This window comes from Azolla caroliniana, unplaced genomic scaffold (assembly GCF_043228905.1).
Source record: "Azolla caroliniana isolate FFs.n. ecotype wild unplaced genomic scaffold, voAzoCaro1.0.p SCAF_5, whole genome shotgun sequence".
Classification (NCBI taxonomy): Eukaryota; Viridiplantae; Streptophyta; class Polypodiopsida; order Salviniales; family Salviniaceae; genus Azolla; species Azolla caroliniana.
Genome location: NW_028230440.1, coordinates 19,949,360 through 20,021,448, shown reverse-complemented (window position 1 = coordinate 20,021,448; position 72,089 = coordinate 19,949,360). Strand labels below are relative to the sequence as shown.

The following is a 72,089-nucleotide window of genomic DNA, read 5'->3' as shown; positions in this document are numbered from 1 at the left end:
ATATTAACATCAATCGGAGCTCGTGGCTAAAAACCATACATTAACATAAAAGGACTATATATCATTGATCTATGCTTGGAGCTGTTATAAGCAAACTCCAAAATCGGAAGATAACGTTCCCATTTTGTTGGTTTTGCACCAACGTATGCTGAAAGCATGTCCTCAATAATTTGATTTACTCGTTTTGTCTGTCCATCAGATTGAGGATGATCCGTGGAGCTCATGCTCAATGTAGTTTCTAACTTCTTAAAGACTTGCATCCAAAAGTCACAAGTAAACTTTGGATCTCGATCACTCACGATATCCATCGGTAACCCATGAAAATGAAATAACTTGTCAACGAATTGGTAAGCCAATTTGGGAGTTGTTATCGTGGTTTTTGTGGCAATGAACCTCGCCATTTTGGTTAGTCTATCAACCACAACCCAGATGGCATCATGACCTTTTTGGTTGCGAGGAAGGCTAACAATAAAATCCATGGATATACTTTCCCATTTATTATTAGGAATTTCCAAGGGATGTAAAAGTCCAGCGACTTTAAGTCGCTCGGCTTTGTTAACTTGACATTGGTGACATTCAGTCACAAAGCTATGTCTGTTAGGACGCATCTTAGGCCAGCGAGCGTATGATGTATTCCAGGGTGCCTTGCTAAGGGAGCATCATGGCATTAAAAAAGAATTCTCTTTTTGACCTCAGGCAAATCTGGAACACAAACCTTCCCATTACAATAGAGCAGACTGTTAGCAATGTGGAAAGATTCCTTCGAGGATGTGGTAATGTCTGTTCCAGACTCAACTCTTGCCCAATATTTTCCAAAATAATTGTCATCATGATACTTTCCTCAAAGGTGATCATAAATATATGATGTTATTTCAGTGAAGCTAAGCATGTTAACTTCACGGATGCGACTCAGTGCATCAACGATAGTGTTCATGGAACCTTTACAATATCGTATGGAAAAATCAAAGTCCTGGATGAGATCTACCCATCGTGCCTTATGACCTTTGAGGTCTTGTTGGTCACAAAAATATTTCAAGGACTCGTGGTCTATAGTTACCACAAAACGATTTCCATAAAGATAATGGTGCCATGACTTTAGCGCATGAATAACTACAAATAATTCCTTTGCTTGAATGGTATACCGACATTGAGCAAAATCAAGTTTCTTACTCTCGAATGTTATTGGTTTACCATCTTGATATAAGACAACACCTATAGCACAATCGCTTGCATCGGTTTCAACCTGAAAAGGTTTTGAAGGATCTGGTAAAAGAAGCGAAGGAGCCTTGCACACCAAGTCCTTGAGTTCCTTAAAGGTGATGTCTAGTGTAGCATTCCATACAATAGGTTTTGTAGACTTACGCATTTGACCTTTCAGAAGATTAGTAAACGACATCTTCAATTGGGAATAATTGTGAAGAGATTTTCGCAAAAACCTGACAAACCCAAGGAATGATCGAACTTCTCGAATATTCCGAAGAGTGGGGCAAAGTTTGACTTTCTTGATGCGAGAGGGATCAATTTCAACTCCTCATTCGGTTATGAGATGTCCAAGATAAGTAATTGATTTCTTGAAGAACTCACATTTTGAGATCTTCGGGTAAAATTGCTTGTCACACAATTATTGTAAAACAAAGCGGACATGTTTAACATGTTCTTGTAGTGTACGTCTATAAGTTAGAATATCATCCAAGAAAATAACGGCAAATTTTCCAAGTTGTTCTCGGAAAATGTCATTCATTTCTTGTTGAAATGTGGCCGGAGCATTGGTCAAACCGAAAGTCATGACCAAAAACTCATAATGGCCATAGCGCGTACGAAATGTCGTTTTAGGAACATCTTCCTCACTTATACAAATTTGTGGTAGTCCGTATGGAGATCAAGTTTCGTAAAATATCGAGCTCCCTGGAGACGGTCAATTAGATCGTCAACTCAAGGCAATGGATATAAATTCTTGATCGTCACTTTATTCAAGTGTTTGTAATTAATACACATAGCCATGTGCCTTCTTTCTTTTTTACCAAGGGAACAGGTGCACCCCATGGAGATTTACTATAACGTATATAACCCATTCATAAATAGTCCTTGAGTTGCTTAGATACCTCATCCTCTTCGGATAGACTTATGCGATATGGAGGTATACTTATTGGTGTAACACCAGGTACAATATCTATACGATGGTCTATATTACGTTTAGGAGGTAACCCATGTGGTAGTTCACTCGGAAAAAGATCACGAAAATCATTTAAGATTTCATCGTGTTGTTGTTGTTCAAATTATGCTAAATGACATGAGACACAATCGATATTATAAACGTGAATGTTTGGATCAAGTACACAATAAAATAAAGAAGAACAAGACAACTCAGATATTGATGGAGAGGAAACAATCAAAAGAGATTGTTTTTTTACACATTGAATAAAATGAGTACAATCATTCAATACAAAGGTAATGGAATGGTGAACCCAATCAATAGATAAAGAAGAGTTTTTATTATAAAACCAGGGATAACCCAGTATTACATCAGTGGTACAAAGATTCATTACATGGAAGTCTACTTCCTCTATATAAGTATCAATAGAAATTCCTAATGAATGAATCACCCCGTTGATGTATTGTACTCTTCCATCAGCCAAGTGCACCTTATAGGTATGGTCACTTACAATGGGTTTGATTCCCCATATCTGAATCAAACGATCATTCACAAAGTTGTGTGAGCTTCCCGAATCAAATAAGAATTGTACGGGAGATCCATTGATATACCTGTTTGCATGTAGTAAAGTGAGGGAAAGAACATTTACAATTACTTAAATGATGTGTATAGACATGAAGGACATCAGGAATCTGACCTCTATGGTCCACAACTTTGGTTTTGTTGTCGTGCTCTTTCCGTTGGAGCTTCTAACATTGCTCTTTCGTGTGACCCTTCTTTTTGCAGAACACACAAAAAGGATTTTGTCGCTTACAATTGCGATCCATGAATTCATTGGGTGTCTTGCGTTTCCCAACGAACTGCGACTGCTTAGTCCCAGGCGCTTCGGGTTTGTCATGGTCCTTCTTCGAAGTGTGTTGATAATGAAGAACTATTTCAATGGCCTCTTCGAAGGATTTTGGATCCTTATCGTGCATTATCCAATGATAGTCCGAATTGGGCATGCCATTTACAAAACAAGTTATCAACCAATTGTTCCCTTCTAGACCCGATTTTTGGATTTGGGTTCTAGCATGGTGAACATAGTCTTCTAGTAAGGAAAATTTCTTGCTAGAGAGGTTCATTAAAGCTTGTGATGCCTCAGTTCGAGATGGAGGTTGCAAAAATTGACCCTTGAAAACTGTGACAAAGTTTGTCAAGGTATCATGCAATTTCCCCATAGTGCAGAGCCCATACCACCAAGCAACGACCTTACCCCCTAGTTCTCGACTGACATATGCAATCTTCATACTATCTGGCTTGGGATAGAGCTCAAAATGAGATTCCCCTTGGCCCAGCCATGTGTAGATTGCTTCTTTGGTTCTTTCCTTTTTTTCTCCCGTAAATGGCTTTACGACAAACAATGGTTCGCCTTGACGTTGATCGGGTCTATTAGTATCATGTTGTATACTAATGACACGTGCCTCTAGAGCAGTATGAGATTGCTAAAGTTTGGAAATCTCGTGCAAGGTAGATTTAAGAAAATTTTGTATTTGTAAAAAATATGTCTCAATGGGGATTGGCCCAGGAGGATTTCCTTGAATTCATTCCGCTTGGGGGGATGAAAAAAAGTTACGTATTGACTATAAATTGATTAGATTGGGAGAAGAAAGAATAGAAAAAAAATCAAGAAAGAGTTATCGAAGTTCCTTTGTTGATAGTTATTGGATCAAGCTCGATTGCATATAAATCGATCACCCTCCAACAACAAAAAATCAATCAACAAATGAAACATTAGAAGAAAAGCTCAGATACCAATTGTTAGAGCTAGCTACTAATGGAAGCAAATCATAAGGATAATAAAGATAGATAAATAAGAAAGGAGAGAGTGAAAGAAGGGTGTTGATTCACTCGACTACCCCCGAGCGAAGGGATCAAGACATACTCGAGCCTCGATCGGCGTCCCATACCACCGTCGTGGCGTCGAGTCGTACCTAGTGCTGGTGCGCTCACTGCAAGAGTTGATCAACCACAAGGTCAGAGTCTCGACGTAGTCAAGAGATCCTAAATGAGGGTAGCTAGGCCTCATATTTATAGCCAGACCTAAGGCCCCCATGCAAGTTCACACTTTGCCTAATGGGTTGTCTCAACCCCAAGGATTAAAAGTAATCATTCCCTTCTTTACACTCTCGCTTAACCCTCACACTTTATCCATGTGTATAGAATACTACAGTAAAACTTACCACATGATATTATATGGTCATGCCCGTAACACGTCTAATAGTGTTGTTCCAAGAAGTATGGAGTTTTGGTAAAATGCCTGATTCATGGAAAATCGATCTTCTTAAACTTATACCAAAAGTTGCATCTCCTGTCTCCTTTACTCAATGGAGACCGATATCATTAATGGGTGAGTTGTATAAGATTTTTGCCAAAGTAATTGCAAATCAACTTCAAAAGATATTACCATTTGTGGTTTATCAATGCAATATCGGTTTATTGCAAGAAGGAACATCCTTCATAATTGTAAAGAATCAGATATGATTCTTGTGCAACAGAAGAGATATGTGTTATGTGTATGTGTGAGAGGAAAGAGATGAGAGAAGAGAAAACACAAGATAGATAGATGAAAGAAAAATAGAATACTCAAGAAGAAGGTGTATATTAACAAGGAGAATAGCAAATACAAAATGTAGCATTACAAGGAGTCACAACCGACACTCTATGAAGTAGGAGAAGGGTGCTTTATATAAGGTCGCCCTCTCTCTTCATTAACTCACTACATCAACTACTCTCTCTTAGGGAATGTGAAGATTCATAGTCATGGGGAATATGGAACTCATTAGTTATGTGTGATAGAATATGATTCTATGACACATAGTTAATGTGTAGAGAGTAGTGGTGTGAATCTTGGCCTTTGAGTGATCATAGATTCTCAAAGGGTGTGTTCACACGTTGCACTAGGTTGAGCTTGATTTTCAACAATAATATTTTGAATGTGCAAATGACAATGGATTATGCAAAGGAATCCAAATAGCAAATTGTAATGATACAACTTGATATTGAGAAGGCATGTGATCATGTAAGTTGGTATTTTATTACTCAACTTTATGTCTCATATGGATTTTGGTGAAAGGATGCCTTGACTCTCTTGATGTTGGGGATAGGTACAATGTCACACATTATGTTAAATGGTGGAGTTCTAAGGCGATACCATTTGCAAGGTCACTTAGACAAAGATGCCCATTGAGTCCTCTATTATTTGCAATTGTCACACACTTGATTTTGGTGAAGATGCATGAGTTGGCAACATGTGGGGAAATAATTGGACTAGGATTACCATCCGGTAAACAATTGAAAGCTCGAGCATTGGCGGATGATTCATTTTTATTTCTCAAAGTGGTACATGATAATATAGTTAAAGCCATAGAGGTGTGGAATGTATTTGCATTGGCGTTAGGATTACATATTAATATGTGGAAGTCGATGTTGTTGATCTCGGATGGTGTGGCCACAAGGGAATTTGTGTCGACACTTAGGTTACCCTATTGGTGTTGATATATCACTATTTCAATGTTTAAATTGGATATCAAGAACCATTTTAGACAAGTTTATGTATTGGAAGTCTCAAGCTTGGTCATTTAGTACTCATGTCAAATTGGTACAAACTATAATGATTCCAATGATTTCTTATTTTTGTCATTATCACCTTGGACAAAGAAATCACTTGACCAATTAGCCCATTCACTTAAATATACATTATGGAAGAAACAATAAAAAATTGGTATGAGTTAGGTACAAGAACAATATTGTATCCCAAAATGGTTAGGGGGAGCTACATTACTAAATTTAGAAGAAAATATGGTGGCTCTAAGATTCAATCTTTTAAAAGATATGTGCATATGCACCCAAGCTTGGGTTGAAATAATTGGTTATTTTGTGGAAAAGGTTGATATATACCATGGGAAAACGAGAATTACATCCTCTTAGTGGCATGTTGTTATTGGTGCTCATTCATTAAAATGTTCAAATTCTATTATGGTTCAACAATTAGTGTTTTTCTTGGTAGCAATGTTTGCAATTGTTTAACTGGAGACCCCTTGAGTGCAAAAAAGATAGTAATTCTTTAGCAGTAAAGAGTTAGCAGCTTCAAGGATATTACATTGGGATGGAAAGGAAAGTCTACACTCACAATTCAATCGAATGACAAGGTTGGGCTTGGTAACTATGCAAGATGCTATCTTAGAATTTGTTGGGAAAACCAGTCCCTCCAGATGGGATCGGATGGATCTGGAAGGTATCCGGCGTGAACCGGAAGTAGGGACACATTGGTAAATAAGTTTAGATGCGCCTGTTGAGGCCATACTTGTAAATAGCCCGTAAGTTATATGAGTATAAATAACTAGGGCAAAACTTATTGAACATAGAGTGTTGTCAATTAGTTAGTGGTTATCACTGTACAAAGAGAGAGAGTGAGATACAAGAAGTTGTATCTGTTGTAACCGTCTGTGGGCAAAGATATTGAGCAAAAGGGGGAGCCGACGACTCCGAATTGAAGAAGATTTCGGAAAGAAGAGGAACATCAGCAATCGCGATAAGTGAACAAGAATTACTGGTCATCATTGAGGAGAGTGAGCTACACCTTGTCAGCGACAAAACGACGTGGGTGGTCGACTCTAGAGCGTCGTTTCATTTGACCCCCGACCGGAAGTCCTTCTCATCATACAGAGCCGGAGATCACGACTGTGTAATGATGGGGAATGACGGATCATGCCGAATTGTCGGCATAGGAGATATGTGGCTGACAATGTCAATCGGGTGCAAGCTGCTATTGAAAGATGTCCAACACGTTCCAGAGGTTCGACTGAACCTAATATCAACCGATTGGCTGGATGATGATATTTACACGGGTAGCATCCGAACGACACCATGAAGTTCTACAGGGGAAGCCCGATCGTGGCCCGAGCCCGGAAGATCAATACACTATACTTGATGCATGCCCGGATATGTCGGGAGGAAGTAAATGTGGCATCCGACACTACCGGTGAGATGTGGCACAAGAGGTTGTGTCACATGAGCCAGAAGGGGATGGGAAAACTTGCTGAATATAACCTCATTCCAGAGGTGAAGAACGTGCAACTTGAGAAGTGCATTGATTGCTTGGCTGGCAAGCAGAACAAAACATCTTTCCAGTCAAGACCACCGATGAGATGGAAGGCACTGCTTGAACTCGTGCATACCGATGTATGTTCCGTGGACACGAAGGCACATGCCGGAACGTAGTACTTTGTGATGTTCATAGATAACCACAGTCGGAAGTTGTGGGTCTCCACGTTGAAGATGAAGGACCAAGTATTGTCCGTCTTCAAGGATTTTCATTCGAGAGTATAAAGAGAAATCGTTCAGAAGCTGAAAGTAGTCCGAGCAAACAAGAGAGGTGAATACCGAGGGCAGTTCGAGGAGTACTACCGGTCAAAGGGAATCCGGCTCGAGTACACTATGCCGAAGACGCCAGAGTTTAATAGATTGGATGAGAGAATGAACCGAACCTTAACGGAGAGAGTCTAGAGTATGTTCGCACATGCCAAGTTATCCAAGATGTTCTGAGCTGAGGCGCTGATGTCAACGACGTATGTGATAAACAGATCACCCTCAACACCCTTGGACGGAGATGTACCATAGAGAGTGTGGACCGGCAAAGACATTTCGTACTGGCATCTGAAGGTGTTTGGTTGTCTTGCTTATGTGCATACCGCAAAGGACAAACGGGGAAAGCTAAACCCGAAAACTTGGCCATGCATATTTCTTGGATATGGTGACGACGAATTCGGCTACCGACTATGGGACTTAGTCGACAAGAAGGTCATTTAGAGTCGAGACATAGTTTTCATGGAGGAGAAGACGATTGTCGACTGTGAGCCAACGAAGACCACATCCTTTCGAACAATCGGAAGTTGAGAACCGACTAAAGAACATGGAGAGTCGATTGAATTCGGATCAACAATCGGGAGTCAGATTCAGAAAAGGAACCGGAACGACCGAAGGACTGGACACCAAAACCGAAGAAGACCCTGAATCAGATTCGGATGAAGAACCGGTGGTAGAGAACCAAAGAAGAAGATACCCTCTTAGAGAGAGAAGGTCCCTTCGAAGATTTCCGAATGAAGAGCATGTATTGCTGACCGACGAGGGGGAGTCGGAGAGCTTCGAAGAAGCAAAGAAAGACACTCACAATCGCAAGTGGTTAAGTGCCATGCAGGATGAGATGGACTCCCTACATATGAATTGACAGAGCTACCGAAAGGAAAGAGGGCACTCTCGGAACAAGTGGGTGTACAAGTTGAAACCGGGAGACGTCGGAAATCCACCAAGGTACAAAGTCCGCATTGTGGTGAAGGGCTTCTCGTAGAAGACAGGAGTGGATTTCGACGAGATCTTTGCCCCAGTAGTGAAGACGACATCCATCCATACGGTTTTGAGCATAGCGGCAAGCATGGACCTCAAGGTTGAGCAACTAGATGTCAAGACAGTGTTCTTGCACGGTGACCTTGAAGAGGAGATCTACATGCAACAGCCAGAAGGATTCATCAAGAAAGGGAAGGAGAACCTGGTGTGCCGGTTGAAGAAGAGCTTATACGGATTGAAGCAAGCTCCCCGACAATGGTACCGGAAAATAAACTCCTTTATGACCGACCAAGGATACCACAAGATGCAGGCCGACCACTACGAGTTCGTGGAGAAGTTCGACGGAGGAGACTTCCTAATACTTTTGTTGTACGTGTATGACATGTTGATTGTTGAACGAGACGTATCAAAATCGGGATGCTGAAGAAGGCCTTGAACAGGTCCTTCTCAATGAAAGATATGCGTCCAGCGAGACAGATCCTGGGGATGCACATAGTCCAGGATCAGACAAAGAAGCTATTGTGGCTGTCACCAAAGAAGTACATGACAAAGGTGCTCCAAAGGTTCAACATGGCATATGCGAAGCTGGTCGGGTCGACACTTTCGGGAAACTGCAAGCTGTTCGGAAAGCAAAGTCCGAAAACAAAGACGGAGAAAGCTAAGATGATGAAGATACTTTATGCCTAAGCAATCAGAAGCCTAATGTATGCAATGGTGTGTACTCGTCTAGATATCAAATATGTAGTCGAGAGTGGTTAGCCGGTTCATGAGCAACCTTGGAAGAGAGCATTGGATTGTTGTCAAGTGGATCCTCTGATACTTGAAAGGCACCTCGAGCATGTGCCTCCGTTTCGGCTCAGGTAAACCCATATTGGAAGGCTTTACGGATTCAAACATGTAGGTTGATGTAGATACCAGCCGGTCAAAATCCGGATACATCATGACCTATGTAGGGGGAACGGTATCGTGGCAGTCAAGGTTGTAGAAGTCCATGGCACTATCGATAACGGAAGATGAGTACATGGCTGTTGTAGAAGCCAACAAGGAAGTAATCTGGATGAAGGACTTCATCGGATAGTTAGGGATCCGATAGGAGAAATTTTGGCTCTACTGCGGCAATCAAAGTGCCGTCTACCTTGCGAAGAACGTAGCCTACCATTCCAAGACCAAGCACATCTAGATGAGATATCACTGGCTTCAGGAGAAGGTAGAAGAGAAAGATTTTTCGTTGATGAAGATACACACGGAGGAGAACGGGTTGGACGTGCTGACCAAGGTGTTGACGGCTGAGAAGCTGGATGTGTGCCGAAGATGGACCGGATTGGCAAGTTACCCCATGTCGGGGTGAAAGGGGAGTTTGTTGGGAAAACCGGTCCCTCCGGATGGGATCAAATGGATGTAGAAGGTATTCAAATCAGATTCGGCGTGAACCAGAAGTAGGGACACATTGGTAATTAAGTTTAGATGTGCCTGTTGAGGCCATACTTGTAAATAGCCCGTAAGTTATATGAGTATAAATAACTAGGGCAAAACTTATTGAACAAAACTTATTGAACTTATCGTACAGAGAGAGTGTGTGAGATACAAGAAATTGTACCTGTTGTAACCGTCTGTGGGCAAAGATACTGAGTAGAAGGTCATTGCCTCTATGTCTACCTTGTATCCTTATTTTCTTTCCTTAGTGATCCAGTTTGGAGTTTGTGGACTCCCATGGTTTTGCCTCTCGAGGTTTTCCACGATAACATTTTGCGTCGACTTATTCCTGTGTAAGTGCATCAATCTATTGTTTCTTATTCTATTTCTTCCATAGTGAGTTTGGAACTCGGTTGTGGCTGAGAGTGGTTCCTCATAGAGTCATGTAGGAAAATGATGGCCTTTTAGACAATAAAAAATAAGTTTCATAAACCAGGTGGATATGGGTATATTTGGCAATCAATATATGGCATTGCTTGGTTTAGTTTTCCCGATTCCAGAGTTGGTGGTTGAGGAACCATGGAAAGATTGGTCATTTGATATTGCGAAATCGATAATTGTGGGGCAACTAATGATGTATACTATAAGTTGGTCAAAGATAGATCTTGGTTAGCAAATAGGGTTTCTGATACATGGCACGTTACTCGACATGTAAAGTGGTGACGTTGAGTTTTAGATGTAGGATGGTAGCCTCATCTTCTATTTCATGCAAAGGCGTGTCTTTGGCGATGGCATAGAAACGAAGACATATTTCGAATGGGACATGTTTTTATTGGTACACTAATAATGTATACTATAAGTTGGTCGAAGATAGACTTTGGTTAGCGAATAAGGTTTTGGATACATGACACATTGCTCGACATGTAATGTGCTGATGTTGAGTTTTCGATGTAGGATTACTATCTCATTTTCCATTTCCTGCAAAAGGTGTGTCTTTGGCGATGGATTTAAAATGAAGGCATATTCGAATGGGACATGTTTTTCTTGGTACAAGTGGTGGACGAAGGTGCCACACACAAGTTCATTACATGCCAGTGGTTGATAAAAGCCATTTGGATGGTTATATCAAAAATTCGGGCAACAATAGCAGGAAGTATTTTGTCAACTTGTAAGTGGTTTTTGTATTATCATCTTCTTTTAATAACAAACATACATAGATATAGTTAAACATTTTTCAAACCATTAAACCGTTAAAACCGCGGTTTCGTGGTTCGGTTTTCAACTTAGGTCAAATTTAAAATTGTAAAGATGTTCCTAAAATGTGAGAATAAGGTCTAAAAATGAAAAGATTATTTAAAAAAAAAAAAAACAAACAATAACAACAACTGTTTAACCGTTTAAACCGCGGTTTCTGACTCTTGAAACCGAACCGAACCGTTTTATAAAACCTTCCAAACCGAGCTGAACCCTTGAAACCGTTAAGCCATGGATTCACGGTTCGGTTCGGTTCAGTTCCGAGCCGTTGCCGATTGTTAATAATTTAGGGAGAAAAAAAAAGAGAAGAAAAGAAAGAGAGAGAGAGAGAGAGAGAGAGAGTCGCCGGACGGAAGGTTGAATGCCGGGAGCATTTGGGTTAGCCGGTAATCCAGGCGGGGGCTTGACCGGCAGCCGACGGTCACCCCAATATAAACCCTAAAACAAACGACCTTCTATGGAAACCTTAAGACCTCAGAAACCCAAAAAATCTCTCTCCCCTCCTCCTCCTCTCTCTGCCTCTGCTTCTGCTTCTTCTTCTGCTCCTGCTTCGCTATCTTCTGCTTCATCATCTTTGTTCTTCGCCATCGCCTTCTTCTTCTTCGTATTCTCTATCATGCTGTTGCTTTGGAAGGATTGATTGCTGTGCTTTTTTGAAGGATCGCTGATGCTAATCGAAGGACTACGCCTTGTTTTGGACGGTTTGTCCTTTGTCTTGGACGTCTTCGAAGCTGTCCTCTCCAACTTAATCGACATACCAGATCTGCCGGACCTCCGAAAAAAGGATTCCAATTAGGGGAGCTTTATTTCATTTTTTTTTGTCTGCATTCCTTCTCCTTCTTTTGCTTCTTTCTAGCTTCTCTGCATAGATTTTATTGAAGCTCTTTTAGATTTTTTTGTTTTTTGTTTTTCTTTTAATGTTATTCTTTGGTGTGTGATTGGTTTTTGAAGCCTTCTCGATTTTTTCAAACTTACTGGATTTTATTTCCATCACTTTCTTTGTTCTACTTTCAATCACCTATTTCACAATTCAATCCGTTTCTTTTACTTTCTTTTGTACGAAAATTTCTGCATTCTGCATTTTTGCATGGTTGTGCATTTTGCCCATCTTATCTCCTTTGGGTGTATATCTCAGGTCTTGTGTCCTCCAGTAGCAGAAGAAATAAGCCTTAATTGAAAAAAGCTATGTCGAGTCCGCTTCATTCGCCTTCAGGCCGACCTCTTGACCTACTCAAAGTAGCAGAACTCAGAGAAGAGCTCAAAAAGAGAGGATTAAGCCTTAAAGGTGTGAAAAAGGATCTTTGTGAAAGGTTAGAAGAGTCTATAAAGAAAGAGTCGCAAGATCCTATCGAAGTTTCAAACAATGTCTATTTGCATGATAATATAGATACGACAGCTCAACAAGAAGCATTAACAGCTCCCCAGCACAAAGAAAATGATGAAAGTCCTGAGGATGAAGAAGAAACTATTGATTGCCAGGAGAAAGGCATAAAGAATGAAATCAAGGGAGATACTTTGGATGATAAAGAGGGGAATATTGATGTAGATGGAGGGCATTTGCTTGTAAAAGAAGGCTTTCCACTATTAGATAAAGCCATTGATGAATGTGTTGATATAGCAAAGGAAGATTTGCCATTTCCAATGAAGGAGGACTTGCCATTGGTGGACAATGCTATCAGTGGCAATGTTGATATAGGTTATATTTCAGTGGAATCTAGAAATATAGCATGTGATGTGGGGATGGTGGACATCGTCGAGGAAAATGCGAGCATAGGTGATGCCTCAGTATCTCGGAATGATATCCTGAGTGAAAATGAGGGTATAATTAGCGACACTCTTAGCACTCATGTTGTGAATGTCAGTGTCTCGTTGTTGCAGGAATCAGTACAGGCAAGAAGAATTGATGGTGATGTTAACATGCAAGTTTTGGATAGTTCAGTGAGCATGAATGATGGTGGGTCCTTGGTATCGGAAGATCATTCAACGAAGGAAAACAACGTTAATATACCAGTGTCAGATAACACAATGGGCATGATTGATGATGAGATCCTGCCACCAGAGCATAACTCAACAAAGAATGAGAATGATGTTAATGTACCAGGTTCACAGAGCTCAGTGGTTGTAAAGGATGGTGGCTTCTCGGTATTAGAGCATATATCTATTGGGCAATATCATGATAGTCAAGGTATTGGGACTTTGGAGAAGATCAACATGGAAGATATCCAAGGTAAAGTGGAACATCGTGAGGTTATTCGAGATATCAAAATAGAATCATTAGAGAATGAGTCAACACGACCGTCATCAGATGCTAGTATGATTGCAGAGGAGGAAACTATGCAAGAAGATAATATTGAGAAGAATTTGGATCATAAAAAATCTGTCCTAGTTAATTCTGAGGCCATGCCTTGTGCGATCAAAGATGAAGAGACAAAAGAGCTAAAAATAGATGCAACATGTAAGCCTGAACTGATAAATGTTGAAAATCTACCCACAGAAAGAATATTTGATGCATCTAAAGACCGAGCAGACTATACAGCTGATTTGTCCAAGCAAGGCAAATCAGATGATGTGTTTGATGGCACAAAAGTGCACCATGAATATACACAGGACATAATCAGAACTGAAAGTGGAAGTGGTCGAATATCAGAAGAGGAAGAAAGAAAGGAGATCCTTTCAAAGTCCAGTGCGGATGAAACTGAGTCTAGATCTATCCAGAAAAGGAAGGATGAAGGTAGGGTTATTAGATTTTATTATATCTTCTTGGAATATTTGCTTATTTCTGTTATGTTTTCAGGGGCTGATCTCAAACAGCCAGAGCCTGCCAAAAGAGTGAGGCGATGGAGTTCTAGTAATAACGTTCAAGTCGAGATTACTAAGCCCCTGACCATGGATACTGTAAAGGAAATCACCTCACCAGATATTATTGAAGGGTCTCCTGCTGGGATGTCTAAATCATCTTCGAAGGTACTTGCAACAACAGGGATTAAGCAGAACTCTTCTGTTGGTGTTTCTAAACCTTCCCCAAAGATAGCTGCAGCAACAAAGATGAATACAACTATACCTAAATCGGAACCTGAAGCAAATGGCACAAAACGAGTTGGTCATAATCATAACTTCCTTTTTTTTTTCTTTTTCCTTTTTTTTTTGTGATTTTTAAGCCCTTACTTGGATTTGTATTTCAGTTCCTGCTCCGGTAAGACCTCCTACAACGTCCCTCAAGATTGAAAGGTTTGTTCGGCCATTTACATTGAATGCTTTAAAAGACATGCTGGCAGAATTTGGAACAAGGGTTGATTTTTGGATGGATCAAATAAAGACACATTGCTACATAACGGTATGGAACTCTTTACATGGGATTTGTGTACTCTGTATTTCTATATGAAGTCTACAGAGATTGCTCTCATAGGTCAGCGTTTTCTTGCATGGATATCTCATGTGATGTTTGTATTTTTCTTCCCGCTTATATGATGTTCATGGAGGGATCACATGTATGTTTGTATTTGCTGTTATCTTCACATCATATTTACATGGGGATCTCATGGGGTGCTTGTATTTTTGTTGCCACTTACGTGATGTTTGCATGGTAATGTCCTTGGATGTTCGTATTTTCTTACATATCTTATATGATGCTCATCTCATCACAATTTTGTTGCATCAACAGTATTCTTCTGTGGATGAAGCAACTGCGGCGCGAAATGGGCTATATAATAAGAAATGGCCCCCATCTTTCGGTAATTTGCTTGTGGCAGAATTTGTTGATCCAAATGATGTGAAGGCAAGATCCGAGGGTATACTAGAGAAGACTGTTAATGCTACTCAAGCATCTGTTCCACCTCCGCATAATAAGTCTTCTTTGTCAACTCCTTCTCATGGCCAGTTGAATGCTTTACCACCCCCCCCTCCTTTGAGGGAAAGGTTAACACAAGTTCAAGTTCACAAGGAGCCGGAGCCTCAAGTTCTAACTCTAGATGATTTGTTCCGCAAGACCAAGGCTAAACCTCACATTTACTATTTGCCTTTAACCGACGCGCAAGTTTCGCAGAAACTCGGTGTGAAGCAAAAAGAGCAAGAGCTAATGAGAAAGCCCTCAGCCAGAGCATAGACAGACATGTTTTGTACAGACAAGATGGGTTATGTGCTTTTTACTATTATGCGTGTAATTGTCATGTGGCAAAAGCAGTCGTGGATATTATTATGTTTAGTGTTTGTGATGGAAAACCTTAATCAAAAGTTAATTAGGAAGAGATGTATATGGTTTTTTGGATTTGGCTTTGAAAGGAATGAGGAATATTCTTGGTTGAGCCCAACAATGATCACGTGCTCGTCAATAGATGTCATACACTAGAGAGTGGCAACCCCAGTTATTGTTCTCTAACTTCTTTAGGGCAAAGCATATGGAGGAAGTCGTATTGTGGTGTATAAAAAAAACATGATAGAAGTGTCAACAAAGTAAGTGAATTATCTATTGTGCATATGAAAAAAATGCACATTCACAATGATGGTGCAAGCAAAATGCGAATGGAAAAGTGGCCACGAAATAAGTGAACTAAGTTTTGCATGGAAAAAATGTGTATTCTCTGTATGACAGTACAACTAACTGAATGTAGAGGCATATCAATTGAAGAGAACAGCTAAATTATAAAATTGAGTCTAGCTAACTCGTATACCATTAAATTTAGATGACAATGTTGTGCGAGTGCACATGGTTCACACATGTTCACCCCTTACACTGGAAAAGGTGATATGCCAAAGCGTGTTTCGCATATACATTGTCTTCTCGGTAGTGTTGGCACTACTATTTTCATGTTGTCTCTTGGAAGAGCTGTTTGGTTCTAACAAGGCCATAACCATTAAAGATCTGACAATTCATGCTGATTTATTCTCCATGCCGTTAATTACTAGAAACATTTCTCAATGTGTAAACAAGCCGTTTGAGATCTAAGCCAATCTATAAATTCAAAATTAATCAGTAAGATTTAATAATTGTATATAATACCACTTGGGAGGAGCACATTCTTAAATCTAATTCCTTGTTTTCTTTTTTGCCATTGCAAGGGTGGAATGTTTTGGATCCAAGGAGTGTGCGATAGGGAATCAATGCTAGGGTAAATTCTAAAGGCAAATTTCAAAATTTTAAGGGTAAGATAAACAAGATACACTAATTAAGAGAAAATATATGGTGTAATAAATATTGTGCTTGTTAGGCTTTTTACGAAAGCCTTTGTGTTGGTAGTTTGAGAGAGAGAGAGTTTTGACGTTCCAATGATAGTGTTGAAACATGTTTTTGATGTAACTTTGCACTTAGAACTTTGTTTTTTGTGATTTTTGGCTCTTTGAAGCTTGTTTAGAGAGCTTTCCAATGAATTATTTGGACATTAGGTTTTGTGGTTGATGCAAGAAGTTACAAGGAAAATTTTCATCGTCTCAGGTTTGTTCTCTCAATCTCTGTTATGATGTCTGACATGACACAGGAAGTGAGTTGATGACTGTCGATGGATGTGGTTGTAATGATGGTTGTGAAAATTACAAACGGCAAAAATGTATCGATTCTACAGATCATGAGAAAACATTATATGCTACAATTCTCTATGGGAAAGATGTTATTGGGGATGATTATGTTATAATGGTTTTTTAATGCTTATTCTTTTGGATTTTATGAAAAAAAAAGAGAAAGATGCTAAGGATTGTGTGGAAGAGGATGTCATATAGGATGGAGACGTTTTGACAAGTTCTATGATCGCCATGTTATTTTGTATTTCATTAGTAAACTTCCTTTGGTATCATGGATTAAACAATGGTTTATTTCATTCATAATGCCAGTGAGTCTACAACAATGTCATCCCCAATCTTTAATTTGCATCACATTCGAATGAGCATATGATGGTCTTAATCCTTGAAAAACATTCCTTGTAATTGATGGTCTTGCCTTCTGATAACTTTTGACAATACAAATTCTTTACAATGTCTTGTAACTGAACGTGTTGTTCCAAAAGCTCTTCATCATGCAGATTATTCATCAATAGTACATTGCATCGTGTAAGAATATGTGAAAACTTATCAATCAATTGCTTACATCTTTTAGCATTAGTCATACCATACATAGTAATACGATGAATATCACTGTTGTTTTTTAATGTTGTATCTAATACATGTCATCCCTTTTGAATTAACATGTTCTGAAAACATGCTGAAAATTTGTTGCATACAAGCATAAAATAAGGAATGAAATAATAAAGAAGAATTAACCGTCAAAGGAACTCTATCAAGTAATGTTTTGTATATATCTACCGCATGTTTATTAAACTCAAAACATATGGGAAAATGATCTGATGCCCCTCGCACATTCCGTGATACCACTTTCATTTAACACCTTTAGTAAGAACTTGCTTTTTATAACCAAGTGCGTTCATAAATGTACTAACTGCTTGTTCAAGAGGCACATAAGGATTCATGTGCACTACGTCCCCTCCACCAATAATAGAGTTTTGTTGTCTAGCCCCACGAGTACGAAGTCCTTGATTAAATCGAGGTCACACCACCCTTCTTGAAGAATCTAATTGTAAATTGTTTAGACAATCTTTGATTTCACAATAGCTTTTGCCAAGGATTTTCCTTAAAGCCCTCATTTATTCTCAAAGTATCTTTTGGTAATTTCTTACCATTAGTACTTTTTGTGTCCCTTTACATGGCAACACCCTTCCCTTTTATCTTATGCTCCACTTGATGCCACTCTTTATCTTCAACACCTCTAACATGACCATGAACTTTTGAATCTCACTCTAACCCATGACATGTTACTTGATCCATGACCCACGTTGATATGACAATATTCTTCTCAACATCTTCCTTATTTTTTCTTTGACATAATTTTCCGTGGATAGTTCACCATGATATTGGCACCCAACCACAAAATGCCCCACTTGACCATATTTAAAACAATGTCTTGCAAAAGTCTCCCATTGAAGCTTAAAACAAAATCGAATAAATTGAGATGTATTTATACTCAATCATCCTGGAAGTTTACAACTCGTGTCCCATAACATGCAAAATCTACAGTTGTTCAAAGAATTAGCATGAGGAGCAACCAAAACTTTACCAATTTTAGACATCAATTCTAGTAGTGATTCCCAAAAGAATGTGTTACTACAATCAATTGTCACCCAAATTGGACATGGTTATTTTATAATCCACCACGGGAACCCATTCCATCACATGCACTAATCTTCTATAAACAAATATTGGTACCTTCGCCATCAAAGTAGTATAGTTTTCTGATGATTAGAAAACCACATCATAGAAACCTCTTGGATCCACATACATGTCCTCAACATATACGATTCATTAAATTTCCTATAGTGTGTATCATTTGGAAATACTTATCGGATGTTTGGCAAGTTTTGACCCGTTGTTATTTGAGACCTGAACAATGGGTTTTTTCTCAGTATATTCAAAATGGTCCAAATGACGAGATGGAGATATTGTTCCAATTGTTACGATATTGGGGACTACAACACAATTGAAATATGCGTAATGCTTTCATATTTGATGGTAGAGATGGGGCGAAAGCCTATATGAAGAAGTTGAAAGGTATTCTTATGTTGAACTTCTGGATGTTAGAGGATGTGAGGATCATTTCCTCAAATGCATATTCAAGTTTTTTAGTGGCATTACATGACGCACCCCCCCCCCCCCTCCCCCCCACATAGCATAGATAGGTAGAGGAGACTAAAAAGTGTTGTAACAAGTGGATTTTACATACAATTAATATAATTGTGCGCTTTTACAAAAAAAAAAGATACACTAGTTATGCTAGGATTTGGGACAAACCCATAAGTGCTTCTAACACATGGGTACATATGGAGATTTGGGAACCGAAGGATCTTACGACTAGCTAACCGCTTCATTACAATATCTTGAGGCATTTACCAATTCTTTTGATAAAGCAAAGCTATTTTCTCTTGAATATGTTTAGTAACTTCCAAGGTATAATGTAAGGTAGTATTTGATGGCATTTTATGTTGGTCTCTTGTTTTTTGCTTGGGGGTGGTCAATGTGGTTAAGTGTCGTTAAACAATTCTTTGCTTAATATTAATATTCATTGGTTATCATTTGTATCCAACTTGTAATGTAAACATACATGTACAAGTCGATAGACATTTTCAATTTTTAAACCCAACTAATCGTGCTTATAATTAATGTCTCCTGCCATGACATCTTCCAACATCTTGAGCTTATTTTTGATGAGGATACTACCGGCCACAACCGGTGTTGCGGAATTCGGCGCTTGCATGTCGGATCCGGGCGGGACCACCAGGGTCATGGACCAGGAGGGGAGGAGTTGCTGGGAACCTGAATCCTCCGGAGCTTGCCGCATTGCTGACCGGTTCGATCCCGGATACTCTCCGGACGTGACCAATAACTGCACGGGAAGCGAGGGAGTGCGCCCTTGTCCTTGCTGCCCCTTTCGTCCGTATGTACAAGGGGCCCAAAAGAGGCGCGGGACACGGCCCGGTTAATTGCGCCTGCCCGCCCGCCCGCACGCACACACGCATATACACACCCGGTTACAACCGACACCTCTACACCGGCAACCACCCACACACCCAGACCCTATGCTAACCGGAGATGTACACGCACCTACACACGCAATGGTCGCGACGATGCCAGTTCCACACGGGGAGGAAGAAGGAGCCTGCATCCTAGGGCCAGTCGGGGAGCCCTCAGGCTCGTCCGCACAACGGGACTCTCGTGCAGGGCACGCCTCTTCCAAAACGAGCGCCTCCTGTGCCAAGCCGCTTTCGGGGAGTGCACGGGCTCGTTGAACCGATTGGGGTCTTGCGCACCAAGGAGGGAGACCTGCCAGCGAACCACCTAGCGCGCAGGCTTTGTATAAGCGACAGAAACCAACACCTACACACACACACACACACTCGCAGACATGATGGACAACGGAGTGCTAAGAGCCAACGAGCAGGAACTCGGGGAAAGCACAGACAGTCCGCACGCCACCTGCCACAACCTAACACACCACCCATGCACCCACACAGAAGACATTGAAACCCTAACAGGAAACAGAGACAACGCACCCCTACACCACGACGAAAAAAAGACAAAGTATATATATGTAAAGGGGAAAGATACAACCCTAACAACGCTTTGCTGCCATGGCGGCGACACCCCACTTCTCAAGAAGGAGAAGAAGAAGATTACCAATAAGTTACTAACCCTCGGAAATTCTTAACCAAAATGGTATACCCTTATGACTCAAAAAATGGGCAACCCTTTTACAAAGGGCACTCCCTTCCTTTTATAGAACAAGGAGAGGGATGCGTAACAATGGGGGATAAATCCCTTATTACATGGATCCTCTATCCCAAATTAAATTTTGTCTGGCGCCATGATGACGTCCCTATCATTTACACGATTTGTACAAGGGTGAGTGCACATGCTCCACCTCGCCGATTCTTCTGATATTCCCCGGTTTCTCACCATGGCCCGGAATCTTCACGACATCCGCCCCCACCAAACCGCATGTCCACCTTTACGTGCCAAGTTCGGAGAAGGGTGAGAAATTCAGACCGGTGAGGAACTGGTCTTCTGTAATCCGCATTCCGACTGCTGCGTTGGCCTCGCCGGTCCGAACCGTCGGCTCCGGTTCCTTCTCCGCGTTTGCCTCCATGTAGGCTTGTTCGACCCGCTGATAGGTCATTCGCCGTGATCCCGTAGTGTGCGTGCTTCCCCGTTGCCCCTTCTGTTGACCGCATGCACGCTTCTCGTTCCGCGCTGATCTCCACGACCTTCGTCCCCTCGCCGCCACCTTCCTTCTCCTTGGTCTTACGTTGCCAGGGCAACCGAACTGCCAATGTCTCTGGAACCGGTGTGGAGGATCCCTCTCCTGCCTTCAATGCGAGATCACCTGAATCGGAAACCCATCTTCGCGCATGTATTCCCGCTCTGGCACCTCTGTGTGCCGTGCATCCCCTTCCCATGTTCGGCTCCGCCTGTGCCGAACTCTAGTTACTTCCCATGCACGCGTCGTCTGCCCTCGCCCGGCCAGATCGTGCATCGTCGCTTCTCTGCATACCGGTGTCCTCCCTGTACGAGGAACACCTCCTGGTAGCCCGCTTGGCTTCTTTCGTCTTGCACTGCCGCCACCGGTTCAAAGCCTTTCGCTTGCCGTCGTCCCCTTGCCCCCACCAGCTTGTTATCTCGGGTTTGGCTTGCCACGCCAGTTGTTGCCACTCTGAGATCTCTGAAGCGGGTGTGGAGGATCCTTCTCCGGCCCTCGATCTTGTTTCCGGTCTCCAATCCGCGTAGTCTGTTATGTGCTCGTGTTCTCGTTCCTGGCACCACCATGTGCCGTCTTCCGCCGTCCTTGTTTGGCACCGCCTGTGTCGAACGCCATCCCGTACCTGTGCTTTGATTTGGCCCTCGATGGCCACACATACGTCTTTCGATCTGCTTTCGGTGCCCCTTTCCGGCTTGGCGCACCACTCCTTGATGGGGTGTCCCCGACAGCTTACTCGAAGATCACCCTTGCCACGTTCCGGCCCGCATGGCCTCCTTCGTTCGCGTGACGCCTCGACCATTCGATGTTTTTGCTATTACCACCTTTGTCACCTTGCCGCCACCTTCCTTTACCCTCGGTCTCACATTGCCACGTTGGTCGAACTGCTGGGGTCTTCAGACAAGTGTGAAGGATCCTTCTTGGGCCTCCAATTTGTCGGGTCACCGACTCGTGCACCGAGCACGTCCGATCTTCGTCTTGCCGACTCTTCCGCTCGGGTCCGTATCCGGTTCATGGCAGTGTCTCTGGCCTTATACCTCCTTTTGCTCTTTGTTCCGCTTTCCGTTGTCCGATCACGTTCTCCTGCCGCCACCGTCCATCTCTCTAGGTCTCACGCCGGCTCTCGTTGTCGGCTGCCGGAGTCTCCGGATCAGTGTGAGTGTCTACCTCCCCCTTTGCCGTCTCGCTCCGGCCCTTCTACCTGATCTGGTTCACCTGCCGCCACCGTCCATCTCTCTAGGTCTCACGCCGGCTCTCGTTGCCGGCTGCCAGAGTCTCCAGATCGGTGTAAGGATCGCCGTAGACCGCCCATCCGCAATCCTTTGCCTTCATCCCCTTGCTGCCACCGTTCGTCACTCTAGGTCTCACGCCGGTTCCCAGGCCGACTACCAGAGTCTCTAGAACCGGTGTGAAGGATCCTTCTCGGGCCTCCTTTTTCCGACCCTATCTGGGGTCTTCCTTCTCCGCTTGTCGAGAGGGTGGCTCGCTCCACACCCTCTCCAGTGGTACCGACGTACAATGTTCCCGGCTTCTCCGTAGGCCTGCCTCTTCCTCCCTTCCGGATCGGTTATTCGGAAGTCCGCTCCACCTGGTTCTCGTCAGGGTCCATCCATCACTCCGCATTTCGGGTCCCGTTCTCCTGCGGCCACCGTCAGTATCTTGGTCTTACATCGGATCTGATGCTGATTGCCGAAGTCTCTAGATCCGGTGTGAGGTGACCCATAGGACCGGTCTTCGTTCTTCGCCTCCTCCCTTGTACTTCTCCTGAACTCGTCGTTGCTCTCCTTGCTGTGCTCCTGCCTCCATCTTCCATCTCTTTCGGTCTCACGTTGCCATGCCGGCCGAACTGCCGAAGTCTCCGGTCAAGATGTGGGGACACCAATTTCGTAACGACTCCTCCGGGGCCACCGACCCTTTTAGTGGTGTCGGCGGAAAGCATCCGCTCTGTGATCGATCAAGCCCCGCCTGGGCTTGATTCTCTAATGTCTGGAGTTTCGGCTCCGATGCTGATCCTACCGAACTCATTCCACACCCTCGATCATCTTCCTTTCAATTCACGACCTTCGCCCGGTCGGTCTTTCTCCCCATGTAAAAGAGGGCGGCTCGTCCCACACCCTCTCCCGTATCGGCACCGTCGTGCCCCGCTTGGCCTCCGGCTCGACCACGTCCGTCTTGTCCGCACGCCCTCTTCCTCCTGTGATGTTGCACCATCGCACGCCACCTTCGTTTCGCCTCTGGGTGACCGCGCTTTGTGAGCTGCTCAGAGCTCCTCTTCTTTATGCCGGACGGTTGAGCCTTCGGTGAAACTCGTGGGACTCCGTCCCTGTTGTGACGGTCGACTTCTTCAACTTCGCCCATCTCGATGCGCCACTTCTCAACTCTCCTTCTCGAAGTCTTCGGCCTCGAACTCCATCCTCCCTTGCTGCCCTTCATGTCGGGTTCACCAAATATGTCACGGAATTTCGCGCTTGCATGTCGGATCTAGGCAAGACCACCAGGGTCGTGGACCAGGAGGGGAGGAGTTGCCAGGGACCCGAATCCTCCGGAGCTTGCCGCGTTGCCGACCGGTTTGATCCTGGATACTCTCCAGACGTGACCGGTAACCGCATGGGAAGTGAGGGAGCGCGCCCTTGTCCTTGTCACCCCTTTTGTCCGTATGTACAAGGGGCCCAAAAGAGGCGCGGGACATGGCCTGGTTAACTGTGTCCGCATGCACGCACACACGCATATACACACCTGGTTACAACTGGCACCTCTACATCGGCGACCACCCACGCACCCGGACCCTATGCTAACCGGAGACATACACGCACTTACACACGCAATGGTTGCGGTGATGCCAGTTCCACACGGGGAGGAAGAAGGAGCCTGCATCCTAGGGCCGGTCGGGGAGCTCTCGGGCTCGTTCGCGCAACGGGACCCTCGTGTAGGGCACGCCTCTTCCAGAACGACCGCCTCCTGTGCCAAGCCGCCTTCGGGGAGCGCACGGGCTCGCTGTACCGAGTGGGGTCTTCCGCACCAAGGAGGGAGACCTGCTAGCGAACCACCTAGTGCGTAGGCTCTGTATAAGCGACATAAGCCAACACCTACACACACACTCGTAGACATGCCAGACAACGGAGTGCTGAGAGCCAATGAGCAAGAACTCGGGGAAAGCACAAACAGTCCGCACGCCACCTGCCACAACCTAACACACCACCCACGCACCCACACAGAAGACACTAAAACCCTAACAGGAAACAGAGACAACGCACCCCTACACCACGACGAAAAAAAGACAAAGTATATATATGTAAAGGGGAAAGATACAACCCTAACAACGCTTTGCCGCCATGGCCGCGACGCCCCACTTCTCAAGAAGGAGAAGAAGAAGATTACCAAGAAGTTACTAACCCTAGAAAATTCTTAACCAAAATGGTATTTACCCTTATGACTCAAAAAATGGGCAACCCTTTTACAAAGGGCACTCCCTTCCTTTTATAGAACAAGGAGAGGGATGCGTAACAATGTAGGACAAATCCCTTATTACATGGGATCCTCTGTCCAGAATTAACTATTGTTCGGCGTCATGATGGCGCCCCGATCATTTACACGATTTGTACAAGGGTGAGTGCACATGCTCCATCCTGCCGATTCTTCTTATATTCCCCGGTTTCTCACAATGGCCCAGAATCTTCACGACACCGGTTGATACACATGCGTACGTGAGTGCAAAGATCCAAATGACAGAAAAACAAAAGTACAGAGAACAAGTATTTTTACGTGGAAAACCCTAAAAGGGAAAAACCACGAGAGTCCACAAACTCCAAACTATATCACTAAAGGGAAAAAGAAAAGGAATACAACAAGAAACTGCAAGGCAACTTCCTTGAGCTCTTCTTCGTAAGACCGATGGTTACAAAGGAGACACTCTCACTGTCTCACTCACTCTCTTTCACTTACACTCACTTAGTTACAAGACAACCAACATCAACTATCCATACTGATGTTCCCAAGTTGTATTTATACTAATACAACTTTAGGGCTATTTACAATTTTGGCCAATAGGCACATTAAAACCTATTTACAAATATGACCTTTTCCGAATACCTATATGGATCCGGTTTTTCTTCTTCCTTGGATCCAACTGATCTGTTTTGTGCTCTGCTTCCCATCTGGTACTAGCTCGTCCTATCCATAGTTGGTTCTCCGGAATCCAGTCCGGCTCATGCTTTACTTCCCATCTGGAGGGGCCTGTTTCACAATAAACTCCCTCTTCACTCAGGCATGGGGTGCTTCGTCAATTTGACCCGTCTCCGGCATGTATCGAACTTTTATGCCGACAACACTTTCGTCAGCACGTCTGATCTGTTCTCCGCGATGTGGATCTTCATAAGAGCAAAGCCCTTCTCATGGAGCCAATGCTATCTTTTTGGATGTGCTTGGTCCTCAAGTGGTAGGAAACATTCTTCGCAAGGTTGATGACACTTTGGTTGTCGTAGTAGAGTTGGAAATTTTCTTGTTGAATCCCCAACTCTCCAATATTAAATTCCTTCATCCAAATAATTTCCTTGCCGGCTTCTACAATTGCCATGTACTCCGCTTCCATGGTTGACAACGCCATGGTCTTCTACAACCTCGACTGCCACGAGAAGGCTCCCCTTGCATAACTCATGACATATCCAGATGTGGACCGATGGGTATCCACATCAGTTGACATGCCCGAATTAGTAAAACAAAGGGGTTACTTGAGCTGAATCGGAGGCACATACTCGTGGTGCCTCTTAGGTACCGGAGTATCCACTTGAGTGCAACCCAATGCTCTCTACCCAGATTGCTCATAAATCGGATGATGACGCCGATTCTGTATCTGATGTCTGACTTGGTACATACCATCGCATACATTAGGCTTTCGATTGTTGAGGCATAGGGAACCTTCATCATCTTAGTCTTCTTCATCTTCATCTTCAGACATTGTCTACTAGATAGCTTGCTGTTGGTCGGCAGTGTTAGGCCAACCGACTTCGTGCTTTCCATGTTGAACCTCTAGAGCACTTTTGTTACGTACTTCTCCTGTGACAGCCACAATTGCCGCTTTGTTCAGTCTTGGAAAATGTGCATTCCCAGGATTTGACTTGCTAGACCCATATCCTTCATTGAGAATGACCTGCTCAAGGCCTTCTTCAACATTCCAATCTTGATATGGTCCCGTCCGACGATCAACATATCGTCCACGTACAACAGGTGGATGACGAAGTCTCCTCCGCTGAACTTGTTCACAAACACGCAATGGTCGACTTGTGTCTTGTGATACCCTTGGTTGGCCATGAAGGATTCGAACTTTCGGTACCACTGCTAGGGCGCCTACTTTAGTTCATAAAGAGTCTTCTTCAGTTCTCCTTCCCCTTTTCAACGAATCCTTCTGGTTGCTGCATATATATCTCATCTTCAAGATCTCCATGCAAAAAGGTCGTCTGGACATCCAATTGTTCGACTTCAAGGTCCACGCTGGCCGCTATGCTCATCACCATCTGAATGGATGTCATCTTTACTATCGGGGCAAAAATCTCATCGAAATCCAGTCCTTTCTTGTGTTGGAAGCCCTTCACCACAATGCGGGCTTTATACCTGGGTGGATTTCTGCCATCTCTTGGTTTTAGTTTATACACCAACTTGTTTTGGAGTGCCCTCTTTCCTTTTGGTAACTTCATCAACTCATATGAGTGGTTCTCATACAAGGAATCCATTTCGTCCTGCATGACACTTAGCCATTATCTACTATGGGTGTCCCTCTTTGCGTCCTTGAAGCTTTCCGCCCCCCCCTCATCGATTAACAGCACATATTCCTTTTTCGGAAATCATCGGGGGGCCTTCTATTCCTTAGAGGGTATCTTCTTCCTCTGTTCTCATCAACCGGATTGCTAGGTTCTTCCTCTTCTGCTTCAATCGGTATTCGACTTCCGACAAGCTAGGAGAATGTTCCTGACTTCTCCTTCTCCCAGTCGGCAATAGTCTTCTCCTCCATGAAGGCCATGTCTTGGCTCCGGATCACCTTCCTCTCGGTTAAGTCCCATAGCCGGTAACTGAATTCGTTGTCACCGTATCCTAGAAATATGCATGGCCAAGTTTTTGGGTCCAAATTTCCCCTTTGGTCCTTTGAAACATGCACATAGGCAAGACAACCAAACACCCTCAAATGCCTGTAGGAAATGTCTTTGCCGGTCCACACCCTTTGTGGAATATCTCCATCCCAGGGTACTAAGGGTGATCTATTTATCACATAAACCACTATCATTAGCGCCTCAGCCCAAAACATCTTGGATAGTTTTGCATGTGCAGGCATGCTCCACACTCTCTCCATGACGATTAAGTTCATTCTCTTGGGCAACCCGTTAAGTGACGGGATTTGATCCCTATGATTTCTGAGGACAACCGATTCTGAAACACAATACACATAGAAACAACAAATGCACAATACACAGAGATTTACGTGGAAACCCTAAATGGAGAAAAACCACGGGAACAGAGATTCCACTATACAGAGAGAAGTACAAGGTGAGATCACACAATACATCACTCTGAAACCGATTGTATCAGCCGCACCGGGCCCTTGACGTCCACGCTCACTTAGCTATGGTGCCACTCTCTTTCTCACTCTCACTTTCTCACACACTAATGTTTTGTGCTAACTTACACAATAGAGCCACACACCTATTATGTTCTCTGCACATACATGTTTGCCCTAGGTGTATTTATTATCATATATAGAATGGGCGATTTACAATCATGGCCATTATTATTATCTAATAATAATAATAGTCTTGTTAATCAGCCGACTCATCCGTCGACTGTCGGATCAGTCTGACTAGTCGGCCTGGTCATCGACCATCCGGTCAGCCTGACTAGCCGGTCGTGTCTTTGTCCTCGATCAACTCTTGTCAACTCCCCATGTCGACTCTCTCTCTGTGTTGACTCCTCGACTATCAGCTCTCATTCGACCAGTCAACTGCTCCCTATCTTCGACTGTCAGCTCTCTCTGAGTTGTCGGCTCCTCCCATTGGAGGGACATATTCCTAACATTAAGTTGTAGCGTCTTCGGCACAATGTATTTGAGTTGGATTCCTTTTGACTGACAATTATCCACTCGAACCTCTTTCAATTTCTGGCCGGTCTCTCTCTCGACTCTTGCTTGGAACTCCTTGAAAACTGACAACACCTGGTCCTTGATCTTCAATACGGAAGCCCACAACTTCCGGTTACATTCATCTATGAAGGTCACGAAATACTGTGATCCAGCATGAGACTTTGTATCTACGTAACATAAATCGGTGTGCATGAGTTCTAGTGGCATCTTCTTCCTCATCGGGGGCCTGGATTGAAAGAAGGCTCTGTTCTACTTGCCGGCCAAGCAATCAGTGCACTTATCAAGTCACACATTGTTCACCTCTAGGATGAGGTTATTCTCGGCAAGCTTCTACATCCCCCTCTGACTCATGTGACATAGCCTCTTGTGCCACAACTCACCGGTTGTGTCAGCTGCCACATTTCGTTCCTCCTTGCAACGTCGAGCATGCATCAAATATAGCTTGTTGGACTTCCGGGCTTGGGCCACAATCAGACTTCCCTTGCAAAACTTTAGAGTGATGTTCCGGATGCTACCAGTGTAGCCTTCATCATCTAGCTAACCGGTTGATATCAGATTCAATCTGACCTCTGGAACGTGTCACACATCCTTCAACATCAATATGCTCCCGATTGATGTCATCAAACACACATCTCCAATACTGAGGATTCAACATGCTCCTTCATTCCCCATCTTCACAAAACCATGATCTCCGCCTCTATATGATGAGAAGCATTTCTGATTGGGGGGTTTCAAGTGAAATGACGCTCTAGAATCAACCATCCACTCGTTTTGTCGTTGACAAGGTTCACCTCATTTTGCTTGCTAATCAGTAGCAGTTCCTCCTCACTTGTCGCGATCGCTGATGTGCCTTTTATGTCCGGAATCTTCTTCGGCTTTGAACAATCAGCTCCCCCTAACTTCACACAAGAGAAGCACATGGGCCTCTCTCTCGACTTTGACCTCGTCCCCGACTTCTCATGATTCTGGGGACTTTTATTCTAGCCTCTCCCAGGTTCATGTCACCTTTTGTGACTAAGGCCTTTGCGTCGGTTATGGATCCTTTGTCCATCCGGCAAGCTTCTTCATTTAACAAGCTCGACTTCACCGTCTCTAGGGATAGGTGTTTCCCTTCCGGTCCGGCGTTGCCTAATGTAACAACCAACGTTTCCCAGCTATTTGGAAGAGATCTTAGCAACAACAATGAAAATACCTCGTCGGCAAGAGATACTTATAGAAAGGTAGTTTGGTTTATGAGTCCTTGGAATGTGTTTAGGTACTCCTCCATGCTAGAACCATCCTGATACCTAAGTCTTACGATCTTCCGGAAGACTGATACTGTGTTGACGACATTCTTGTTCTCGAACATGAATCCGATCTTCTTCCATAGAACCTCATCATCAGTCTCCCCGTTGAAGTTGTTGTATAGACTCATTTCTATAAAATATCTTATGTATGTTGCTTCCTTAAGATGCATGACTTCCCAAATCGATGCATCGATCTTGTCAGGCTTGGTCTTCCCGTATTTCACCGGCAACCATAATCTTTACATACGAGCATATACCGCATCTTCGACGTCCACATTGAGTAGTTGGAGTCGGTTATCTTGAACATTCCACCAAAATGTTCGCCCATCTCACTCTGATACCAATTTGATGAGGATAATACCGGCCACAACCGGTTGATACACGGGTGTACGCAAGTGCAAAGATCCAAATTGTTGGCATAAAAGGCTGATTCCTTCCACTTTGTATCCTAGCGTGAACTCGTCCATATAGTTAGGGCTTAGTATATAAGTGATAACCTAACGTTGTAAAGCCGAGATCACTTGATCATCCTGTACATCGAGTCTCTGAGAGAGAGAGAGAACATAAATAAAGAGAGCTTCCATTAAAGCTTCATATGTGTGTACCTACCATTTGTCTATATCTTCTTGCCTTTCCTCTGTGTTGTTTGTTGAGCATAACCGACAGGTCCTCACATACGTTTCCACGCATATCTGTCTTTCAACTGGTATCAGAGCGATCCGCGGCTTGGCGGCAACAAACAACCAAAAAAAAAAGGGGCTGAAAGAAAAAAAGAAGAAGACTAGGTTAGCAAATCTCACTTTGAAAAGAATCATGGCATCAACACCCAGTATAGGAGTTGAGATCTGAAAATTTGAAAACAAAAACGGAAGGAGATGATGCAGGATGTATTGATTATTCGAAGACAAGTCGAGGCCATTCGACACTCCGAAAAGCCTTCTTCAATGTCAACCGATGAGTGGAGATCAATGGATGAAATCGCATGCTCCACCATTCAAATACACCTAGCCAAAAAAGTCTACTTCAACATGACAAAAGAGACGACAACGTTCTCATTATGGGAGAAGCTACAAACCGTGTACGAGAAAAAGTTCTCATCTTCAAAACTGATCTTGATCAAACAACTGTTCAACATGAAGATGAGAGAGACCGATCTGTCTACCTCTCACATCAACACCTTCAGCCGGGTGTTGTCAGAACTCTCCTCACAAGGGATCAACTTCGAAGAAGAAGTGAAAGCCCTTGCCCTCCTATCGAGCTTGCCAACGAGTTGGGAGGTATTCTACACGACATATGCCAATAGCCGACCAATCCTAAATCTGGATGAGACAATCGGCCAAGTCCTCACCGAGCACATTCGGCGAAAATCGATGGGACTCACCATCGATGAATCGGCAAAAGCCCATCACTCGATAGAGGTCCGACAGAGTCAAACAAGAGAACAAGCCAACAGAACCGGTCGGAACACCAACCGATCGAAGACACAGGGAGACCGACAACGGTCAAAGTCGAGAACAAGTCGATCAGGTGAATTCTGCACAAACTGTAGAAAATCTGGCCACAATTTTTTTGACTACTGCTCAATCAAGAGGAAAGAGAGTGGTTGGTGATCTAAGTGAAATCGAGGACGACCCAACTCGGACCACTGGCCAATCGGCAACCAAATCGATGTTGCCGACACCCGATCAAGAGAAATACTTTCTTTAGAGGACTCGATGATTGGAGAAGTCGTCTACACTGCACAGGATGCACACACATGGCTACTGGATTCTGAGGCCATATTCCATGTGACCCCCAACATTGAATGGTTTTCGAACTATTCAACCGACGCCAACGACACAATCCGACTAGACAACAGGAAAGAGTGTAGAATTGCAAGGACCGGAGAGGTTCCCATCCGATTGCCCAATGGCAACATGATCACCCTGCACCAAGTTCGACACATAACCCATCTGAAAAGGAGTCTGGTCTCCATCAGCATGTTGGCTGAAGACGAGTACCGAACGACTCTAAGTGAGTCGACATGGATGATCAACCGAGGAAACCTAAAGATAGGAGGCGGGCACAAGTACAATCAATAACTTGTACCCATTAATGGCAATCAATCAAGAAGGGGTTGTGAACGTGGCTGAAAAACTGACGCAAGCCTATGGCATGGAAAACTTGGCCATATGTCTCAAGCCGGACTTGATCGACTGATGGCGGTTGGCTACATTCCTAAACTTCAAGCAAAGACAGACTTCTGCGAGCATTGTCGATACGAGAAACAAACCCGAAGTCCGTACGCTCTCCACTACGAGATGGTACGAAAGCCCCTAGAGCTTGTGCCATAGCGATCACCAACAACACATCCGTATTGAATCAACAACCTCCCTTAAAGAGATCACCATCCTGAACGTCTTCTTCTTCAAGGGCCTATACTTTAAAGAATTCAGCATCCTCAACATTGCATGCCACCAAAAACCTCTCAATGCCTACATGTACCTCCCGTGGAAATCCTCGCACCCCATAGCACACAAAAAGGGCTTCATCACGGGAGAACTAAAATGGTATGCTATCCGGGAGAGCTCGGAAAATGGCTACATGGAACTACGCAAAAATTTATACGACCGCCTAAGAGCTAGGGGCTACCCGTCGAAGTTCCTACTCAAGTGTTTTTCGACCGTCCCCTACTCCATACGAAACCAACTACTCTCTAACCAACCCAACAAACCCAACAACAAAAAACCTCCACCCATTGTTTTTAAGCTTCGTTACTCCCCATGTATCAAAAAACTCCAAATCGGAGCGCTCGTGAGAAACAAACTTAAACCCCTTCTCGGACAACCACAATACCTTACAACCCCTCTCACGTGTTGGCTAAATGGTAAAAAACTAAGAAACCACCTAGTACACTCATCCTTTCCCCCCACCTAAAGTCTTGTGTACACTCTTTTACCTTCCCTTTGTACACACTTTTGTATGTCCCACATACAAAGGAATCTCCTCCCTCTCCCTATAAAAAGAGCAACCTAGTAGGGTTAGTTTTCATCATTTGTACATCGGGCACTGAAGAGCCTCCATTGAGGTGAAATGCATTTGTCGATCGTTGCCTTATGATAGTAAAACTTTCTTTCCTTCTATGTGTTGCTCTCATCTAGTTTTTTGTCTTAAGTTCTTAAGTACTTATTTAATCAATTTTTATTAAGTACTTGTTTAATCACTTTCTTTATTTTTTGTCTTAAGTTTTTAAATATTTATTTAATCATTTTTTATTAAGTACTTGTTTAACCCCTTTTTTTAAGTATTTGTTCAATCATTTTTTGGTCTAACTTTTTGTTTAAACATTTTTTTAAGTATTCCCCTCTCTTAATCATAATCATCGTCTTCTTAGCCATGACCCCTTTTCTTTAATCATAATCTCTCCCTTCTCTTTTAATCATAACCTTGCTTTAAGTGTTTGCCCAAGAGTTTTCTTATCTAAGTATTTGTTTAAACATTCGTTTAAGTACTTTGTTTAAGCAACCCCTTCCCCCTTAATCATAATCCCTTCTTAACTATAATCATTTTTTAATCTCAATCTCTCTCTTTTTTCTTTCTTTTAAGTGTTTGTTTAAGCGTGTGTTTAAACAACTCCCTTTCATCTAAGCGTGTGGTCCCGTTTTAATAATACTCCATATTTGTGTTTTAATAATACTCTATTGGTGTTTAATAACTTAAGTTATCCCAATGATCTTTAATATGTTCTAAAAACTTTGATTAGGTTTAAATACTTTTGATATCTTAAACAAGCTACACTTCCCTAACCCCCACCCACGCCCTCGCTTTTCTATTCCCCTAAAACTATATCACTACTTAGGTTTAGACATACAAATAAGATCTAAACTTGAGTCCACCCCAAACAGCCCCTGATGGAGTGCCACACACTTTAAGCAATCTTAAAAAACCACAGATATATGTGGGCCCATGCCAGAGCGATCACTAGGAGGCTCCTGGTACTTCATCACCTTTGTCGATGACTGTACACGGAAGGTCTGGGCTTACTCGATAAGGTCCAAAGACGAAGCGCTCGAGGTCTTCACTTGGTAGACATCTGAAGTGGAGAATCGGTCGGGACACAGAGTGTTTAGACACTCGGATCCGACAACGGAGGTGAATATACCTTCAGAGCCTTCAAGCAGTACCTGTCCAACAAAGGAATCCGACATCAAAAGACCGTTCCTTACACACCCATGCATAATGGAGTGGGAGAATAGATCAACCGAACGATCTAGGAGAGAGAGATGGCAATGCTCCAACAAGTTGGATTGAAGCTGGAGTTCTGGGTTGAAGCATTGCAGACGGCAGTATACTTGGTAAATCTATCACCATCGAAGGAAACCAAGCTCGAAGTGCCACATGCAATATGGTCAGGCAAACAATCGAACCATGCTAGGTTCCGTGTATTCGGATGCGAAGCCTACACATTCATCCCTAGGGAGAAAAGGACCAAGTTGGAGCCCCATGCAACGAAATGCATATTTCTCGGTTATGGAACCAATGAGGATTTTGGCTACCGGCTATGGGACCCTACCGGTGTCACGTTATTACGTGGGTACGTGTGGAAAGGGGTGGGACCACGGGGGTCTTGGACCGAGGAGCGAGAGAGAGAAAGACAGAGAGAGATTCACCAACACGAAAAGTGAGAAGGAAAGAGATAGAATCGTAACACTTAATTATAATGACAAGAGATTACAATCCTTGACAATTACAACCGACGTGGCGGCGACGGACCCGACATGGGGACCCTACTCACGCACACCGACGACAGTCACCCGACTCCAAGAAACAAAGGGAAAAGGGAGCGACTCTGCTGGAAGTACACGGGCTGTCCACGAAGCAGAGGCAACTTACTCCCACAAGCGGCGATGGACCCACAGAGAACGACGGTTCGAGGAGTAGAGAGAGAGCTCGACTTCCCTTTTGCAGCAGCACTTCCCTTCTCCCTCGCACACGATATCCTTTTCTTTCTCCTCTTGCCTTTTATTCCCTGTCCCTCTTTGGGGATACACACAATCCCCTCTAATAAATGCGTGTGGCTTAGTAGTCACATCCACCGGTTCGCGTACAAAGAATCCAGTCACGCGTCCATCCGTGTAGGGGCCGGTTTATGCGCTTTCTCTCCGATTCCGCCTATGGCCGGTTTTCTTCACAACATCCACCCCCACCAAACCGCGCATCCACCGGTATGCGCCATAGACGGGTAGACATCGAAGAAACCCGGCCTCACTCGTTGCTCTCCGGTTCTCCGCCGGACCCGAACTGATCGTCGTTGTCGCTCCCGCTCGCAGGCTCCGGCTCGTCTTTGAACCGCTTTCCGGCCACCGGCACCGCTAACCGTGTCCCGTCGAGCTCCGCGAGGTGGTACGTGCCGTTGTCGTTCGCGCTTGTCACCATGTAGGGCCCGAACCATCTCCTAGCAAACTTTCGCACCACCTTGTGCTGATTGTCGAGGCTGCTGTCGTATACCAAGACCCAATCGCCTTCCTCGATCTTCTTTGGTCGCAACCGGTGCGTCCGGTTGAACCGGGTCTTGTTACGCTCCCTCGCCGCTCGCAACTTTTCCTTCGCCTGTATCACGTCCTCCGGCCTCCGCTCGAGTTGCCGAATCCGCGCCGCCAGCAACTCCTCCCGGCTCATTTCGTCCTTCCAATCTACCGCCGTCCACGAAGAAACCGTCCGTTCCACTGGCATGATCGGCTTTTGTTCGTACATTAGCTCCGCTGGCATAAACCCTGTCACCGAACTGTGCGTAGTCCGGTCCGCCCATAGCGCGTAAGGAAGGAGTCGCGGCCAATTCCCGACCTGCCCACCGCATGCACGCACCAACGCCTTTACAATCAGTCCGTGCCCACATTCCACCTTTCCGTTCGCCTCCGGATTGTACGCCGTGGTGAGGGAGAGTTTGACGCCCAGCTGGTCGAACAGCTCCTCGGCCTCCCGCGCATCCAGCTCTCCCCGATCCGCCACGATCCTCCCGACGCACCCGTACCGACACACAACTTCTTCGATTAGGAACCGGTATACCGCCGCGGTTGTCTTGCTTTGCAGTGCACGGCCTTCCACCTGGTTCGTTAAGTCTTCCCGTGCAAGCACCAGGTATCGCATCTGTCCTACCCCCATCGGCATCGTCACCAAGTCCACCATCCACTTGAAATGGACCGTAGGCAGGTAGGTCGGGTGTACCTCGTCCCGGTGTCGGACTACGGAGTGCATCTGACAGCTCTCGCAAGTCGTTACGAACCGATGCACGTCCTGGTACAGCCCCGACCACCACTACTTCTCCTTCAGCTTCTCGAAAGTGGCCCACGTTCCACGGTGTCCGGCCCAGGGGCTCTCGTGAAATGCCATCAGTAGTTTCCCCTGTTCTTCTTTCTTTGCCACTACTCGGAGTGGAATGCCGCTTCTCTTCTTTGGGTGCCTCCATATGCACCCGTCCCGCAGGAAGAATCGGTACGCCTTCCTCCATATCCGGCTCGCCTCCTCTCTCGCCCACGCTGCGTCCGGCGTCATCGTCCGTAGGAACCTCCTGATTTGGAGCCACTCCCCGTCGTACCTGCTTTCGTCAAATTCGTTAAACGCCGGAGTGTTCCCTTTCCTCGTCGTTACGTTAACCGACCCGAAGAAGTCCTCGCCGACTTCTTCGTCTTCCGAAACCATGCCATCTTCGTCGTTGAACCTTGCCCTCGAAAGCATGTCGACCATGGCGTTGTCCTTTCCGGAGATGTGTCGTATCTCCGGGTTCAGGGACTTAATGTACGCTATCCACCGGAGCATTGCTAGGTCCGGCGTCGCGCATCCGGAAACCATGCCGAGTATCGGCAGGCAGTCCGTCTCGATAATCACCTCCGTCCCGATTAGATAATCCTTATCGGCCTTGACCGCCGAAACGACACCCCAAAGTTCGTGCTTAACTTGGGCGTACCCTCGCTGCCGCTCGCTCAATACCTTCGCCCCGAACCGGATCAGGAATCGTGCGCCGCCCTTGTCCTCCTGACTGATTACCCACCCAATCCCGATCGGGCTGGTGTCCACCGTTACGCAGATGGGAACATCCTTGCCGTAAACCGCTTTACGGAGAGCCGGCGCTGCCGTAAGCGCCTCCTTTAGTCTCCGAACCGACTCCGTGTGCTCTGTCCTCCACTCAAAGCTACGCCCCTTTTTTAATAGTCCGTAGAGGGGTTCCGCGACATGTGCGTAGTGCGGGATCCAGATGTGGTAGAACACGCAAGCCCCAAGAATCTGCGGACCTCCGTGACCGACCCGCAAACGTTCCTCATCGCAGAGATGGCCTCTACCTTTGTCGGAGACGGTTTCCTACTGTAAGGCCCGCACAGGTGTCCGACCACCAAGATCTCCGACTGTCCGAAGGCCGACTTTTCCCCGGAGAAGGTGAGCCTCGCGCACTCTAGTCTCTGCAGCACCTTCTCGCAGTCATCGATGTGGGACGCCACGAAATTCCGACATCCGTCCGGCCCGATTGCCTCGTCCCTTTTCTCCACCGAGCATCCGATCGGGATGTCGTCTAAGAACGGCATGGTGATGTCCGGGATACAATCCCTGAGCACTTTGTTCATCGCGTTCACCATGTGAGCCACCGAGTTCGTCCCTCCTTGTGGCAGGGTACACATCCGCACCAGGCCGAGAGGAGTCCGCATCGTCATAATGTCTCTGCTCTCCACAGCTAGTTGGAACTGATCGTACCCTGAGTACAGATCACCGACAGAATAGATCGACCTTCCAGCGAAGGCCTCCGCGAACTCGTCTATGGTCGGTCCGATCCCTGCGTTACGGATGGTCACCTTGTTGACCGGTTGTAGGTTCTGGATGAAGCGCAACGTGCCGTTCTTCTTCGGCACCGTAAACCACCGATTCAAATATGGGGCACTCGACGGTTTGAGGATGCCCATCTCCACCTTTTGCTTTAGGAGCTCCATCAACTTCGGGATGTGAGCTCTCGACACTGGAATCGGCTTGAGATTCCACGGTACATGCGATACCGTGAAGATCACCATCGGTTCGACAACTGTCGGGTCTACGCACCCGATCTCCTATGGTGAGAATGCAAAAGCCTTCTCGTGCCTCCCGAGCATTCTCCGAAACCGGTCCTCCTCCACCGGCAGTAGGAAGCCGCCCCCATCGACCTTGAGCTCCCGTAGCGTTATGTCGGTGAACCAGTGCCCTATGCCAGCCGGATTTCGTAAACTTGGGTCCGACGCAACCCCCTTTATCCACTCCTCGCTGCCCTCCAGAAAGGGTGCCGCGACTGGCCTCACCTTCCGGTCCACAGTCTTGTATTTCGTACCCACGTGGGCCGTCCGATCCGACCCGATCCTTTCCCCGAAGTCTGCGATGACTTCGTACATTCCCATTGACCCCACCGGAACGGTCCGGTCTTCTCTAAGGTCTTCACCGATCACCTTTCGTAGTTCGCCCAAGGTGTCGTCAAAAGAGACCGCCTCCACGACGCCGCTGATGCCCTCGTCGGGGAAGAGGACTCCGCATCCCCTGAGCCACTCCTCCGCTCGCTTCCTCTCCCTACCGCTGACGCTGGTTATAGTACAACCTCCGCTGTCGGAGAACCAAAATTTCCTACCTATGGTACAGGTCTTCTTCCGTACTGTACATTTGTGGGGTTCTTCCCGGGTGTCCGGACTATCACGGCCGCACGCCTTGACAACCCTCTCTAAAAATCCCCTCGGGTTTCGCTGCCGAGGGCCTCGCGGTTACGCTCGTGGTTTGGTCGCACCGTTAGGAACTGGACCGAGTGACGCCCGTCCTGGCTCTTGACTCTTGCATAGGCTGAACTGTTGTCCAGCACCTTGGTCTCCATCCGTGCCGCCGTGATATATGGTTCTCCCAGTATAACCGGATATGAGAACGTTTCCTGCACGAAGAAGTGCTGGTCGATCTCGACATCGCCGATTTTCACCCGTACGTTCGGACAGGCCCCATGTAGTTCTTCCGTGGCGCGCGTCGCTGCCCGTATCTTCCAGCCATGCTTGGTGTTGATCGGCCATTTACCCTTCTTGTAGAAATCCATGGACATCAGGTTGATTTCGGATCCATGGTCTACCAACGTCACCACTGGTTCCAGAACATTGCCGATCCGTACTGGGGTTTCCGTAGTCGCCCTGGCCCAATGCGGCTTCGTGTAGTGGCTTCCCGCTAGCTCATCTTCCAAGGCTCCGTCTTCCAGGTGCGTGGTCCGCACTTCCACCGGCTTCTCCAGTTCCGACTCCGTCGATAGCCTCTTCCGCTTCACCAAGTCTACGATAGAGTCGTGGAACTCCCTCTTGGCGATTCCCAGCACCTCCCGCAACGACAGCTCCACTTTACTGTCGAGGATTCGCTCTTCAAGGACCTTCCGTAGGTTCGTTGCTCTCTCGATTTCGGTGCTCAACCGAAACCCTGCCTGCTTCTTCCCATCCGGCACGCCTGGGCTGCCGGCACCGGTCGGTTTCGGTCCAAACTGGGTCTCATACCTCGGGGGGCCAACCCCTCCGGCCTTTCCTGCCCGTTTGTTCTCCACCAGAACCTCGTAGTTCTGGCAAGCGGCTTCTACGAAGCCCGTTTTCTCTTCGACCGGATCGTCCCAACCGGTGACCTCTTGGACCCGCTGTTCCGCGCGGTCCGCCTCTTCCTTCCTCAGCCGAACTCCAGAGAGGCCTTCTAGCACTAGCGGCCAGAATCCGGAGTCCTTCGCCTTCCGGGTCTCATCACCCCCAACCCGAATTCCCGCCGACACTGAGTAGTTAACGGCTTCGACGTGCCGTGCCGCGGCCTCTTCCATTAACCTCTTCATTCCGCCGCGCCCCGTATTCAGTTCTAGGGCTCTCTGGGTCTCGCTCGCATGCACCCACCCGTTCCAGAGGTACACCACGTTGGTCCTGAGCGCGTCGGCGAAATCCGCGCAATCCTTCCGAATGTGACTGATCGTGTCACACCACATGCACCACTGCCAAGCCGGCGGCCTCCGGTCGCGAGGTTGTTCACCGCTGTCTCTCCGGGCCTGTGCGATCTGCAAGTCGCGCACCATCTGTGTTAGCTCCTCCAGAGCCGCGCCTCCGGATGGGCCTCTGACCACGTCGCTCGATGCCGACCCCGACTCCGGCTAGATTCGGGTCTCTTCCTTCTTCCCAGCCGGCACCGAAACCGGCTCCTCGAGCCTCCTCCCTGGGACCGGTCCCGACCCCGACGTGCTTCCGTCGCTCCAATCGCGCCGTTTGTCGAAACGGCTGCAGACCTGTTTTACCACGGCCCAATCCATCGTGAGCCCTTCGTCTGTTTCTAGTAGGGGACCCACCTTTTCCCTGTCGAGCGCATCCACCAACTTGACAAACAACAACACTCGACTTGTTTCGAGCACCATCTGGTCCAACGTCGACAGCCGCGCGAACCATTTTTCGAACTCCTGGAGGAGCACCGACGTGTTCCTCCCTTTTCCGGGGCTTTCCACCCACGCCATGAAGTCCCGCCTCGACAGCCAGAGCGAGTCGTCAAACCCGTACTTCTCGAGGAGCTGCAGCTCGAACTCCTCCCAAGTCTGGCATCCGGCCAACACCTCGAGCACCTCCGCATGGATGCCCGGCGTCACCACCCGAGGGAATCCGGACATCCGCCTGTCCACCGGGATATCCCTCATGATCATTTCGGCCCGGTAAGCCTCCAAATAACTTGTGGCGTCTTTCCCTCCGAAACGGCCTATAGAGCCGAAGATCGATTCAATGGCTCTGTCGAGGGTACCCGTTCCCTCACGAGCGCTCACCAGCCGATCGGCGGCCACCGCCATTGCCTCCGCTAGCTCCGATCCCCTCATCTTTCAACTCCTTTGCCGCCTCTTCACGTCGGGTTCACCAAAGATGTCACGTTATTACGCGCGTACATGTGGAAAGGGGCGGGACCACGAGGGTCTTGGACCGAGGAGTGAGAGAGAGAGAGAGAGAGAGAGAGAGATTCATTGACACGAAAAGCGAGAAGGAAAGAGATAGAATCGTAACACTTAATTATAATGACAAGAGATTACAATCCCTAACAGTTACGACCGACGTGGCGGCGACGGACCCGACATGGGGACCCTACTCACACACACCGACGACAGTCACCCGACTCCAAGAAACAAAGGGAAAAGGGAGCGACTCTGCTGGAAGCACACGGGCTGTCCACAAAGCAGAGGCAATGCACTCCCACAGGCGGCGACGGACCCACAGAGAACGACGGCTCAAGGAGTAGAGAGAGAGCTCGGCTTCCCTTCTGTAGCAGCGCTTCCCTTCTCCCTCACGCGCGATATCCTTTTCTTTCTCCTCTTGCCTTTTATTCCCTGTCCCTCTTTGGGGATACGCACAATCCCCTCTAATAAATGTGTGTGGCTTAGTAGTCACATCCACCTGTTCGCGTACAAAGAATCCAGTCACGCGTCCATCCGTGTAGGGGCCGGTTTACACGCTTTCTCTCCGATTCCGCCTATGGCCGATTTTCTTCACGACACCGGAAACTAATCCGGAGGAGTGTTGTAGTCTTCAATGAAGACTCTATCTTCTCTTAGCGGAACCAACAGAAAATAGTTGGTAAAAAGGTATCGTTCGAAGTCGACAGAGATGTTGTAGAAGGACCATCCCACCCAGCCGAATCAGAGATTTGACAAACAGTTGAACTTGAACAAGCCAACAATATACCTGCCAACTCCGAATCGGCAATAGGTCCAATAGTCGAACTCGAAGACAAAGCCATCAAAGATAGAGCCGATTCGACAAGAGTCGAACAAGGCAAAGTCAATAAGATGTGAGTAGGAAACAGAACCGAGTCAACAAAGTCTATAGGGGAGGACAACGTGACACCACCGAAATCCCGATTTGGGGACAGGTCACCTAACAACACTCCTGACACAAATGGTTCAACACATACCGATCGACCAACAGGGCCGATCGAAGAATTCGAACCACTTGTCTCGGCACCTAGGAGATCTGGACGAGCTCGAAGGCCAATAGAGTTTTTTCAACCGGGCCTTGACTACGTCAACTACACCGATGCAAGCAAACCAATCACTCATGAAGAAGCTATGGCCGCAACGGATGTCGAAACATGGCTCCAAGCCATGAAATCCGAAATGGACTCGATTCACAAGAATCAGACATGGGAGTTGGTCGAACTACCAGCTGGAAGAAAGTCGTGACCTTGCAAAATGGGTTTTCTGATACAAATATGTATCAGACTCAGAGAAACCCAAGTACAAAGCTCGGCTTGTCGCAGAAGGGTTCAAACAAGAACATGGAGTCGACTACGACGAGATATTCTCACCAGTAGTCAAGATGACCACCCTTTGACCCTTACTAGGAGTTGTGGTAACAGAAGACCTAGAGTTGGAGCAACTGGATGTAAAGATTACATTCCTACACAGAGATTTGGAAGAAGATATCTACATGTCTCAACCAGCAGGCTTCACGGCGACGAGGGAGGAAAGTCACCTCGTATGTCGACTGAAGAAAAGTCTCTATGTCTTGAAACAAGCGCCGAGGATGTGGTACCAAAAGTTCGACTCCTACATTAGGCAGCTTGGATACCGCCGATCTGACTCCGACCCATGTATGTATGTTCGGCAATTAGCCGACAAGTCTAGGATTTATTTGATCCTATATGACGATGACATGTTGATTGCAGGAAGCAATCAAGCATAGATCGGAAAGTTGAAGCGGAGCCTTCACGACAAGTTCGCGATAAAAGAACTCGGACAAGCCCATCACATACTAGGCAATGCCATGAGGATCGAGCGAAATTAGACGACCAAGACTCTCTGACTCTCCCAGTCCGACTATATCCAGAAGGTGCTAAGGCGCTTTAACATGTTGAATGCGAAGCCAGCACCAACACTGCTTCCGACGTCGATCCGACTATCAGACAGACTCTCCTTCCACGAACAAGGAGAGAGAGCTTAATGGAAAGATGTCCTATGCATCGGCCCTAGGAAGTATCACGTATACAATGGTAGCGACCCGACCCGACCTAGCCTATGTCATAGGAGTGGTTAGCCGGTACATGTCAAAACCAGGACGGAAGCATTGGGAAGCCGTCAAGCACATCTTCAGGTACCTGAGAGGGACCGAAGATACATACTAGTTGACTTTCAGTTTGACAACCTCAGCCGAAGTCGAAGGCTACACTAACTCCGACTATGCCGAAAATACGGACAATCGGAAGTCAACATCAGGCTTTATTTTCACCTATGGTGGTGGTGCGATATCATGGAGGTCGAAGCTTCAAGAGTGTACGACCTTGTCGACCACAGAGGCCGAGTAAATAGTAGCATCAAAGGCAACGAAGGAAGCGATATGGCTGCATCGACTGTTTGCCAACTTCTCATCTACAAGCTGAATCGACCGACCAACGCCGACAATCTATTGCGACTCGTAGAGCACAATTCACCCCATTAACAATTCCGTCTATCACACAAAGATGAAGCACATTGAGGTACGGTATCATCACATTCGGGAGCTTATAACTGAGAAGAGGCTCGAAGTGCGGAAGATCGACACCCAGATGAACATCATCGATTGCCTGACAAAGCCACTCCTAGACCATAACTTCGGAGCACTAAGGACAAAGATGGGACTACAACAAGCGACCGAGCAAAAGAAAGCCGAACGAGGAGCAGAAAGTAAGACTCGACCAAATCAATCATGATAATGAACCATGCTAGGCTCGACACAGACCTCACCTATGCCGACTCGACTATATGTCGACTGACTTGTAACATAAATCTAGATTAATGTTGTAATCTAGGTTTACAAGGGAGACAATCCTAAACACATCTAAATGTAGGAAAGAGTATTCCTTTTACGGGGGAGTTTGTTGGCATAAAAGGCCGACTCCTTCCACTTTGTATCCTAGTGTGAACTCGTCCATATAGTTAGGGCTTAGTATATAAGCGATAACCTAACGTTGTAAAGCAGAGATCACTTGATCATCCTGTACATTGAGTCTCTAAGAGAGAGAGAGGGGGGGGGGGGGGGGGGGGGAGGGGGGGAGAGAATAGAAATAAAGAGAGCTTCCATTAAAGCTTTCATCTATCATTTGTCTATATCTTCTTGCCTTCCCTCTGTGTTGTTTGATGAGCATAACCAACAGGTCCTCACATACGTTTACACGCATATGTTTTTCACAAATGACAGAAAAACAAAAGCACAAAGAACAAGTACTTTTACGTGGAAAACCCTAAAAGGGAAAAACCAGAAGAGTTCACAAACTCCGAACTATATCACTAAAGGGAAAAAGAAAAGGAATACAACAAGAAATTGCAAGGCAACGACCTTGAGCTCTTCTTCGTTAGACCAACGGTTATAGAGGAGACACTCTCACTGTCTCACTCTCTTTCACTTACACTCACTTAGTTACAGAGACAACAACCAACAACAACTATCATCATATATCCATACTGATTTGCCCTAGTTGTATTTATACTAATACAACTTTAGGGCTATTTACAATTCTAGCCCAAATAGGCACAATAAAACCTATTTACAAATATGACCTTTTTCAGATACCTATCTGGATCCGGTTTTTCTTCTTCCTCAGATCCAACTGATCCAGCTTGTGCTCTGCTTCCCATCCGATGCTGGCTCCTCCTATCCATAGTTGGTTCTTTGGACTCCAATCTGGCTCGTGCTTTACTTCCCATCCGGAGGGACCTATTTCACAACAATTTCTAGTTGCTTGAAACATCCTTTGAATGGCAATAACTTATATAAATACCATTCTCATACAAAGTACTACACATCGAGTGTAAAATACATGCTCTTTAGCTTCACAATGTCATCTCAATCCTTTTATAGACTAACTTGAATGTACAAAGATGATCTTAATCCTTATAGACAACACAAAGACTAATCTCTATGACTATTATTCTGACTATTATGACAACAACAACTTGATTGAAGGCTTAAAGCATGACATTAATGTAAATACAATGATATCATGCATGAGCAACACATAAAATGAAATATGGCTTAAGCATTCATGTAAATACAATGATATTGTGCACAAGCAACGCATAAAATGAAATACGGCTTAAGCTGAACATTATATTACTTATAAAAACTGCTCAACAAAATTTGTTGTGTAGTATCACTTGCATACAATAGATACATACATATCCATTTTTGGTAATACAATTAGATAACACACATATCCATTTCGAATAAAGCTTTTAACTCAATAATTGCCTAGCCTTCTCAAGTACATTCTCCGGGGTGAAACCATAGCTTTTAAACACATCTAAATAAGCTCCGCTTTTCCCGAACTTATCAACTCCGATGACATACCCCTTGTCACCAACATACTCTTTCCATCCTAGAGGCGATCCGGCTTCTACCGACAATCTTCTTTCCACATACTTGGGCAACACTTTCTCCTTATATTCTCTGTCTTGCTCATTGAACAACTCCCAACAAACCAATGAGACTACTCGAACCCTCTTTCCCTCATCCCTAAGCTTTTGGGCTGCACTCTCGCATAGGCACAATTCCGAGCCTGTCCCTATGAGTATGAAATCGAGCTCTCGTCCCTCCGAGTTATCGCTAACCACGTAACCCCCTTGTTCCACACCATGCAAGGACGTCCCAACTATATGGGCCCACACTTTTTGTCTAGAGAGTGCAATAACCGAAGGGCCTTCGAGGCGACGCATGATGGCGGCTCGATAAGCTCCCGAGACCTCGTTCCCATCGGCAGGTCTGAACACGTACATATTCGGAATGGCTCTGAGCCCGATAAGTTGCTCGACCGGTTGATGTGTCGGCCCGTCCTCTCCGAGCCCGATCGAGTCATGAGTGCATATGTAGAGCACTCCGGCTTCACTTAACGCAGAGAGGCGCATCGCGTTCTTCATGTAGTCGGAGAACACCAAGAAAGTCGAGGCGTAAGGAATGAGGCCACTTCCATGTAATGCGATCCCGTTAGAGATCCCAGCCATTGCGTGTTCTCGTACTCCATAGCGGATATTCCGTCCCCAAGGCGATTCCGCACTGAAATCTTCATAACCTTTTAGGTATACTTTGTTGGAGCCGGCTAGATCGGCACTTCCGCCTAGGAGACCCGGCAGAACGGAGGCTAGTGCATTGAGGCATTTCTCAGAATAGCTTCTCGTGGCATCTGTCGGATCGTCCGCAGACCATGTCTCCAAAATTATTTCAATGTAGAGCAATCAATTAAAGATGTAAAGCTAAATGTAGCTAAATGTAAAGCAATGAATAGGGATGTAAAACTAAATGCAGAATTATTTAAATGTATGAGCACTCAATTATTTAAATTTAGAGCAATCAACAGGGATGTAAAGCTAAATGTAGCGGAATCAATCAATAGGGATCTCCAAATTTATTTCTATGTAGAGCAATCAATTATTTAAATTTAGAGCAATCAACAGCGATGTAAAGCTAAATGTAGCGGAATCAATCAATAGGGATCTCCAAAATTATTTCAATGTAGAGCAATCAATCAATAGGGATCTCCAAAATTATTTAAATGTAACGCAGTCAATTAGGGATGTAAAGCTAAATGTAGAGCAATCAATCAATAGGGATCTCCAAAATTATTTAAATGTAGCGCAATCAATTAGGGATGTAAAGCTAAACGTAGAGCAATCAATCAATCAATCAATAGGGATCTCCAAAATTATTTAAATGTATGAGCAATCAATAGGAATCTCCAAAATTATTTCAATGTAGAGCAATCAATAAATAGGCATGTAAAGCTAAATGTAAAGCAAAATCAATAGGGATCTCCAAAATTATTTCAATGTAGAGCAATCAATAAATAGGCATGTAAAGCTAAATGTAGAGCAAAATCAATAGGGGATCTCCAAAATTCTGCACCTTTAATAAGCTAACAAACAAAGAGATAGGAAACATAGGAAAAGGAGAAGAGATTTTTACAGGTAAAACTCTCTCCCAATCATCAGGTAATGTTTTGTTGAGGAGCTGCATGAATTCTGCGCCTTCATGCGGATACTTCTTCCGATACTTGGCAAGGACTCTGTTCCATTCATCTTCTGCAGCTTGCCCATGTTCTGCATGCTTTTCAAACTCCCTGTATTCACCATAACACATGTTTCAACAGATTCAGCATTAACAGATAGTATTGGTCACAATAAAACATCAATTATAATTAATTAACACAGTTTGTTTCTTTAATAAACATACCTGCAAACCATAGGAATGACATAGAATGGATCTCGATTGTTCCAATAATTAATTAAAACAATTTCTTCCTTTTAAACATACCTATAAACCATAGGAATGACATAGAATGGATCTCGATTGTCCCATTTCGCCACTTCCCTCATTCGCCTTACATCGTCCTCGTCGAAAGTTCCATGATGTGCCTTGGATGTACCTTGATGCTTCGACAATCTTCCAATGCATGATTTCACCTATATATTATACATATCGACCAAAAGCCGATTCAAATTCATCTTTAGAACCTATCCTAAATTATACATACATTATACATACATACATACATATATATATATATATATATATATTCCTCTTGTATAGCTATTTGATGAAGTTGGAAGGATTGCTAAGTAATGAAGCTATGACATATATACCTTTATGAAAGTGGGCCTCTCTTTCTCTTCAAAGGCTTCCTCGAGTGCCGACTCGAAGCTGCCCAAATCATCATATATTCCATCAACATTGATGGTTTTCCATCCGAGTGCTTGAAACCTTAGCGTCGTATCCTCGGTAAAGGTAAGGTTGGTATCTCCATCAATTGTATTATGGTTATCATCATAGATAACTATAAGTTTGCTCAGCTTTAAATGACCAGCCAGTGATGCTGCTTCATTTGATATACCTTCCATGGCACAGCCATCCCCCATGATACAGAATCTGGTTTCAGCAATAACTTTCCTTGGATTATTTTTTAATACATGTACAAAACCCACATTGTCATCTTTAAATCTTTTGTTCCAACCAAGATCACAGATCTGTAGTTTAGATGAGAATATACAAAATGAAGAGAAGGTGAAGAAAAATACAGAATCTGGTTTCAGCAATAACTTTCCTTGGATTATTTTTGAATACATGTACAAAACCCACATTGCCATCTTTAAATCTTTAAATCATAGATCTGTAGTTTAGATGAGAATATACAAAATGAAGAGAAGGTGAAGAAAAATCACGTTCGGTGATCAACTAATGTGCAATCTTCGCGGTTGAAACGTGCCGCAAGATGCTTCTCCGCGATCGCCAGACCAACAGCATTAGCTACACCTTGTCCAAGGGGCCCTGTTCATCATAAAACATAGTCACAAGTGTGATCATCCCATCAACACATGATTTTAATGATTTTTTTTGCTTCAAAGGATTGAAAAAAAAAAACAAGTGATCTTAGGTATCCATTATTTATGTCAAATCAATGCAAGCTTTGTTTGCCATTAAAACAAACAATATGCAGAAAGAAAAACAACTCGTCTTAGGTATCATATAATGTTAAACAAAATGGGTGACTTTCTGCTATAAAATTAATTTGTTAGACAGAAAAAGAGAAGTGATCTTAGTTAAGATCAGGTAACATAAGATCGTATGCAACCAGTGTGGCATTTCTTGCCTGAAGGAAAAACAAAATCTGAATGGGCATCATCATAAGATTAATGAAGCTGGCAACATTAAAGCAAATAAAATCTGGAATGAAAAATATGTGGCTATTGAGGAATGATGCTCACTCACCTGTTGTCACCTCAATTCCCTCAGTTATTACATTCTCAGGATGACCCGGAGTATGGCTTCCCAATTTACAGAGTCTTTTCAAGTCCTCGATCTGAAACAAACATAAAAAATCATCGAATGGATGGTTGGAACAGACAGTTTCTGGATTCCAAACAATTCTTCAACACTAGGATGTTACTCTTTAAATTGCTACAATTCAACACTAGGATGCTATTCTTTAAAGTTCTTTCCTTAAATCATTCATGGCAGAACATGCTACTATATAGAACAGTTAAATCTAGTTTTGAAATAAAAATAAAATTTGAAGTTCTTTCCTTAAATCAATTCATGGCAGAACATGCTAATATGTAGAACCAGTTAAATCTAGTAACTTTGAAATAGAAATAAAATTAGAAATACTTTCCTTAAAATCATTTCATGGCAGAACATGGTATGTAGAACCAGTTAAATCTAGTAACTTTGAAATAGAAATAAAATTAGAAATACTTTCCTTAAAATCATTTCATGGCAGAACATGGTATGTAGAACCAGTTAAATCTAGTAACTTTGAAATAAAAATAAAATTAGAAATTCTTTCCTTAAAAATCATTTCATGGCAGAACATGGTACATGTAGAACAGTTAAAATCTAGGTTTTGAAATCAAAATAAAACTTAGGGATCTCAAAATAGATACCTGGACAGATGCATAACCAGAAAGGTGAAGGCAGATGTATTGAAGCAAGGAACCATGGCCAGCACTCAGAACAAAGCGGTCTCGATTGAACCAGTTAGGGTTTCTGGGGTTATATCGCATAGCCTTCCGATAGATCACATATCCGACCTCCGCCATCCCCAGAGGGAGCCCCGGGTGACCTGCCTTTGCCTCTTGAACACTATCCACTACAAGCATCCTGATATTCTCCACACATCTCTCATCTATCTGTGACCTAACCCATTCCAAATCACTGAACCATTTCTCCTCATCACTGACTTCCTTGTTAGAATAGAAGTCTTCATCATGCAAGTTTTTCTTTCTGATCTCTTCTTTCCATTCCTTCACATAGTTCAAGTCTAGATCCTCTGTAACTTTCCTAGATGGTGCTTCTCGACGTAGGGGACAATCATCATCAATCGATGATGCTTCGGTGTTAACCTCATCATGTTTGAAAGAGAACCCTGCTTCTAAACTGTTTTTCTGATGATCACTAGCAGGTGGAGCTTGGTAATTAGCCTCATGATCACCATAGGAATTCTGACACTCGGCCTTAAGTGTTACAAAGAACCCGGAGCTCTTTTGCCTTCTCTTTGAATGATGGAAGCCCAAAGCCGGAAAAGAGGGCTCTGTTGTATGACAAGAGAGAAGGAGCTCTGTTCTGTGGGAGGACAAGCCATGGAACCTTGAAGAAGAAGAAGAAGAAGAAGAAGAAGAAGGTGTAGTAATCCAATGCTTGGAAGGCGGTGAAGTCACAATGTGTGTTAGAGAAGCTGCCATGGCTTGTTTGCTTTGCTGATTCACATGTCTTCAGGAAAAGGATCAAGAAGCCATAGCCAGAGGTGATATTCAAACAAACATGAGGAATGAGGAAAAGGATCAAGAAGCCATAGCCAGAGGTGATCAAAATATGAGGAGAAAAAAAAGAAGTAGAGAGATTGATGCATGGCTAATGTGTGTGGTGGCATACTTAGAAGAAGACAAGTGTAAGCTCTCAGGCCGACACACGTGGCCTTGCTTTTGTCCGGACACTCTCTCTCTCTCGTGGGCGTGCTTTTGTCCAGACACACTCTCTCTCTCTCGTGGGCTTGCTTTTGTCCGGACACTCTCTCTCTCTCGTGGGCGTGCTTTTGTCCGGACATTCTCTCTCTCGTGGGCTTGCTTTTGTCCGGACACTCTCTCTCTCTCTCTCTCTCTCTCTCTCTCTCTCGTGGGCGTGCTTTTGTCCGGATACCACCTGTGGACTTGCTTTTGTCCAAGAACCTTGTATCAGTGTCTAACAATCGCCAACGGTTCGGTTTGAGAGTGTCAAAACGGAACCGTTTAAAATTTTTGAAACTTTGAACCGAACCATGAAACAGTTTAAACTGAACAGTTATAAAAAAATCGAAACCGTTAAAACTACGGTTTCATGGTTCGGTTAAAATTCAAATTTTCAATTTTAAAATTTTGAAATTTTTTATTATTTCGTATTTTAATTTTTCAAAATTTTACAGATTTTTCCTAAAACATTAAAATTTGGCTTAAAAATGAAAAGTTTGTTTAGAAAAATATTTTAAAAAATAATCTATTGGCAACCCTAAACCATCAAACTGTTCAAACCGAACCATTCACCCCCAAAACCGAACTGAACCGTTAAAAAAAACTTGAACCTAAACTTAACCATTAAGCCACAGTTCGCGGTTTGGTTTGGTTCCAACCGAACTGTTGCCAACTATTATCAACATCCTACGATTTGTGGCCTAAGTAAAGAGCCAAATTGACAATCCGTTGGACCCAACCCCATGTATATCAATCACCACATGAAAACTCCCGCCTTCGATTGAGCTATGATTCCGTAAGATTCAAGCTAGGTCTGGGTCACGTGTCTTTATCCGGTGGTGCCAATCGGATCAACATTTCATGAAGATTGTAAACAACCCCATTGGAGGAGGGTGTTTTTTTCACTCACGAGTCACCACCAATGCATCAACAAGTCAGATATGTTATCTTGGTCATTCACAAACACAATTTGGATTTAGTAGGTCTCTCGATGCTAACATATCGTTCAAGATTCATTGGCCTTCTTAACTTATGTCGTTGATCGATTTGTTAACCCATGGTGTGTTTCCTAACCACAATTACAATGCATAGCTTATGCATGTGCATCGCATGAAGATTGGGATGGTTCACAAAATCAATTGGAGTTTGTGTGCAATGTATATTATATGCTCCACAAATTTAATCCCTCCAAGTAAAAGGGCCTAAAGGGAAAGGTCTAAAATGTGGAGTTATCATGTATACTAAATAGATAAATATGTCTCTCTCTCTCTCTTTATCGTAATTAGCTTACCCTAGTGGTAAGTCGATCACACTACAAGCATTGTGTCTTGGGTTAGAAACCCAATTTCCTCACCTCTCTATTATATACTCCATATATATCTCTATTTCACTAGATGACACTGTGGAATGTAGGGGTGGTCATCCATCTGGGCTCTCTCTCTTTCTCTCTCCCTCTCTCTCTCTCTCTTTCTCTCATGGCTAAATTTGGAGTTTATGTAAGGTTTGAAAGAAATTATATACCTCCTATAACTAAGGGTCTAGTGTTGCAAACCACAATGGTAGGTTTTGGTCCTGTCTTGTTATATGCTCTACAAATAGATCAAGTATCGCCATCTTATCTATCAACTAAATACTCATACAATTATATCAAGTTTTTTCATTTTTGTATCACCATCTTACCTATCAACTAAATACTCGTACAATTATATCAAGTTTTTTAACTTGTGTATCACCATCTTATCTATTAACTAAATACTCATACAATTATATCAAGTTTTTGAACGTTGTGTATCACCATCTTACCTATTAACTAAATACTCACACAATTATATCAAGTTTTTTAACACTTTTGTATCACCATCTCATCCATCAACTAAACACTCATGCAATCAAGCCTACTTCATAACTACATGACTATGTACTCAATTTAAAGAACTTTGATATAGCCTAACTTAACTGCACACGCCTTTCAATATTAGTGATTAGTGAAAGAAACATTACTAGGGCCAACCCACGCCTTAATAATCGATATCACTAGATTTTTTACAAGTGGAAAATTATGTGGATGACTGGATATGTGTCCTCAAAAGGATAATGAAATGTGTTGAGGTGACAAAGATTAGCTAGTGAAAGATGTGATATGACGCCATCTAAAAGGCAATAAGTTATTCCATAATTTCAAGAACATGAGAACCAGCAAGAAAATACAAATACTAAAGACTGGTGTTTGATTCTGATTTCTCTATGCAATTTTCAGATGCATCTTTCCATATATTTTATTCGGTAGTAAACAATCTACTCAATTTGAGGGGTTGGTAATTAGCATGATAATTAACACCATGGACAAGATTATCTATCTTAAAGAATAGGAACGGGGATTGATCATGACCTCATCAAAATATACTCATCAATTATCAGCCGTCAAAAAATTAATATTTCAGTGTAAAATTACAAAGAGATAAGCGAAATATCTCAGTAAGTTGCATTAGCTTCTCCAGGATTGATGAATGCAATACGAAACACATATGGGTTCTGATTTTAAACAAACGATCTCAGATCGCACACATATACAATACCATGTACAATTTGCCCCCACGTGAACATTCATTCTATCTACAACCAGAGAACCTTCAATGAGGAACAATACTGAGAAGTTAAAAAATAAAGTCAACAGCCTATTGTGGAAAGTCATTTCAGAAAAAAAAAAAGAGAAAGAAAGAGCATCAATCTAGGGATTGTTTCCATTTCTTGGTTTGACCTTGACTATGAAAAGAAAGAAATTTGATTGCTTCTTGACGATGAAAAGGCCTTGATCTTTTTGACATTCGACCATGGAAAGACTTTGATTGGTTTGACATTGACCACAGAAGAGGCTTGAGACTTGAGCTGGTATGCATGACATTAATCATGAAGGAGACCTTGACCATTGCCTCTTTAGCTATACACAATGTCTATTATTGTTTTCTTTTCTGGTGCCTATTTTATCCCAAGGTTCTTGATAAACTATCCCTTACAGATGAGTTAAGGTTGCACAACTGCAAGGGGGTTCAGCTGAACTTTAAACGCCAACTGCCAAAGATCATATATACCGACGTAGATAGCATGCAGAATAGTCCTTATCCCGAGAACACTGGTGAGGCCCTTCACAATCCTGCAAACAAAATGAGCATATATCGCATTATCAGACTAGCTAGCTATCCACATCTAGCAAAACCACAATATCCTAGTTGCAGCCAAATTCCAGGAACAAAGTTTTCCATATGTTGAATAATACTTCTGTGGATAGGGAGGGCGGGGACACAACCAACAGATTACTAACACTCTAGAGGTAAAGCAAGCAATGAAATACCTGGAGATGTTATGTTTTTGCTTGTAAAGAGCAATCATGAGAAATACTACTGCTGCTCCAGTGAAAGTTGTCTTTTGTTGAGACAAGACACAAAGTAGTTTATCACATCTTGAAGCGTATCCATGAGAAGCAATCCATCCTGAAATCAGTTTGATGAGAGGAAAAGAACGGAAACTTGATAACAACGAATGTGAATCCCCTTTCTTGTGACCATGAATCATTGTCATTTTATTTTCATCATATCCTGAAACAACCGAGGAGACTACTGGAGAACCAGAAACAACAGTTGGCTGCAGCAATGACCCACCGTTGTAATCCATATCCGATTTAGTATTTATTCCTTCATGTTTATCTTTTTCAAAGGAAAGTCCTTCTATCATTTCACGTATACCCTGTAAAGAACATGAGTTTGATATAAACTAACACAGACAAAAAAAGGAAAAACATCAATCAATATGTCCATAACTTTTTGCATATTTACCATGATACACCTTGGTTTAAACACATTTACTAGAACATCCTTGGTTAATTCAAATACAGCTAATTTTAATTAGGCTTAATCAACATTTATCTATGCATGCTTAGTGATCTAATTAGCTTATTTAGCACCCAAGTCAGAATAATTAGTTTGATTAGTGCTCAATTAAAAAAAAACCAGATATAAAGTTGCCTTGTAAAACATTTCCCACATAGAGCCAAAAAAATCACCAACTTACTAATTGTTATTAAGTCTAATTACGTTTGTGGGCTACCCGTAAGTTTCAGAAACCAAGGGGCAGTCTGGTACTTCTTGAAACCCAAAAACTTATGTGGTATATTGATTGTTTTTCCCAACAGAAAACACTCATCAGTTGATTCCTCATTAACAAGAGAGCGAAATTTCACCTCTCTTCTATCAGCTGGTATATCAGTCGCATCACGCAGCCAATGCAATGCTGCATCTGTATTTCTAAGGCCTTTTGAAAGCACTTCTACACAATAGAGCTCTGTGATATCTAAGTACATCGCAGGCTTCAGAAATACAGACCCGTGTCTTATTGTTTCTGCTGGCTTGAATCTACACGATTTTTCACCCACTGTAGTGAAAGCCCAATCTTTCAAATAAGATTCTATGGAACTTTGAGCATCCAAATAAATCCCTGCTGAAATCTGCAAGCAGACTCTGAGAAGATAACATAAGATATTATCTTAGTATGCCATAGCCACACACCCCAATCCAGTGTGGTAAACAGTATAGAGTATCTTCTAAATGACTCATTCAAAGAATCAGCAATATTAAATAACTACTAATTCTTTTCAAATGTCTCCATTACACCTATGCTACACAATGCATTGAAAATATTGACACCAAACTGTTGAGTGCACATATTACACTACAAAAGAGACCTTACCCAGAGAAAAACAATGCAGGGTGAACTTTTGAAAGACTGCCAAAGATGATCCCCAAGTCACTCAGCATGATGTTTGACCTGCATATTAGAGAAGGGCGCTCATAACTTGAGAATCTTTTGCTCATATATGCTGTAAAAGATTTTTAAACATGATTATCAACAAACATTGAAAAAATTCACTAAAAGTGCACAACAAATAGACATGTACATTTCTAATCCACAATCTGTACTAGACAGAGAAAAAAGGTTATATATAGTGAGGCAACGAAGGTACAGAGTCCGGACAGGGTAACAGAAAAAGTATAGTTTTTAAAACACGATTATTATAAAAAATTCAAAAATTCTCTGAAGTTGCACATGAAAATAGATGTTATATTGATTTTTTATTTCAGAAAATATGAATTAAACAAATAGACATGTACATTGCTAATCCACAATGTGTAATAGATCTTATATTGATTTCTTATTTAAGAAAATATGATGTAAACAGATAGTCACACGCTATAATCAACAATGCATACTAGAAAGACAAAACAGCCGTAATTAGGAAATTATAAAACCCATAATATTTGTTATTTGACCTCATATGTAAGTTACTTCTAAACTCAGATAGGAAGAGCTATGCCCATCAACTTGCATAAGGAATCTACAGAGTCCCAGATCATGTCATGATCATTTTCATGCTAGATAATGTTGAATTAGTAGACTTTCTTTGAAAAACTAAGCTGAAAGAGAACCCAGCAGTCACGCTATAAACTGAATGGGGTTATTCATTATAGAGAGATTAAACTACATTGGCCTTGGAGCCCCTTTCACATCAAATGAAAGATGTGTCTTCACATACCCACAGCAATTATCAAACTTTCTGACACAATAACCAATCATTATCAGCACATAGGAAACAAGTAAATTGTAAGGGGGATTGTGAGACTTGGAATGAAAAACAAAAGGTGGAACATAGGAAACACATTTTTTTCATAGATTTCATATTAAGGTTTGAAAGATGACGAGACCAACAGAGAAGACTACCTTGATAGTAAAAAATGGTCGACTCTAGTAATCTCCTCATCTCTTAAACAACCTAATGTCATTGTAGTTACCAAAAATTTCCTGAAGTGGCATGTGCACTATTGTCCAACAACCTTGCTTTGGAGGACGCGGTACAAAAATGACAGAAAACCAATCATATAAACATTTTCCTTCTTGCTAACTAGGATTGCAATTTGCATTGTCATGAGATCTGTACATGGCAACTACACATGCCGAGAATTAAACACACGCTATGAAAATGGGCATTAATTCTGAACACGGAGACAATTTACATAGCATAGAAACCCTATACATAATAATGATCCTTGAGGAAGTTTGAGCCAAACATGTAATCATAATGTGGGATTAATAACCAAAAGGTGACCACCATTCCTAGGTAGCCTATCAAATGGATCTCAAGAGCATATACATTTATAAGTTTAAACCTGATTTGGGTTTATAAATTTTTCCTGCGTTAGTGCGAGAATGAAAGACGCATGTAGGCAGAAATAACAAATAAAATAATGCTAAACATAGAAAACAGACACGTAAAGAAAAAAGGGATCAATAGAAGCTCATATTCCATGGCAAATCTGCCCTTGTATATTAGTGTTCCTTACATCTACTTTTGTTGTGTATGTGTATGTGTGCATGTGACCCTGTACTGAGAGAGAGAGAGAGAGAGAGAGAGAGAGAGAGAGAGAGATGTAAGATAAATATAAGGAGTTAAAAATCGCAAGAGGTAACATATAGAAAAAACAAATACATAGGTATATGCATATAGAACAAGAGAGTGTGCGTATATATACCATTTATATGCCATATAGGTACACATATGGTCTAGAATATGTGTATATACCCACATATGCAATAGATATACAAATTACAAATGTATATTTCATTGCCTTTTTAGTATACAGATCACAAAGTCATCAACATCATGTGCACATCCTAAACGGATGCAACATAAAACTAGCCATTACAAGGTGAAATTCTATCTAAGTTCTGTCGTTTTGCAAACACATCTCAGTAAATGAAACAAGTGTCTCTGAATTATGAGTGAAATTGCATTCATTACTTGAAAATTGAGTTCAAATGGCATTATTGCTTGTATAAAAATTAGCCTGGAAAAATAAGAACTGATAAAAAGCCCTCTACATAGAAATGAGAAATAGGTAACAATTGAGGACCACATAAGACAGGTCTATAATAACTTCTTGACAAATGAGTAGTCAAAGGCAAGACTGTGCTTCAAAAATCATACCCTGAACTTATTCATTTTGTAACTGGTTTTAACTACAAGAAAACTATCAAGATCAATTTGAATTAATAAAAACGAAATCAAAGAGCATGAAATAAAGATGAGAACATCTATAAAAACAGTGAACACAATGAAAAAAATAGAGGTACTGACTTGCCACTCTCACTGTACGCCTGGACGAACACCATTCCTGAGGATTGTATCATGTCATCCACCTCATTCTCATCTTGGATGCCTTCAAAATTTTCTTGTATATCCTTCAACCTTTGTAGAAGAGTTGAGCTTAATGCAATTGCTTCATCAAACTGTGAACTGACCAAGAACCTGCAGAATCCAATAGGTTCTCAACTCAGTTATTGAATAAATGTATGTCACACACCAAGCTTCAAACCAATTGATCCTTGGGAATATCTCGAGAATGTTGCTGAGCTTTTTGTTATTTCCCAAAATGCACCAGGTCAACTCCCGAGGTGAGAGATGAAGGGGATGAATTGACCATATAGTTGCACATGAAAGCACATATAATTACATGAGAGTGTGTTGACTGAGTTTGCTTGATTAAATAAACAAAAGTCAGGGGCATTTAGTGGAAATAAAGAAAAACACTTGCAGAGTATTATCCCACTTTTTCCCTTAGATTCTTCCACAAAACAAATAGTGTTTTTTGGAACCTTTCAGCAAGATCGATGTCGTTCCAAAGCTTCTCATTTGGGGCAGAGTGAAGATCGCTGGCATATGTCAAATGCGAATCAGAATAAGCCATGACACATAAAGAAGACGATGTTGATGTTGATGGATGTGCAGGCAGGACAGCCATAGCCATGACCCACGTCTTCAATTTTATGTATACCTTCATAGAAACAAATGCTTAGAATGTGGACTTACCAAAATAATTAATATATTACAATTGCATAGGAAATGGCAACCGGAAGACGACACAATGGCCAGTTTGTGATAGTTCACTTCATTTTTCATTAATGAAATAATTAAGCATCTAATCCTATGGTATATTCGTATAGATATAGATATCATGATATGTATCTGTATGCAAGTATGCTGTGCATATGTATGAATATATACAAGCGCCACTATCCATCTTCATTGAATTTCAGGGTAATTAATCATGTTTATTGTGATGAAATCATTGAAGAATCGAACAAAATAGTTAGAAATAGAGAGAGAGAGAGAGAGAGAGAGAGAGAGAGATTGATTGTAGGGTACCTTTCAGAGTTGGAAAACTTGAAGCTTTGGTGCAGAGGTTTGAAGAGGGAGAGGAGAGAAGGAAATCCAGAGGCAGAAAGAAGGAAACCAAAGAAGATGGAGATGGAGATGGAGGAGAAGAAGAAGATACGTTGCTTCGGGAGGAAAACAGAGATCGTAGATAGAGAGATAGAAGGAAGAGCAGAGGCCGTAGTTTTCCAAAATACCCAAAACTACCCTCCCCTTCTTCTTCTTCTTCTTCTTCTTCTTCTTCTTCTTCTTCTTCTTCTTTGAAGGGGAGGTTAGTTCTCGCAATTCCACCAAAACTTCTTGCCGATCAGCTCCTAACTATTAACAATCGGCAAACGGTTCGGTTCGGTTCGGTTCGAGCGTGTCAAAACCAAACCGTTTAAAGCGTTTTCGGAAACTTGAATCAATCTGAACCACGAAACCATTTAAATTGAAACCGTTTAAACCGAACCTCTACCAAAATAAAATCCAAACCGGTTAAAAACCCGCAGTTTCGGTTTTCACGTTAGGTCAAATTTCAAATTTTCTATTTTCTATTTTGTAAAAATTTTCATTATTTCGAATTTTTTATTTTTCAAAATTTTAAAGAATTTTCCTAAAATGTGAGAATTAGGCTTTAAAATGAAAAGGTTGTTTAGAAAAAAAAAAAAAATTAATCAATTGGCAACCCTAAACCATCAAACCGTTTAAACCGAACCTAACCTAACCGTTCACCCCCCCAAACCGAACACAACCATTAAAACAATCTTGAACCTGAACTGGACCATTGCCTATTGTTACTAACCATATGGAAATTAACTAACTATGTTTATTATCTCAATCATCTACTAATCGTGGCCATTAAATAACTAGCCATGTTTATTGTAAATTAAGTAACTAACCATGTTTATTATCTTAATCAACTACCAACTATGGCAATTATGTAAGTAATCATTGTACATCTTTCTTTTAACCCCCAACCCTCTTCATTGTTGCATATCGGCCCATTTTTTCATAAGGTTTATTGATGCGGCGTGATCAAGATAATCATGCCTGAAGTTGGGGGCGAGGGTGGGTTGGGGATTTCATGTAAGTGAGTTGCACATTATTGTGATGTGGCATGTGCAAGGGAAGAATTTTAGATAAAGTTTAAGGTTTGTAGTGGGTCAAGATTCCAAAGTTCCATAGAAGATATCATGAGATTTGAAAATCATACCAATGAGTGAAGTTAGCTCAAGTGGTAAGGGTTGTCCTCTTGAATGATATAGTCTAGGTAACCCAGGGGCAATGAAGGGAAAATGTGAGCACGAGAAAAGTGAATATGGGATCATGGCAATGAGCATTGTGCCCAACACTAAGCGCCCTTGCTAGAATAAGAATTGGTGCAGGATAAAGGAAAAAGCCTTGATGCACGATAAAGGAAGCATCGCTATTTTTATGAAGAGGGAGAAGCTCCAAAGTGTCATATAATGAGCAAGAGAACTCATTGTTGGGGTTGCGGAATTGGCGGGGAAGTTATGAAGCTTCACTGACATACAAAATGAGATGGGACAAAGATTTGGGAGGTGCATTGGTGGGCTACGATGGAAAAAAGTGACATGTTTGCCGATTGTTACCAGCTTTGTCGAAACTCAAAATCTTCTCCCAACATTTCTTTGACTCAATCTTTCTTCTTTTCCTTTGTTCATATCCCACGTAATGGGATTATCACTATTTTGAAAAGAGGATTGTATCTTAAACTTTTGTTCTCCCAAATTAATGTGATCTAACAAGGATATTCCTTATTTCCTATATTGAAACGTTGAGCACAAAGTAATATTTGCAATTTTGATAATGTGATCCTTGATTGAACAAGGATCACAATGGAATCTTTGGCTCAAGATTCCAAGCACCACTATTGATTGTACGATAAAACAATGGGAAACTTAGCTAATAACTAGAGTCAAACTTGCAACATTGAATTTTGAGGAACCTAGTGTCCCACTGATTGGGAAGTATTTGTGTTTAGAGGGCGAAGAAAGAATGAGGTCAATTTGTTTGCATCAAGTATTGAAGTTGAGGATAGGTGTGGACACTCGAGCTTAATCCCCTTTAAACCTCAAGTATCCACATTTATGTGAGCATTAGCTTAATCCTCTTTATACCTCGAGGATCCACGTTTATGTGAACACTCAAGCACACTCCACCAAGCTTTGATTATCCATTGTGTAGGATTTGAGGTATTAACCTATGACTTCGAGAAGCGTAGAGTACCTAACCATTGGCTTTGCTTCAACCATTGAAATTTTTCTTTGAACAAACTGATGGCCCCATGTCCCTTACCTATGTGGAGCGCCCAACTTCCAAGACATTGAGAGCTCATACCAGTTCCTCAAAGGCACAAAGCCTAGAATGGCCTTGAATAAACTTTCTCATGGAGGTATGATGCAGAACCAACATCATAAATCCCATTCCAAAATTAGCTTGATTTTCTAAGATGGTGTAAAATTTCATTGCCTACTTTGCTCCTAAAAAATGGCTTTATACAACATTGATATTGTAAATGCTTGTAGTTTTGCTCCATAAAAATATGGCTTAATTAATTTGACATTGATATTTCTTTCCATAATACAACAATATATAGGGTCAAAATAGCGTTATTGCATTACAAAAAGGGACATTTGCTTTAGAACATATTGACATTGCCATTTTTTTAGTTCATTGACATTACTAACATCGACACCGCAAGTTTTTCAACAATACAATGATACAAAGCAACAAAAAGGTATCATTCAATATTGGGCAAATTTTTTGATCCAAATAAAAAAAAATTGGTGCCCAACCAACCTATTAGGATTTATAGGATCATACCGACCTCCTACTATTGTTCATGTAATCCGGAACTACAAAAAACGAAAAAGAAGTCTTCTTCTTCATAGCAAAATTCCACAATTGCAACATCATGTAGCACATCACAAAACAAGAGGTAGTGCTCATTTGTATAATCACTATCCAATTGCCATCATCTCATCATTTGTATAATCACTATCCAATTACTCATCATTTGTATAATCACTATCCAATTGCCCAACATAGGGTGTAGTCCCAAAATAGAGACTAGAATTCTTGGCCTACAATAAACAAGGAAAACTACCATTCAAATCCCCTTCAAACGTCGTAAGGATACAATTAACCAACACCTAAATTTAATTGCTCCCATTTCAAGCTTTTATCTCGTCAAAATTATATGCTTAGATTTGGATATGGAGAAATCCACTACTTTGATGGTGCACCCACACCTTTCTTAGATGGATTGATATCTTAAAATAGAAACTGTCATCTCTAATTTGAGTAAAGTGCAAAATGATAGGATCTTTTATTGTTATTGTTGATAATCGTGAATCCATATTTCATCGTAAAGCCTTTTAAGGAAGGCCATGCCTTTCCATTCACCTATACAATATCTCCAAGATACTATGGTTGAAAGGAAATGCACAATTACATTTCAAAATAGTGTGATCCTGAAAAACTGACTTTACAACACCAACATTGCCGAATGATAGCATCTACAAAAGATGACGCTCTTAAGAAAATGGCATCACAAATTCTCTTGTAATGTGTTACAAAGATGAAAAAATGAAATAAAGAACATTGGCATTGCCAATTTCTTGGTAACATGGTAAAATATTGACATTACCTTGTGTTTTAAGGGCATTTCGTAGTAAACTTTTCTAGTGTGCTTTGGAAACATGACTTCACAACAATGATACTGCTCAAATATAAAGAGTGGAAACAATAAAATTTAGATTCCAAGCTTAGTTTGTTGGTAGGAAAATGGCGTTTACAATAATGATAATAGAAGGATACAAAGAAAATGAAAAGATATCATTGTCTCAAAAAATGTACAATGTATTGCTAATTAAAATATTACACATATAATCCATACACTAACATACAATGTAAAAACTAATAATCCAACCATTGCCAAAACAAGAATTATCAAGTAGATGTATTACCAATGTTTAGAAATTAGGACCTTACAACCTTGATGAAATACATAATTGAAACTCGAACCATCATGTGCCAAAAAACGTGATAATTTGGGAACTTAAATGTTGGAAAACAAGTTATGAGAGCTAGACCTATCATTTAGACATACCAATCATTGATATCGAGATACGTATAACAATATATAATGTAAAACCCCATGCATGCGTATCTTGTGAATGGGCTATAATATGTTGTTGGTGTGGATTTAGCTACGACTTCTTCTTCAAGTCTTGCCATTATCAAGCGCGCTACAAAAGAGCTTTACAAGTGGTATGGCCCCTTCCTCACTAAAAACCAATGATTTCTCGCCTCGAACTTGGCGAGTTCACGCATGTGAAACTCATATGGCAAGATGTATCCAAGTTGCCTCATATGTTGAGGGAAATTGTTGGTCCCCAATCTAATTCGGATGGGGTTGGTCATAACATTGATAGAAAAACTTGTCATGATAGAGGGACATATGGGCCGGTTTCCCAATGGTGGGAAGATGAGAGAATTACCCAGATTTTCTCTCGTAGTCCAAATTGCATTACCAAGCGTCAATCTTCTCTACCTCTTCTCTTTTGTGGCGGTTGGCGTGGTGGTTTACATCATGATAGTGTTGAAAGGCACAAAACCCGAGTTCAATCCCCACCATAGGCTAGTTCCTCAATCATAGATCACAGTTGGTGCATCCAATATTGCAAAGACATCCATAGATTCTGTGTACCTAGACACTAGGCCAACACAAGACATTCATATGTATCTATGCACCTAGATACTCTAGGCCAAGAGATCCATATCTATGTACCTAGGTACTAGGCCAAAACAAGACATTCATATGTATCTATCTATCAACCCAAAACAAGACATACATATCTATGTACCTAGGTACTAGGCCAAAACAAGACATTCATATGTATCTATCTATCTACCTAGATACAAGGTCAAAACAAGACATCCATATCTATGTACCTAGGTACTAGGTCAAAACAAGACATCCATATCTATGTATCTAGGTACTAGGCCAAAACAAGACATTCATATATATATGTATGTACATATATCTATCTACCTAGATACTAGGCCAAAAACAAGACATCCATATCTATGTATGCACCTAGGTACTAGGCCAAAACAAGAGATTCATACATATCTATCTAAATACCTAGATACTAGGGCTAAACAAGAGATTCATTCTTCTATGAAGACCACACCCCCCACACACATTCATTCACACAAATGGGTTTGATTGAGCTAGTAGAAGGATTAATTACATATACATATATTTATGTATCTTCTGAATCCTCATTTTGAAGCTTTTTTGTTCTCTGGGAGCCTCTCTTGGTTCACATGGAGAGGGTAATGATCTCTTTGCGACACAGAGGGCAAGTATTGTGAGATTTGAACCATGGATCGATGCAATTTGAATGGAAACTATGATCACAGCCTGGTAGAACTCTGATTGCTTCTCCGCCTCCTTCGATTGTGTTCAAACAAACCGAGCATTCCGCTCCATTTGCCCTGCTTGTCATCGTGGGTGCATCATTTGATCCTAATTCGTGATTCATCGATCGATTAGAGTTTATATCCACTTGAAACGGATCAGAAGCAGAAATGGGTTGTGTTAAGAAAGAAGCATTAGGGCCCATTTGAGGATTAATCCCGGGATTGGGTTCAGGAAGTGGGCATTTCTCGATCGGAAATGGTGGTCTGATAGTATAATATATGGAAATAGGGTTAATGGGTGTTTGATTGGTTGAAGAACTAGAAGAAGAAATGTAGATTTGATTATTATTATTATTATTATTATTAGGAGAAGAAGAAGAAGAAGGAAAGAATCCACGGAAGCTTCTTCTGATGTGAGAGAAGAGGAGGCAGAAGAGGATAATGGAGGCTGCAGAGAGAGACAGAAAGAGAAGGATTGTGCCCAAAGAAGAAGAATCTGAAGAAGAAGAAGAAGAAGAAGAAGAAGAAGAAATAGATGGATTGTGATCATCTTCAACTACCACAGTACCAAAGCTTACATTGTTGTTTGAAGAAGCCATGGAAGCTCTCTCTCTCTCTCTCTCTCTCTCTCTCTCTCTCTCTCTCTCTCTCTCACACACACACACACACACACACTCTTATAGAATGAATACATACTCTTATGGGTCCATAGGCAGTTCTAACTTCTCACTTTCACATGGTAGTTCATACTATGACACTCTACACATCAATAATGAATGTTACCTGGTTCTTGGCTCTCTCTCTCTCTCTCTCTCTCTCTCTCTCTCTCTCTCTCTCTCTCTCTCTCTCTCCCTCTCAATGGTGAGGCGCAAAGTGAGAATCGATATTTCCCGATCCTTCTACTACTAGCACTACCACGATAGGCACCAATCTTCAAGGCGAAGTGAAACTAGTGCCAATCTTTACTGGCGAACAAATCTTTGTTTACAGCTCCCTAAGTCCGGTTGGCTCAACGGAATAGCTCCTATAGGTACAATGCTCGAGTCAAGCTCACTTGCTAAAGTTTTGCCAAATCAATCTATGTTTATACCTATACTCTTTGGGTACCATTGCACTCCAATTATACTCGAGATTCCAATGGCCTAATATTGTCCAATGTCGCCTTATATGGTGGGGAAGATTCCAATGCCTAATATTGTCCAATGTCTCCTTATATGGAGGGGGGAAGGTAATGCATCGGCTTGTTGAATGAAAACCCACAATATTTGAGATAATGATATCCAAATCTATGCCATAACCATTGAAACAGCTTTAGCAACTATGCATGTATCTAAACTTAGTATCCTCCTAGATCACCATTATCTCCTGTCTTATTGTCAATGCTTTAAACTCCCACATCATTGTGAATTAAAGAAACCCTTTTGCACAAATGTAGGACGAGATTGCCATTCTACGTCAAACGCTTGGCATCGCCATCAACCAAGCTTTATCTTTATTCAACTTATGATAGACACCATTAGTGTACGTTGAAAGTATCAATCTTTGCTTGTCAGGTCCTTGCCCACCTCTTTCAAAATAGGGACCAAAAAATTGATGATATAAAATAAAATAGCATTTTGCATAGATAATAAACCAAATTTATGCTAGATGATGGAATTCCAATTGAAGACCTTGTTTTCCTAGATTATGAATAAGATATGAGAGCCTCGGTTGGCAGAGACCTAATAAGACACTATATGTAACCTAATAGGTCTCAAGCCTCTCTTTTAGGAGCATCTAATAACTAGTTGATGAGGTAGATTAAGCCACATTAGAAGATTTGCTCTCCAAAGGCAAAATTTAGTATACACATTGTGAAAGTTCAATTCATAAAGTGAATTATGTGATGCATAAATGACAACCATCCACATAATTCCCCACTCATTGTGGACCTCGACCATTTCCAATCCACCTTGACGTAACATGAATCATATGTTCCACTACTCACAATGTGTTATTGTGTTCATGCAAAAGAGTTCTTCACATATCATATGTCATGTAGAGGGCGAGAAAGCTCCACTTACATTTCCATGTACCTTCACTTGTGCTCGCTATGAAAGATTGTTTCATTAGCCTCTAATGCTCTTGTGACTTATTCTAAATTGCCAAGATGTATAAACTTTACCATCTTATCAAATTTAAGTTCTAAAACAACCAAGTATGTGTCATCCTTCAAATTGATGAAAAGGAGGTACATTTGGTAATGCAATGGGATTCCTAGAAGAACTTGCCCTATCCTCCATGTGTATTGTTGACCTTTCATCTCTCAACTTGACAATTATGTAGACAATTTAGATTCACAAAGTAGGAACCATTACATCTTGAGTTTGACTTGGAGATCGTAGATTATTTTGCTAAAAGACACAAGAGCACAAACATGTTCACACACATACACATACACTAGCATTTTGGTGTCATGATAAACTCACCCTTCCATAGGACTCAAATTCTTAGTACCATGTTAATTTCCATCATGTTACAATAATATAATCAAATTTAGGTACTCTGTATGGACAATGAATTCCATTTTTTAGTACACACTAATCATTAGGGAGTATCAAAGCCTCCATATTGTGCAGAAGTGTACTACCTAATATGGCTTGAATATAAGCAAGTGTAACATGTCGTACATTGTAATTACACTTGGTTGTTTGTGCCCAAATGTGTTGGTGATCAAAGGACCCAATGTGGATTGATATTTGCATAACCAATGAATAATGATCCCTATGGAGAGAGATGGTAAGTAGAGATAATATATTAGTGGAGAGTAATGAGAGTATTGAATGGAAATTATGATGAAAAAGATGAGATATATTCAAAGTGTAGTATGAAAGTGTGAATAGTAATGTAGAGGTATTCTAGAGAGGCAAAGAAGAGATGCCCAATTCAATCACATCCCAATACCTATCTTATGAATGTCATTCACATTATGTGAATAATATTGCTCTCCCTCCAATAGCTGCCATATTTTTGCTTTTGCAAAGTGGGCAATTATTATTGATCCATGCGGAGTATTGGCGTGTGCATGATCATTCTTTCTAATTTCCACTTTGAAAAGCCCATATCATACATTTCGAGTACCTTGCATTGATATGATTCGGTTAGTGTCAAAGGCAAGAACCCATATTTACTATAAATATGCAAATAATCAAAATATTAAGGTTGTAATTCATGATATTCGTTTAGCTAAAGGTAGGCATATTCTTGTAATTATGAATTTTGCCAACAATATTTGACTACATATACCAATGAATTGAAAAATATCCATTGCTTTATTACAAATAACCTAATATTCCTCAAGAGTTATTATACCTTGAACCACCATACATTTCTATGAAACATGTACCATTATCAATTGGATTGGAGTATTATGTGACCTACTATATAGCATGTTGGAGTAGATAGAAAATAGAAACATTTTGACAAATGGTGCCCCTCATGGCAAGTGTTCGCCCATGATTCTTTGGAAAAGAAAAGAAAGTATATTTTTTGTGAGAAGCTCATCTAGCATTAAATGCAGAGAAGGGGAGCATATCTTGGGAATGTTCAAGACTCATCTTGCAAGATAAGAAGACGATAAGTTGTGTTGCTACTTCTAGATTCGTTTTCTCTACCTCCAAAACTTCTTTTCAGTAAAAGCAAAGGTTCCTTTGTATACCCAGCATTTGTAATAATTGTACATGAGTTATATCTATATATTAACTCATTGCACTATACATAAACACATCCCCCTTCATTTTCTCTCGTTCTCTTGCACTTGTCTTGACACTTCCTTCTTCACTCAAATGTGCAGAGCTCGCACTACCATTTTTATTCAAATAATCAGTTGGATAGTTCGATTATGAGAATCTCGACGATAATGAAAATTGTATCATATAATAATCTTAAGGAACCAAACCATGAGAGAAGTTTAGTAAATATTGGGGTGTTTTCCTTCCAAGGCACCTAGTTTTGAACATGAAGTGATCAACCATCCATGGGTGGACGATCCACATGTGGCATCCTCCATTGTTCACCATGGCATGTGGTGATGTGGGATGCATTTCACACCATCCTTGCCTAACCATGGAATTGGCTAAATATGTAGATGGGGAAACCAAGCATCTTAGTGGGCCCTTCAGTTACTATGTAAAAAATACATGGTTTTAAATGAACGACGTAATTATTATTGAGGGAACCCCCATTATTGAGTCTTGACATTTCATGAAGACATAGAATGTCGGTATTGACTTTAAAGATACTAGTTTTTTAATAATTATATTTTGATTCATGATATTAAATGTATATAGCACCATCTTGGATATTTTTGTTTATGGTTTGCTTTACATGAACTCTAGTTATTTGTTATATCAACTAACAATGTACAAGTAATACAATTACAATAATATCTTGAAAAGCTCTAAAATACCATGTTGTCTCGATCACACTACCTCCTTAGAAAGCATGTGACTAATCAGGATAACAATAACATCTTGAAAAGCTTTTTTGCCTCAAATACACTTGAAATTTCTCAAATGCCACTAGTAACTGTTGGAAGATAGTAAAAGAAGATGAATTGACTACAAAGCAAGAGGAAATTCGAATTAAGTGTTTTTTGGGAAATAATGAAAATATAGAGCCATTCATGGAAATTTTTTAATTTAAGAACATGATCTGAATTACAAGAACCATTTTATTCCAAATTTCAATGAGTGGGATCAAGAGTGACAAAGGAGACAACGTCAGACTTCTGTAATTCAAGTGAGAAGGATGAATTATGAATGCAACTGAAGCCTCTTGGTCTTGGGCTCACAGTTTAGTCTATCTTCAGACAAACAATTAATCACAGAATAAATCCAACACTTACTAGGCAATATTATGTCATTTGCTTTAAAAAAACTTTCAATTGTGGGATATATTATGGTAAGTCACAAAGTATTCCACCTTTACCACTTCGTCGTTATAAAAGTAATAATGATCCAGAGGGATTTCCCACATTATCAATCCCATTAAGAACAAGCATTCCAAAATCTTGGTCCTTAAACTTATGTAAACTGAACTGTTTGTCTTTACATTCAATTTCAACACAATATCAGTAAAGATCATGTAATGCCAGCACATTTTCAACATGAACATACACTGAAACAAATGTATGTCTGATATGAATGTCCACCTGAAAATGGCTGTGAAGATTAAAACAGACAACAGAATTTGCCATCATATTTCCAAACGTCTTTTTGTTAGGCTGCTTGAGAGGAAACCATACATTGATATTATAAATAAAAATATGTAACGGGGAGTGCGTGAGACTATCCATCAATTATTGATGATCATGAAACACTTCAATCCAACCTGTCAATATTATACACGATCACTCACTCACCCATACCATTGACCTGTCCAATTAAACAACAATTTAATATATAATCAGCATTTTCAGCATTTCAAACACTCCGGAATCTTCTCAACTGCCATCACGATAGATGAGAAATACAACAATCCAGAGAGAAAGAGGAGAAAAACAAAACTACATGAGTTATTGCCGTGGAAGATGGGCTGGCAATAGATGTTGGCTATAGTATCCAACAGGTGGTGGTTGCATGGCTTGGAAAGGTTGTCCTGGATTCTGGTTTTGCGGCGATTGCATAGGCATAATAGGTGGCACACCAACGACAAATTGTCTCTGCATCATCGAGGGTGGTAAAGGCGGGTTTGGAGCAACCGGCGCATAACCAAACCCCGGAACATGCACATTGGAGCCCTGGCCACCATATTGTTGTTGAGGCTGAGGAAGATGAGATTGTGTTGGAATCTGAGCTTGTTGTGTATTCAAAGATGTTTGTTGTGTTGAAGGTGCATGTAGTGAAGGATCTGTAAGGTGTGGCATCCCCATAGTCATATTACTCTGCCGTGGTGGCAGCTGCATAGGAGCTGAATGCTGAGGATATGAATTAGGGCTTCCTTCATTAACTTGACCATGTTCATTTTGTCCATTTAATCTTTGCCTTTTCTCAGGATTGAAGCCTATGGTATTATTGCTAGGAGGCGTTTCCATGGGGGGCGCACTCTCAGGATGTGAATTTGATGATGCTTCTCCGGCAACAAAAGAGGATAACACTGATTTCAGCATCTGAGCTGAAGAGGCTGATGCTGCCAGTTTGGCAGCTACCTCAGCTGCAACAGAAGGTGCACTCTTTGGAGTCTTAGTGGTAGTTTCATCAGGCATTGAAGGTACACTTTCAACAAAAGGAACTGCAGGCCATGAAACAGAACCTCCAAGAGTATCAGTTCCTTGCTCTTTATCTTTAGGCCCTTTATCCACTTCAGAGCTGCTAGCACCATTATTGGCTAACAGTTGTTGACGTAATTTTCCAGAACGATCAGCTCGAGTTCGGGCAGTCTGAAAATTATAAAATCTTGCTTAATGTCTGTCATAATTATTTTCCACAAACTCAAAGTCCAGTCTAGCTTTATTGCTTTCCATAAATTACTTTCCACAAACATGAGATTTTAACATTAGCAAAAAATCTTGCTTAATGCCTACCATTATTACTTTTTAGTGCTTTTCATAAGTTACTTTCCACAAAAATGAGATTTAAAATTAGTGAGTTAGACATGAGCTTTTCAAAAGTGAAGGATATATAACCTGTAGTTGCGTCCGGATGAGCTCGAGCTTGCTTTCCTGTACCAAATTTTTTGAAAGAAGTATTGCTCTTATTTATCAGTTCTTTGTCATGTGTCCAAATAACCAAGAAAAACAATGTTTCATATGTCTGTCGTAAAGATTAGTAAGATATAGGCAGATAGATTATATTATCATCCTTGGACATCAAATACGACTAAGGGACCACAGAGAAACAATTTCACGTAGTATGTGTGGAATTGAATAGATAGAGCAGAGGCGGGAGGAATTAATAAAGCAAAGACAATACTATATGATAGAACAAAAGAATAAATCAAGTTTAGTAGAGTGAGAAAGGTATAACCATTACATGGATACATAACAAAAAGAAGAAGTCAAAACAAATTCCTAATATTCATGAAGAAAAATAGCTACATCGCCTACTTTAAGAAATGTCCTTTGGGCAAGCCTAAAACTTTGTTAGTTTCTGGTCACATTATGCACCAACTCTGAGCCATATTGATCTAGTGCCTGGAGATGAAATGTTTGAAACATTTACCTGTTCTCGCAATGCTTCTTTTAAATGTGAAACTAGCGCTGCACGAGCCAGCTCACACATCTCTAGCTGCTCAACACCATGAATAAGAACATTCTGCTGCTCCTGCAATTCGTCTGCTAATGTGGTAATATCCTGAGATTCCCCTGCCATACCAATTGAGCAAAATCATCATATTAACCAGATTCTGAGCCATAATGGTTATGCACTTCCAATAAAAAACTATTAAATTATTCAATGTAATCAACTCAACATAAAGTGAAAACTATAGACACAAATTAGTTCTTTGCCAGACATGGTGCATGGAAATGAATCCAATGTCTAGAGCACAAGGAGAGTAAATTATGATCTACTACTTTCACGACTTTCAAACAAGAATTCTGCCAGTTGTTACGTAAATATAGTAGCCCTCATGTTTTACAAAAATATAAAAATTGTATTCAGTACACCATGCATTGTAGCCAAAAACATGTCTTTGAAAAGACACCCGCTAGTATCATACCCAACATATGTAGAACCAATGTTGTAAAACTTCAGTATTCTCCATGTTAAAGTTCAAATATGTATGTCCATCTATTTGCTTCATATAATTATATGGGCATCGAAAACATGTGCAGGTGAATATCAATGACACCAAACTACAATCATAACTAGTAAACATTTTTCCCCGAAAGTAATTTGACAAACAATAGCATATCTACCAACTCCCTTCCTTGAAGGACTACTCATGTTCATGTAAAGACATTCTGTAATTCAGCAAAAACAGCAATATCTGCTTATTTTTACTTACAGGAGCTTTTAGAAGTAGTTGCTTCCTTTTCCAACCCTTCAATCCTAATCACTGCAGCATTACATCTACCCAGTGTTGCATCTTCATCCGATATAACATCACTAACAGATCGATAAGCTGATGTCAACTTTTCCTGAATACCTCCCATTGGAACTTTCTGCATGCTCGAAAACAGTGTTATTACAAGGACAAGTTACAGCAAACACTTTAGACCATATTTTGCATAAAATATAAGGCAGAAAAGGTATAGAGAAAATATTATTACAATTCTAATTGTATGACTTGGTTTAACACGCTGCTCGGGTAAATCAGCCGGAGGATCATCTCCTAGTAATTCTTCCCTTAATGTTCTTGCTCTTGATCCGAAGACTTTTCGTTCATCCCAAATGTCAACCTGCAACAGGAACAGTGCCATTAATTTGATGGAACTTTACTTTAAGATCAGTTTAATATAAAGGCTGGTGGAACAGAAATTACCAATCGGAAAACAACTGTGTGCACACGTTCATCACCCTTTTCCATCACATCCTTCAAA

General features: G+C 42.2%; 5 protein-coding genes across 6 annotated transcripts in view; 1 reads left to right on the top strand and 4 right to left on the bottom strand.

The window, feature by feature from the left end:
• Window positions 1–12,217: 12,217 nt before the first annotated feature.
• LOC147864372 (uncharacterized) lies at window positions 12,218–15,352 on the top strand. The gene is made up of 4 exons (XM_087320150.1): window positions 12,218–13,934; window positions 13,998–14,303; window positions 14,386–14,537; window positions 14,865–15,352. Exons 1-4 carry the CDS (start codon window positions 12,389–12,391, stop codon window positions 15,303–15,305), a joined length of 2,445 nt encoding a protein of 814 aa, XP_087176276.1. The 5' UTR covers window positions 12,218–12,388; the 3' UTR covers window positions 15,306–15,352.
• Window positions 15,353–44,608: 29,256 nt separating this feature from the next.
• On the bottom strand, window positions 44,609–49,613 carry LOC147864371 (transketolase, chloroplastic-like). The gene is made up of 7 exons (XM_087320499.1): window positions 48,814–49,613; window positions 48,140–48,230; window positions 47,593–47,698; window positions 47,017–47,299; window positions 46,688–46,836; window positions 46,340–46,493; window positions 44,609–45,585 (listed from the first exon to the last, which is right to left on the bottom strand). Exons 1-7 carry the CDS (start codon window positions 49,609–49,611, stop codon window positions 44,617–44,619), a joined length of 2,550 nt encoding a protein of 849 aa, XP_087176625.1. The 5' UTR covers window positions 49,612–49,613; the 3' UTR covers window positions 44,609–44,616.
• A 2,637-nt stretch (window positions 49,614–52,250) lies between these two features.
• On the bottom strand, window positions 52,251–58,231 carry APEM9 (3-phosphoinositide-dependent protein kinase-1). The gene is made up of 7 exons (XM_087320149.1): window positions 58,124–58,231; window positions 57,574–57,752; window positions 57,056–57,226; window positions 54,613–54,690; window positions 54,107–54,383; window positions 53,222–53,613; window positions 52,251–53,023 (listed from the first exon to the last, which is right to left on the bottom strand). Exons 2-7 carry the CDS (start codon window positions 57,723–57,725, stop codon window positions 52,894–52,896), a joined length of 1,200 nt encoding a protein of 399 aa, XP_087176275.1. The 5' UTR covers window positions 57,726–57,752; window positions 58,124–58,231; the 3' UTR covers window positions 52,251–52,893.
• Window positions 58,232–63,444: 5,213 nt separating this feature from the next.
• Window positions 63,445–64,236, bottom strand: LOC147864369 (uncharacterized). The gene has a single exon (XM_087320148.1). It carries the CDS (start codon window positions 64,165–64,167, stop codon window positions 63,469–63,471), a length of 699 nt encoding a protein of 232 aa, XP_087176274.1. The 5' UTR covers window positions 64,168–64,236; the 3' UTR covers window positions 63,445–63,468.
• A 4,741-nt stretch (window positions 64,237–68,977) lies between these two features.
• LOC147864368 (uncharacterized) overlaps window positions 68,978–72,089 on the bottom strand; it is a 6,581-nt gene continuing 3,469 nt past the window's right edge. For both annotated transcript variants that reach the window (XM_087320146.1, XM_087320147.1), the window contains exons 3-8: window positions 72,032–72,089; window positions 71,820–71,948; window positions 71,555–71,711; window positions 70,768–70,910; window positions 70,233–70,268; window positions 68,978–69,986 (exon numbers count right to left, since the gene is read on the bottom strand). The exon at window positions 72,032–72,089 is cut by the window's right edge and continues 190 nt beyond it. In XM_087320146.1, coding sequence (XP_087176272.1) covers window positions 69,123–69,986; window positions 70,233–70,268; window positions 70,768–70,910; window positions 71,555–71,711; window positions 71,820–71,948; window positions 72,032–72,089 — 1,387 coding nt within the window. In that variant the 3' untranslated portion in view covers window positions 68,978–69,122. The remainder of the gene's footprint in view (window positions 69,987–70,232; window positions 70,269–70,767; window positions 70,911–71,554; window positions 71,712–71,819; window positions 71,949–72,031) is intronic.

What these genes read in the sequence shown, in the direction of transcription:
- LOC147864371 (XM_087320499.1), bottom strand. Translation starts at nt 49,611, where the DNA reads ATGGCAGCTTCTCTAACACACATTGTGACTTCACCGCCTTCCAAGCAT. An exon ending in CTGGTTATGCATCTGTCCAG is followed by an intron (nt 48,231 to 48,813) that starts GTATCTATTTTG and finishes TGTTTGTTTCAG; the next exon opens with ATCGAGGACTTGAAAAGACT. An exon ending in ACATTAGTTGATCACCGAAC is followed by an intron (nt 47,300 to 47,592) that starts GTGATTTTTCTT and finishes TGCTGAAACCAG; the next exon opens with ATTCTGTATCATGGGGGATG.
- LOC147864372 (XM_087320150.1), top strand. Translation starts at nt 12,389, where the DNA reads ATGTCGAGTCCGCTTCATTCGCCTTCAGGCCGACCTCTTGACCTACTC. An exon ending in CCAGAAAAGGAAGGATGAAG is followed by an intron (nt 13,935 to 13,997) that starts GTAGGGTTATTA and finishes TTATGTTTTCAG; the next exon opens with GGGCTGATCTCAAACAGCCA. An exon ending in AGACACATTGCTACATAACG is followed by an intron (nt 14,538 to 14,864) that starts GTATGGAACTCT and finishes TTGCATCAACAG; the next exon opens with TATTCTTCTGTGGATGAAGC.
- LOC147864369 (XM_087320148.1), bottom strand. Translation starts at nt 64,167, where the DNA reads ATGGCTTCTTCAAACAACAATGTAAGCTTTGGTACTGTGGTAGTTGAA.
- APEM9 (XM_087320149.1), bottom strand. Translation starts at nt 57,725, where the DNA reads ATGGCTATGGCTGTCCTGCCTGCACATCCATCAACATCAACATCGTCT. An exon ending in GCGTACAGTGAGAGTGGCAA is followed by an intron (nt 54,691 to 57,055) that starts GTCAGTACCTCT and finishes TCTAATATGCAG; the next exon opens with GTCAAACATCATGCTGAGTG. An exon ending in CCTGCATTGTTTTTCTCTGG is followed by an intron (nt 54,384 to 54,612) that starts GTAAGGTCTCTT and finishes TTATCTTCTCAG; the next exon opens with AGTCTGCTTGCAGATTTCAG.